Source organism: Adiantum capillus-veneris, chromosome 29, assembly GCF_014529385.1.
Source record: "Adiantum capillus-veneris isolate H3 chromosome 29, ASM1452938v2, whole genome shotgun sequence".
Taxonomy (NCBI): Eukaryota; Viridiplantae; Streptophyta; class Polypodiopsida; order Polypodiales; family Pteridaceae; genus Adiantum; species Adiantum capillus-veneris.
In genome coordinates, this window is record NC_140959.1 from 56,597,978 (window position 1) to 56,670,066 (window position 72,089).

The following is a 72,089-nucleotide window of genomic DNA, read 5'->3' on the forward strand; positions in this document are numbered from 1 at the left end:
TTCCTTGGAATAGGCCATGCTTTTATTACCTCTAATTTTGATGGATCCATACAGATACCATCTTGAGAGATAATATGACCTAAGTATTGAATCTCTTGAAGGAAAAATTCGCTTTTCTTCTGGTTGAGAAAAAGCTTGTTCTCCCTTAATGCCTGAAAAATCACTCGGAGATGTTGCTTGTGTTTCTCCAAGGACTTGGAGTAGATGATAATATCATCAAAGAACACTCCAGTGAATTTGTAGTAGGGTCTAAATATATTTCTCCATTAAACAATTGAACGTGGCTGGTGCATTAATCAAGCCAAAAGGCATGACTAGATATTCATAAAGGCTAAACATTGTACGAAACATGGTCTTTTAGGATATCTTCATCCACTGTCCTTATTTGATGATAGCCACTTTTAAGATCAATCCTACTGAAGTAGGTGCCTTGTAACTTATCGAACAGATCTTCTACCCGGGGCACGGGAAATCTGCTTTTGGTAGTGATATGGTTTAGTGTTGCTCGATAGTCCACACACATATGGTATGTACCATCCTTCTTTTGCACTAAAAGGACTGGAGAACAAAAGGGAGAGGAGCTGGGCCTCACCATCCCTTTGTCGACCAATTCTTGTACTTGCTTCATGATCTCCTCTTGTTGAGCTTGTGAAACTCGATAAGGAGGCTTGTTAGGCGGTGAGCTTCCTGGTAGGAGCTCAATTCGATGGTCATCATCCCCTCGTTTTGGAGGTAAGTCCATAGGGATATCATCGATGAACACATCTTGGAATCCTTTTAGAAAACTAGACAAGTCTAACTCTTCTTGATTCCTACCATTTACATTTGACGAAACATTAGGATCTTTTAGAGACTCTTTGACAAAAATCATGTACACAGAAACTGAGCTCTTCATTGATTTATCAAAAGCAAGAGGTTTTACAAGTGGTATGGTACGACCAGAGTCCCTAGCATCTATATACACGTTCTTTCCCCTGTAAGTGAAGTAGATTCTCCCTTCAGGGACTTCATGTTGGCATCCATGTGATTAAACCATGATGCCCCTAGGATAACATCCTCATGTTGGAGAGGAGAGATGAAAAAGTCTTCTTTATCGACATCGCTTTGTACATGGAGCCTCAACTTCCCGATCAAGAGAGTAACGAAGACTCGCTGTCCCTTGAAAGCAGTGTTAGTCGTTACAACATCTCCCATCTCGAAAGATTGAATGCCCAACTTGGTGGCCAACTCCGTTGATATGAAGTTATGAGTAGATCCAGGGTCAAACAAGATGAAGGCATCATGCTGCCTTACCTTTCCCCAAGTATAGGAGAGAGGTGAACCTTTGCAATGAGCATCCTCTTTTGGAGCTTCGATGGTGGAAGCTCTAGGAGTCTCATTGCGAGCATTTCTCTTGGGGCAAGAACGATAGCCATGTCCTTGTTCCCCACACTTAAAACATTTTTGATCCTTGCGAAAAGCTTCAAGCTCTTCAGGAGAGAGTTTTTTTTACCTTTGTAAACTCCCTTCTCCTTGGACCGATTGTTGTTGTTGTTGTTGGAATTGCCTTGGGAAGAATTTAGGGCATTGGTTTTTCCCTTTGCATCGTTTTTGTCTTTGTTTTCCATGGGCTTGACATTCCATCTAGCCCCTTGTTGGAAATTGATGCGCGAAGCAACCATGGTGTGGTGGATTACTTTGGTGATAGAACCAGGCCATTGGGAGTTGACGTATTTGGCTATCTCTTCAGGTAATCCCGCACAAAATTGTTGCTTTTGCTCAACGAAGTCTATCTTTTGAAAGACAATAGCCTTGAGATGTAAATCCCAAAACTTGTCTACATACTTGTGGATAGACTCATGGGAGAGAAGCTTCAAATTGCGCCATTTGGTAAGCACTTTGTCCTTTGCATCGCTTGCAAGGAATTGCTTCATGATGGACACGCGTAGAGTTTTCCATGTCTTTGGGGCTTCTCCATTTGCCGCAAAGGCTAGCCCACCATTGAAGAGCCACCACGCCATTGGGAGTTGACGTATTTGGCTATCTCTTCAGGTAATCCCACACAAAATTGTTGCTTTTGCTCAACGAAGTCTATCTTTTGAAAGACAGTAGCCTTGAGATGTAAATCCCAAAACTTCTCTACATACTTGTGGATAGACTCATGGGAGAGAAGCTTCAAACTGCGCCATTTGGTAAGCACTTTGTCCTTTGCATCGCTTGCAAGGAATTGCTTCATGATGGAAACGCATAGAGTTTTCCATGTCTTTTGGGGCTTCACCATTTGTTGCAAAGGCTAGCCCACCATTGAAGAGCCAATTTCTAGAAGTGCATAGCTACATGGCATAGCTTGGAGGACTATGTAAAGCCCTCGTCTCCAAAGGCCGCATCAAATTGCTGGAGGAAGGTCAATACTTTGTCCGGTAGCACCAAAGGTGCCATCATAGGTGAGAAAAGAGATACTCTTTCCTCCCTCTTTGAACTTCTTGAGCTTTTGTGACCTTCGCCATGCAGGGTATGGTTTTTTATGTCCTCCCCTCTTGTATTCTCTAGGAGAATAGACATAGCTTTCGCCAAACAAGGAAGAAGGTGAAGAAGAAGGAGAAGAGGTGACCTCTTTCTTGCCCTTTTCTTCCTTTGTTTCCTCTCTTCCCTTTCGGAGTGACAATGAGAAGGACTGTGGGTTGAACGTTTCCTCTTGGGAGGAGTTGGCGATCGTTTAAACCGCCGACTTCGTGGAGCCAAATCTTTAGAGGAACTTAGGGATTCATTACTTTCCCGTTCTTTGGATTCCTCCTCTCGTATGGGAGAGATTCTTCTTTTGGGGGTCTCATCAAGAGGCCTCCTAAGCTCTCGCTCCTCTTGGAGAGGAAGGGTAATCCCATAAGCGCGAAGTTGTTAACTTTGGCTTGCAAAGTAGGGTTTCCCATAGCTTGCTGCAACCTAGTAACAAGATAATTGACAAACATGGGGGCATCATCATTAGCACCTTCATGTGCAAAATCAAAGTTATCAATGTTCATTCTACTCTCATGGTTATTTACAGCCATGTTAACTATACTTATGTGTTTACTTAGTGTATTCTTTCGCAATTCAAAACCTTGGTTGCTACTCCTCTTAGCCTTTGAAAATCGGCACTTAAGTATCTACACCCATGGCTCAAAGTGGTTAATTATAGAGAGTAGTGGAGTGGGTCTAATATTGCAGAATTGTCAAGGGCTAGCTCCTTTCAAACTTCTTATGGCTCAATAATGGTAAAGCCGTAGGCAAGTCTAAAAAGATCCCATTATTAAGTCCAAAGCTCCCGAGGTGTGCACCATATCCCACATAATGGGCTCAACAAAACCGATAGTAGATCCCAATCTCACTTACCCTAATATAATTAACAAGATCAACCATTTATAGGCTACTTAAGGACCTCTCTTCTTAAGCACAAGAAAAGAGAAACCAAATGCTATGATACCAAGGTAATGGAAATGGCCTATTAACTTTGAGAGTAGTAGAATTAGGAAATTAAAGAAAGCACTTTTGTGAGCATAGAGTGTGAACTTAATTGATGGTAACAACATAGACATGGTACTTAATTAACTTGGCATGAACAATACTTTTGCAAGAGAGAGAGAGATTAGATAACTTGACAACAATTGAGGACCGAATTTATGGGAGCCGGTCCCCCCTCCAATAGGCGTTTGTATTGTAGATTGTCCCATTAAGAGAGACTTGGTACAATACAATCTTTGTGTTCCTTGTGACCTAGGTGATGCAATGAAGATGAAAAACTTCATGCACATAACATCAACTTTGCAAAAAGCATTAACTATCCCAAGCCTCAGTCCCAAGGCCTCAAACACCTTCGAAGGTGTAGAGAGCTAGCGGGGAATGAGGGTAGGGAAGAGGAAGAAGAAACATATCATAGGAGAAATAATAAGTGAGGATCATCACTCTTCTTGCTAGCTTACATAATAGCATAGTAATGAAGATGGAGAAGATGGCAAGATTAAGCATTGAAGCATAGCTCTTGGTTGGATTTGCATTTCATAGCCAAGAGTGTTGGTGTAGGCTCTCAACTTCTCTACTAGCTTGGAGAAGGAGATGGAGCTCTTGCACTTTTTCACTTCACACAATGAGAGTGTATGTGAGTGTGTGGGAGAGTATACCCCCCAAGCATGCCCTGGTCGACCCCCCCTTGTAGCTCCAGCTTGAAGCTCATTGGACCCCTGCAAAACTGGCCAATCACATGCAGGATGCATTACAAGCAACAAGGGTAGTCTTGGGACAAGTGTTCCCCTTTTCCCTTTGAGAGAGAGGACTTGATAAATGCAAAAACAATTAATTAAATCTACTAAATCATCATTGGACCCCTTGGGTGGCCAACCAATAGGCTTTAGGCACACCATGAGGGCAACATGCGGAGGAACTTTGACAAGTGTCCTTTTTGCTTTCTTTGTACCAAGCTTGCCTTGTGTGATGTGTTCTCTATCTAGCCCCCTCTTGTACGGCTCGTCCCCTCCTTGTAGGGATACTTGTTGACTTTTGCAGACCTTACCCTCAAGCACCTTAGTTAGCAAGCATGACAAAGCACCTCAAGCTTGGGTAGTGTTCCCACAAGCACCTCAAGCTCCCTAGTTGGCAAGCATGTCAAGCACCTTAAGCTTGGGCCAGGTTCCCACCTCAAGCTCAGCCCTAGCTTACCTAAGGTCAAAGGACTTTTTAACACTAACCTTTGGAGGTCTTTAATGAAGCTAACCTTAAGGTCTTTAAGCTCCATTAGCATTGCTCTTTGATAGACCATCTCCTGTTTGTACCCATTACCTTTGGTCCCATGTTTAGATGCATCTAAAGCACATACCCATTTTAACCCTTGTTCCCATTTATTCTCCCACATTAAATGATCGGTTTAATATGAGAAAATCATTTGGGTTGGTTAGATATTAGATTTCATGACATTTTGTGAGTTTGAAGTTAGGATAGAGTGGATCGAGCATTTGTTGCACTATGTGTGTAGTGAGACTCCCATACGTGATTATGGTTGCCACCAAGCACTAGCCGGGTAGCTAACCACATTTGATGATTTAAAGGATTGTTGAGATGCTACTACGTTTCTTGCTCCTTCAATGTAGGCGGCCTTGCAAAGCATGTAGCACACGTCATCATTGTTGTAGTTGAGCACATATTCTCTCATCTATCTCTGTCTCTCAAATCATATCATAACATATTATACCCACGTGTTGTAACCTGCAACGGAAGTAGCATCGAGACTGTATTGGTGTATGATAATGGTGAGACTAGAATCGAAATTGTGTCTATGCACCCTCATCCAAGGTCCAACACCCTCTTCCTGCACAAGGCTTTATACCCCCTCCACCCCTATCCATATCTGCTCTCTCTCTCTCTCTCTCTCTCTCTCTCTCTCTCTCTCTCTCTCTCTCTCTCTCTCTCTCCCCAAGCCTATAGGGCTTCGAGAAAGGTATCCCTCAATCACCCAAGAGTGCTTTCAAGTTGATAAAGAAGAGAGCATGGGATGCAAGTGTGGAAAAGTGGAGGTGAGTGGCATGGAAGGGACTCTCTTGAGAAAAAAGTAGGTTGCAAGACCAACTTGAGGTAAGACGAGGGAATGGCGGTTGCTATATGTCTTCATCTCTATACACCACAATTATGTAAGAACACAAACACATTCACTTCTTACTTGGCATTAAAGATTGCAATGTCGGCTAGGCACGTGTTTCATCTTAGTTTACACATGCATACCATCCGGAACAATGACGCTAAATCCATTGAGATACTACAAGACAACGCATTTGATGCATAAATATTTCATATAATGATTTAATAGAGGTGCTTTTGAAAGGGCTCTCTTCATACACAATCAATTATGAGCTGCATCATGCTCAAGTTGTAGTCCTTTTGATACATTGATTTTACGATATACCCATCAAGAGAAGGAAGAAGAAGCTACATGCTATTTTCTTCCTTCCTCTTTAAATTTGGGCATACATATCGACTAAAACACCACCAAACATGACACCTGTCCCCGACAACCCCTTAGTTTTGTCACCCATGTCAATGGCTTGCATAAGGCCACAAGACTTCGAGGTGAAGGCATAGGTGATTACATATGGAGAAAGGCCTTCCGCCGCATTAAGTGAAAACAACAAATAACTTCTTCATTGGACACAAAACTAGTGACAATTATACGATATTTGTCAAACACAATAAATTGAGAAAAAATTTGTCTATGTGTGTGGGTGCCGTTGGTATTTGAAGTGCCATTCATGAGAGAGAGAGAGAGAGAGAGAGAGAGAGAGAGAGAGAGAGAGAGAGAGAGAGAGAGAGAGAGAGCGTGTCTAAGAAGATTCTCCTCTTTTGAGTTTTTTCAAATAGTGCATACATACTAGGAAGATTTTGCATGAGCTGATTTTCTCATATTCTAGGTTGGTTTTTGTATCCACTACGCTGCCGAACTATCTCACACAGGGCTTCTGAAAGTTGTAGCCTAATTTAATCAACGAATGAAGATCCTTAGTGGATTTAATGGTAGGCTTGAGGTAGGCAAAGGTTTAAAAATCCAAGAGGGGCTGCCCAATTCTAAGAGAGACATGGTGAAAATGGCCTACATAAGAGTGCATGTGACCCACCACTTAATGTCCCTCTTCATAGAAATGGGAAAACAAATGTCACCTCTCTCTCATAGTGGCCTACACATACATGAGATGTTGCTTAAAGTTGAGTCGCACTGGGTTGTAGCGGGGGGAGTGGGGGGAAGGAAGCACGCAATTGTGCTAATTTTTGCAAGTACTTACAAAGCAACAACAATGCTTCGAAACACTCGGAAAGAACTTCTCCTTTTCCATAATTGGACGCGGCTCTTAGTTACTGCCTCTCTTACTAGAGAAAAGGTTTGTTTGTCAAGGGGAGTAAAGGTGAGGGGCTCTAACCGCACCCACTATGGTTCAACCCGTGAGGCATGCAGGTGTGGGTGACTTTAAAAAAAGAAAAAGAAAAAGAAAGGAGCAGGGAAGAAAAAAAAAGGTTTGCTATTATTTGACTTGCCACGTGGCACTAGGTTTACTAAGGTCTTACGTCGGCGAAGAAGAAAAGGCGAGCTTTTGAACTCGGGAAGTTTGGCGGGTGAGGGAGACTCAGCGTTCTCGGGGGGTTTAGACACCATGCTCGCGAAGGGGTTTTGGAGAAATGGCAAATGGCAAATGTACCTGTCCTACCATCAACGCCCCTTAATAAATTGCAAGATGAGCTTCTCAGGTACGCTCCTCTGAGAGAGAGAGAGAGAGAGAGAGAGAGAGAGAGAGAGAGAGAGAGAGAGAGTCTTCCTTCCTGTTGTTTAGAACAATAACTAGGCGTTCTGAGTGTAAGATGATATTGGATGATTTTACAGGAGTGCTAATATATGGAAGACCTCATCACATAAATGCCACCTATTTTAGTCCTTGGAAAAGTAAGTCTCACAGTGCTTTTGGCTTGCATTAGCTATATTGCAATTATAATAGTTTTTTTAATAAAGTAATTGTAAATTTTCCGAGTTGGGGATGAAACCAAAATTTTTGAGTTCTTTTTGAAGTTCTCACAAAAGAAGAGTATGAAAACAGAGCTCATCGTGTCACACCTACTACCCGGAGTTTTTCTGGTAGAAAATGATCCCTTCTAGTCTCCCAATCATAACCAGAGGAAATGTTTTTGTGGCCATTGCCTCTTCACTGATTCTTGAACTCAAAAAAGGGTGGGTGACGCGGTGAAGGAAGAGGTCAAGGTGGATTGGAGGTAAATAAGTTGGAATTGAACGTGGTAAGGCGCAAAGTCAAGAAGGTGGTGAGAGAGGAGGCACACAAGGAGGATAGGGAGTGGATCAAAGTCACATTGGACGAAGAAAAGATGTGACAAGCGCGCCACCTTAAAGTATGTGTTATAGGTATGGGAGAAAGGAGTACACAAGAGGAGGATGCCAAGAAGTTGTGTGGTACATTACACCACAACCTACCATTAGTAGCTTGAAAAATATTCGTACTTGTTTGAAGACTCCTCGTGGGGTGGTTACCTACGCAAATTCCGCATACATATGCCCGTGGGTATGAAGGTTGATTCCTTATATAGTAGCTTGCTCCCGTGGTTTCCTGCCATATCCTCCGAAACACTTGGTCCACTATAGCTTCTGAACCGAATTTGGAGAAGTGGCACTAGAGGCTTCAGAAGTGTTGTCAGCTACGTCCATAGCTCCGTCCAAGTTGCAACTATCTGCATAGAGCAAAGAATCTCTATAGCATTCCTTAAGTGTGGAGTGATGCTTACCAAATAAGTGTATATATAAGGTCTTGTCCTTTAGTTCCTCCAGGAAGCAAGAGAGCAATTGTTCTTCTAATGGCTTCTCAGAAGTTGGACACCTGAAAATATACCGCTTCAGCCCATTGATTGTATCACACACACTCTCCTTTGATTCCTCTTTGAAACTCAAGATTTGAGTTATTGGGTATAAAGGAGGGTCACTCCCTTTCTCGATGGCATGGCAAGCGAGGAAGGATGCAAGCAAGGGAAGGCCATTGATCGTACAATTTAGTGACATGGAGTTGTGAAAAGGAGGGGGGCTCTTAGAGGTGTAGAAGGGGGTAACATTTACCCTTATGATGATTTGACAAGAGCACAAGCACAAAGAGGGAAACAACTCATGCCTAAATCAAACAAGCAAGACAAGAGGAAAGAAAACATTATTCCGCAACAGTCACATGGCGATTGATGGGAGGGTGGTCGCATAGGGACATGCAGCCTATGATACACTGACAATGTGGAATTGCAATGATGCTACATGGTCAGATCCAAGGCACTTTCAAGAGGTTCTTGGAGTCAGAGACATTGTCTTCCTCACGTGGACATATCACAGCTAGGTGAGAGGGCTGCCCCATGTGGAGGGATATCATTGGGAGTCAGCATTCAAAGAGAGTACACTTCACGTCGGGGACACTAGAGGGTAGGGAGGAGTCACATTTCTATTGAGACAAGACTGCAAGCACACCATAGTGGTGGCTAGGGAGGGGAGAGAATGCTTTATATGGGTGAGAATTGCCACAAGGGGAGAGTATGTTTATGTGGCGACCCGACATCAGGATGGGCACCTGAGCTATGTCTAGCTAAGTGTGAACATGGCCCTATGGTTAGGGTGGTTAAGGAGTCCTATAAATAGGACCTTACGCTCATTTTTGTAAGCCTCAGTCCTATAAAATAGGACCTTATGCTGAGTCCATATCGTAGCCCGTAGCCTACCATGCATAAGTCTAAGTAGGCCATCCATTTCGCCAATCAGGAGTCAATGGTGGTCACTTTGAACTCTGCGAGTCTCCGTAAAAAAGGGGCCAGGCAAGTTTGAAGAGATGAGAAACTCTTGATCACGGGCAAAAAACGGAACATGCATGTGAAGTTGGAGATAGGATGGAGCCTCTGCGACAAAGCCCGAGCAATGTAGAGTGTATCATGTGGTGAGGGATTCCTTCCTCTGTGACCACCATATCTGGCATGTTTCCATTGTTGTGGACAACTCTTGCTCCTAAGATAATGCTTTTGTGGGGTAGCCATCTCAATTCTTGGGAACCTTATAGGTTCGCTCCGATAGAGAACGAGAAGATAGCTAGGCACCTCTAAGCTTATCTTGCAAGCCGCTATTTGTTGTTTTGGATGGACAACCTCTCGGATCAACTCTTGAGTGCACATACTTCACCAAAGTCGATCTTTGGTCCGATTACCATTAAATACAGATACACCTGCATGATGTCCCAAAAATTGTGTTTCGTACATGGTATGGACATTATCAGTTTTTGGTTCTACCTTTTGGATTGAACAACACTCTTGCAACTTTCCAGCATGTCTCGTGCACATCTAACCCTATGTGTACGTGGACAAGCTTCTTCATGACATGAGTTCAGTTCAGTTAGCTTAGGAAGTGTTCTGACACTTTTGTGAGTCTGTGCAGACGTGCATGTCCAGGCACTTAGAGTAGATGCATATCCTCTAGTTGCACACAACATGATCATCAAATTACAATCAGAACCCATCAAGAGCATTTTTACGGTGCACAGATCTATTTTCCCTATTTTAGTCATTTTTCACTTATTATTAATAAATGACTTTGTTGGGAAACTGGGTAAGGCAATTTTGCAAGTCAGTATATAAGAAAAGCTAGGGCTAGCACTTTCTGGCAGAAGAGGCAGCAGAGATCCAGCGTCTGACAAGCACCTTCTCAGCAAGACCCCAACAAGACCACCTAACGTTTTTGCAGCATATGGCCCTAGCATTTTCTGCAGCAACATAGCTAGCGTTTTTCATCAAGATCAGCCCAAGCGTTTTGCAGTTGCAGATCAGCCCGGTAGTAGATACATAGCAGATTCCCTAGCGTTTTTGCAACAGGACAACAAATCCACCAGCGTTTTTGCAGTAGGACCTCAGCATAGTCCTAGCATTTTTGCATCAGAAATTTAGCCTAGTGTTTTGCAGATTCCCGTTGACAAACCCACTTTCTGTATCAGCGTTTTCAGTTTTCAGCGTATAGACTCCGTACCGCAGCCCCCGAACCTCGCAGATCTCACCTTCCCGCAGCAGATCCTCGCCGCACGGTCAGATCAGCAAGGGTTTGCAGATTCAGCCCGCTATTCGCAGATTTCAGCATCTGCGTTTTCAGCGTGTTGTCGTCGCATCGTCGTCATCGCCGTCGTCACCGACATAGAGTTAGAATTCGGCAGATACAAGATTTGCAGATTTCAGCCCCTTAGCGTTTTCATTTTTCAGCCTGTCTCATCGTCGTTCTCATCGTCGTCGACATTGTTGGCAAGTCAGTTGCATTATAGAGATTTGTGCAATCAATAGTAGACCGCTCTCGCCATAGAGAGTGTGGCCTTTGGAGGAGGGTTTGACAACATTTTGGTGTCGTATTCTTCTCTCTATCTCTCAGTCTCAGCACCTTCATTCACAGTTATTTTCCACTTTGTTTGTGATCATTTGCACTCTCTCACTAAAGGAACGGAAGGTTCTCTCTTTCGTAAGTAAAAGGAACCCTTGAGCACAGTTCGGAGCACTCATCTTGAGCAAAGTTCAACATTCACTCCCGCTGCCCCTACATTGGTATCAGAGCTTTGGCAGTGTTCTATATCACTCAAGGAAAGAACCACATATTTTTTTTGCTTGTTGCGGTCGCACGTAACCCAAGTCTACTTGGGTGCATTGATTCCTAATCGTGTTTTTGAAGAGTGGCAAGAAACCCAAGAAAGAAGGGCTTGTCCAGTCTCCCCTTGTGTTTCTTTTTACTCATTGAGAACGGTCGTGCACTTAGTGGCCGGCCAATCGACGTGAGGTGGGAAAAAGCAACCTTGGTGTGAGCTCAAGGCCGCCAAGGGGTGCGCCCGTGGGAAAGAGAAGAGCTTGGATAAGAGAAGATACTTCTCTAACACAGATTGCAAGCTTAAGAAGAACCTCAAGAACTTCAAGAACTCAAGACCCTCAAGAACCAAGAACCACAAGAACCCAAGTTCCTCGTGAACTTAAGAACCCAAGACTTCAGTGTATTGTCCTCACCCGAAGCGGAATGGATACTTCGCATGGAGGTGATGAGCATGGACGTGGCAAAGAAGAATTTTCCCCACCAGGAGGTTTTTCCGACCCTCACCCCTCCCCATCTGCGCCAAGGATTGTACTAACTCCTATGGAGACTTTGGTCAAGATGATGATGGACATGATGTTACAACAAGAAGTGCAACGCACTACCTTGGAGCGGGAGCGCCAAGAAAGACAGGCATCCTTGGATCGCGAGCGTGAACAAGCGCGCTTGGCGGTCGAGGAACAAAAAGAAAGAAAAGCAAAAAGAAAGGCCGACTTGGAGCATGAGCGCGAGCAAGTGCGCTTGGCGGCCGAGAAGCAAAGGGCAACTTTGGAGCGTGAGCGTGAGCTTGGCGGCGGAAGAAAGAAAGGTAGCTATTGAGCTTGAGCGTGAGCAATCACGCGAAGCCCAATGAGTAGCGGCCGAAGACAGACGAGCGGCCTTGGAGTTAGAGCGTGAGGCTCAGAGAGACCAACGCATGCAAGAGTTGGTCCTATAGGTCCTTACCTCGAAACCCGAGCCGGAAAAAGATGTTGGTGGTTCATGAAGTGGCGCAAGCCGAGATTCAGACCCCAACAACCCCGTCACCGAGAAGTTGACGTTCAGTAAGTATGACAGTAAGATGGATGCTAGTGTTATTCACTCTTGGTTGTATCAATTTAATGCTTATTTTGCGACAACTAAGAAGACAAGAAATAGCAGAGTTTTTGACAGCAACCATGTATCTTGTCGGTGATGCCATCAATTGGTATCAAGCATGGCAAGAGGAGCAATTAGCCGCGCACCTAGAGGAAGCCGAGGTAGGCGTGCCCTTGTCTTTCAGTTGGGTCAACTTCCAAGACAAGCTCAAGGCGCGGTTCTTGTGACCTCGGTACCTAGCGCGATTAAAAGAAGATTGGGGCAATCTTAAGCAGAATGGTACTCCAGTTATGTCTTTTTCTAACCGTGTTTTGTAGCTTGGCACCCAATTACGCAAATCGGATGCGAGGCTTTCATTTTCGGGGTGGACGACTATATCAGGTTTTATGTTGAAATCCTCAACCTCGTAGATCTCAACAAGGCCGTAGCGATTGCTCTCGCACAGGAGATGAAGCACAATAAGGGAAAGCTGGAGGAGAACAAGACTTCTCAAAGTATCTCTCAGACTTCTCAGAACCCTTAGAATGGAAAGAATGGTAACTCTTCTAACCAATCTTCCTCTAGTCTCTCAGAAAAGAACACTCACAATGAATATAAGGGTAAAGCTAACACAATTGCTAAACCTAAGCTCACTCCAGATGAAAAGACAGAATAAGGAATTTTAGGAGGATACATCACGTCAGAAGAACAAAGCGTTTATTCTAAGGAAGGTCGATGTTATTAATGTCACATCAAGGGTCACATAAAAAGAACATGTCTTAAGCTTGAATTTAATGAATTTAAAGAACCCACAGAACCCATGTCCTCTTTCAATGTAATAAATGAGAACACGAGTGTGACCCAAGTTTCTCACAATCCTTCCATTGATGAGTCTCTCATTAAGACTTTAAGTGTTATGGTTATGTGAAGGGTCAACGTTTTGTCATATTGTTTGACCCATGCAGTATGCATGATGTGATTAGTGACTCTTGTCGAAAGAGCCCGCTTGGAGGTTAGCAAGACATCTCCTTTTGAGGTGTCGGGCTTTGCTCTCGGTATGGACTCTCTCATCACGCAAGAGTGCCTTGATGTTTTGTTCACTATTCAATAAGCGTCCTTCCGCAGAAAATCTGTCGTCTCTCCTCTTTCAGGATGTGATATGCTTTTGGGCATTCGATGGTTTGGTGAGAATAACTCCCGAAAAAATACGTTCAAAGTGACTCTCCCATTGTCATTCGTGGAGACCAAGTTCTTTCTTCATCTCTCATTTCTAATGTGCAGGCGAAGATTGAAAAGAATCAGGAGAAGGAGACTCTCTCAGTCTTGTCTTCTTCAAAGCATGACAGACATGATTTGCATGATATAGATGTGATTATTCACAAGCATGATGATTTGCAAGATAAAGATGTGATTGTTCACAAGGATGATGGTTTAGTTGATGCTTGTTCTAGTGAAGCTAACCTCATTGCAGATTTGATCAATTACGAAGAACCGATCTTGGCTCTCGAGTCGAGATCTAAGGAACCTCCACAGGAAGTATTGTGTATGCGCATGATTAGTCAGTACGCATTGTTCGAGTGTTTCATTCGTGATGGTTTCCTGTATTTTAGTCATCGTCTTTATGTGATCCCTTTTCATAGGCATGCTATATTATACGATGAACACGATTCACTCATGAATGAGCACGGATGTATGCGGATTTCTCATGAAAAGATGAAATGTTTGCAATCAAGGAATTCACATTCCATGTCTCTTCCTTGGCATGACATAGTATTCGAAAGAGCACAAGAAGGGTTGAGCATCAAGCATCGGCATTTTCATTGTGAATTGCCACCGTTGATAGATTTAGCTCAGAAAGACAAGTTTGGATTCCATTGTTTGCGTGTGTCTGATGAACGGTTTGGCTCTCCGTCTATATGTTCATCTACATTGCATGCACAGTCTTTAAAGAAGACTATAATTTTTTCAGTCACTTTATTTACATGGAATGGGTATGTTCATGTTTTGTGTTGGAAGTGATTTCATAAATTTTCATCCTTGGAGATTCTTGAAGAAGGTAGACGCATGACTATAGACAAAGTTGAAGCATTGAAGGAGCCACAGATGACTTTGTGTCGTTTTCGGCGCGGCCCAAAGAAGCAAGGATTGCAGACCTTTATAAAGTTCAAGTATCGCATGACCCACGCATCAGAGTGGGCTGGCGAAGAGTCTTTCCAGGATTCCAGACGCTGTTGGCAATCTCCCTCGACGCCATACAGTTCGGTACTAGAACCTCACTTTAAAAAAGAGGGGATGTCACGTGCACATCGAACCCTCTGTATACGCGGACAAGCTACTTCATGACATGGGTTCAGTTCAGTTAGCTTTGGAATTGTTCTGGCACTTTTGTGAGTTTGTTTGCAAACCGTGCATGTACATGCACTTAGAGTAGATGCATATCCTCTGGCTGCACACAACATGATCATTAGATTACAATCAGAACCCATAAGGAGCATTTTTACAGTACACAGACCTATTTTTCCTATTTTAGCAATTTTTTACTTATTATTAATAAGTGACTTTGTTGGGAAACTGGGTAGGGTAATTTTGCAAGTCAGTATATAAGAAAAGCTAGCGCTAGCACTTTCTGGCAGAAGAGGCAGCAGAGACCCAGCGTCTGACAGGCACCTTCTCAGCAAGACCCCAACAAGGCCACCTAGGAAGTCTTAATACTGGGAGTCAGCCAAGTAGTCTCAATACTTAGCCACTCATGCGGCATAAGACTGATCTTTTTCAGAAATTTCTTTTAAGTGTAGAGGTAAGTAGAAAGTGAACATCACACTCCAGTTAGAGTTTTAAAGCCAAGTCTGTCAGGCATTCGAGTAGAGCCATGAAGGCAAGCTGAAGATTTAGTGGAAAAGGAGGAATACGATTCAATACTTTACTTAAGAGGCTCCTCACAAGTGTATTAGGTATGATTTCAAAGTTAGAAGTATAAACATGTAAGCTTAAGCTAGTAAAGGATTTACAAAACTTAGGATATAGGTGACAAACACAGACAAGAACCTCTTCATTGTGGAGGAAATCATTAGAATAAATAAGATTTTGATAGACAGCAAGTATTTCCATCCAAACATCACATCTTTTAGCAACAAATTTGGTTCAAAAACATGTCTAAAGCATTCATTAAAAATAGATTGGACATTAAAAAATTTCAAAATCTTGCTAGTAAACAAGCAATGTGTAAATATTCAATTACATGCTTCTTTCTTCGGAGGGAGGTAAAGTCTGTCCCACAAGCGTTTCTTTGTACCTGCACATCACATATCCAAAAGATAGGTTTTTGCCACGGCCTCTTGTATAACTTCTAGCCCTCCCTCTACCAAATACAGAAACACTAGAAGAGGGAGTCAAGAAAAAAGTGTGAGAAGCCGACGGGGAGACAAGTGTGTTGGGACGTTTGGATACTTGAGTATCATCATCATCATTATTAAGCTTGAATTGTCCAACCATACCTTTGATTCCTTTGTAACCTCCATAAGTGGTTAACAGAGTACCATAACCTTCAGAACCCAGCTCTTGGAGGGTGTCGCACATAATAAATCTGTAATGTATAAAGGCGATTTGAGCTAAGACTAGATTCCTAGCTTTTCCACCAAGCCAAGAACAGAAGAGGATAAGATGAAACTCTTCAGCTTTGTCAGGAAAGATATTTAAAAGATTGTTGAGGGCGTATCAAATAGCATGGTCAAACCAAATGATGCTAGACTCACAAGCAACTTTAGGATCTAGAAATCTGCATGCACACTTAAGGTAAGGTCTGAACACATTCCACACTGTTTTAGTGTAGTAATCAACATTATTTTTACTAAAGGTCATCACACCCTTGGTTCTTACATATAAACCCGTATTAGATCCGCATTTTTTGTTGTCAAGGAAATTCATGTTGAAAGGAGTTTTAATCAGATCTCCTTTATCCAGGAGCCGTATCCCTTTAAGAACCTTAAGCTTGTATTCTTCAATTGTGGTAGGTGCCAAGTTGGCAAGGAAGACCTAAGTTTCCATAGAAACGGGAGTAAGAAACCCTTTATTCGGGAATAACCAAAGTATGTGCTCTACACCAAGGATTCTACTTCAATCTGTCGTGATGGTAAAAAAGGAAAGGCCCTAGAGACTTTCGGAACCATATCAAAAAAGGAAGCTTCAGTGAGTGAACAAAAGTCCTTTTGAAATTCTTTTACAGCTTCTAATGCCGCAGCATCTTTACAAAAGAGGTTGTTAGGAGGAGGGACTATTGGAGTAGAGGAAGCAGTAACAAAGTTGAGACTTAGTTCGTAAAATTTTCTGAAAAGATTGGATAATTCAGAGCATTAAGAGAAGGAAGCTAAATCTTGATTATGCTTTGGAAAGATTAGCCAAATTAGAAGTAAATTCCAATAGCAGGTTGATACCCTCAGTTTTATTCTTAACGAGGAGAGCGAGAACTTTCACCCATGGGTCAAAGGAAATAAGTTGGACAAAAGACACACTAATATCTTTTGAGGCATCAAAAATTAATGTTGAAGCTTCGTTATCTTGGACATATTTTAACACAAGTAGAGAAGTAAAGGAGAGAGATTCCATAGATAGGGTAAGATCTTAGGAATGGAAGATAATCTGCAAAGATTTCATTAACAAAAGTTAAATTAACACATCTTGGACGAGCAGAGTAGACTCATAGAGTTTATACAGAATGTAACTTCTATTTGAGTTTTACAGCTCTACAAAGATAGGGCCTAATCTTAAGTGAGATATTAGGAAAGACACTTTCTAATTTTCTAGCAAGTCGTAATTTCTCCGAAATCAGAGCTCTTTTTACTGGGTCTGAGCAAACTTTCATTCTTGTTGTGAGTTTTCGAGTATCCTGGTGGACATAAATTTATAAAATAGTGAGATACAAGGTAAAAAGAACGTTAGAAAGAGAGTACGAGAAAAGTTAAACTATTATGGTAGTGCTAGCATCTTTTCATGAGTCAGGTCAAAGGGGACCACTATGACTGTGTGATAGCACTCGTGTCTATTAGAATATAATAAATTATATTGTAACATGCGCTAAGAACTAGAACTACAATCTCTCTTTTGCGTTTATTGTGCGTGTATGTAACAGCTATAAATAGATACATAAACGCAAACGAACACTACTTGTACACAAACCAATAATTCTAAACAAATATAATGGATTTGTATAATAATTTATTTGTTGTTGAGAATAAATTTTGTATAAAGCAGTGAAGAAAACAAAGTATAACATGAGAGAAAGTAATCCTTAAGTTTCGAGTGATGCTGCTTCAAAGTAAAAGATAAGCCTCATGTCCACAACCACATAGAACAGTATGTTTTTATCAAAGAAGGTACTCCTCACCTACATCCATAGTAAACAAGGAAACGTTCGGTTAGCAATTGTTACTGTGTACAAGTGATGTATGGGTTTCCCAATTGTTATCCATGTACAATGAAAAAAACATTTTTCAACGTGTATTTTTTTATTATAGAAAAAGAATAAGAGTTTTTTTTAAATTTTTTTAAAAAAATATATAACTTCTATTTATAAATCTTGTTTTTTTAAGCTAAGTTCTTACTATAAGATAGTCATTGGTTTTGAACAAATCTTTCATAGAGAGTGAGATTCCCATAATATGTGCTACCATTTATAAAAACAGTTCAAGATTTTTCACAACATTCGGTTGCCTTTAAAGTGTTTAAAGAGATTATCTCAATCAAAACTATGTTTAAATATTTTTAAATGAGTCTTTAAACAAATCGGAGAGTTTTTTACCCTATACGAGCAAGCACAAGTTAGCTCGAAACATACACCCTATAGTAGGCATCGGTTTTTAACAACTATTCTATTTCAGAAAACCTTCTGCAGTGATAGAGGAAAGCCGGTTACACATAAACAAAGTCAGACCCAGCTTTTATTTCAATCACAGAGCCTAAAGGCCTCTGTAGCATTTTAGAGAAAGCAAAGCCATAACCTATCTGATTTTTTTCAAAAGAACATTCTATGGTGATGTCTTTAATGAAAAATGATACGGTAAGGTACAGAATTCCGATAACCAGGAGAACGACCAGAGGAGTCCCAACCCATATGTTTTGATTTTTTTGAAATTTACCCTTATTTGAGTTAAGAACAGATTTAATAATCTCAAATGACATGATCATTTACAACTGTATCTCTTTATATATTATGGCTCACATATCTTTTTACAAAGCTACTAACATATTCTTGTATTATTCCCTCTTAAACACAGAATAATATCAATACCAATTCCATTATTTGTTATTAGATATTAAAACGAAGCAGCAGATTTATTCTTCTTGGTATGGAAACCGAAAAAGCATAAGAATTATAAAGTATCTTTTGATAGTGTAGGCCACAGTAGTATACTTTGAATCACAACCGGACCAACCGGGCAAGTCTAAGCCAAGAGAAGCATTAAGCTAAAACCAAAACAGTAATAGCTAGAGATTAGAAAAAGTACAGCTAAAAAGCCAGAGACCAACAAAAGCATAGACCAAAGGCCAACTCTCAAGGTACAAAGTACCCATTATGCCATAAACCCATTTTACATATCTAATCCCTAGTTGGAGATATCAAGTTTCATCTTCTTTGGCTCGTTGCTGCTGTGCGTTCCCCCCTCACCATCGCTGTCCTTCTTCCCCCTAGCTTCGACCTTGCCTTGCAGCGTGCATCGTGGCGCCTGTCCCCTCCTCCTCCATTCCGCTGCCTCGGTCTGTACTCGCGTGTCAGCTTGGTAAAAAAATATGTCGGCCATGACATATAAAGAGATACAGTTATAAATGATGATGTCATTTGAAATGATTAAATCTGTTCTTAACTCAAGTAGGGATAAATTTCAAAAAAATCCAAATATATGGGTTGGGACTCCTCTGGTCGTTCTTATGGTTATCGGAGTATTGTACCTTACTGTGTGGTTTCTTATTAAAAACATCACCATAGAATGTTCTTTTGAAAAAATCAGATAGGTTATGACTTTGCTATCTCTAAAATGTTACAGAGGCCTTTAGGCTTTGTGATTAAAGAAAATCTGCGTCTGACTTTGTTCATGTGTAACCCGCTTTCCTCTATCACTTTATGAGGTTTTTATGAAATAAAATAGGTGTTAGAAACTGATGTCTATTATAGGGTGTATGTTTCGAATTAACTTGTGCTTGTTCCTATGGGGTAAAAAAACTCTCCGATCTGTTTAAAAACTAATTTAGAAATATTCAAACATAGTTTTGATTGAAATGATCTTTCTAAACACTTTAAAAGGCAATGGAGGTTTTGAAAAATTTGGAACTGTTTTGATAAATGGTAGCATTTATTATGGGAATTTTAATCTCTATGAAAGATTTGCTAAAAACTAAGGACTATCTTATAGTAAGAACTTAGCTTAAAAAAGCAAGATTTATAAATAAGAGTTATATATAATATATATTTTTAAAAAATAAAAAACTATTATTCTTTTTCTCAAAAAAAAAAACACGTTGAGAACTGTTGTTTTACTAATTGTGACATGGATAACAAGTGGGATACCTATGCATTACGTGTACACAGTAACAATTGTTAACCGAGCGTTTTTTTGTTTACTATGGGTGCAGGTGAAGGCTACCTTCTTTGATAAAAACATACTGTTCTATGTGGTTGTGGACACGAAGCTTATCTTTTACCTTGAAGCAGCATTCCTCCAGACTTAGGAATTACTTTCTCTCATGTTATACTTTGTTTTCTTTATTGCTTTGTATAAATTTATTCTCAACAACAAATAAATTATTGTACGAATCCATTGTATTTGTTTAGAATTATTGGTCTGTAAACAGGTAGTATTCGTTTGCGTTTATGTATCTATTTATAACTGCTACACACAGACACAATAAACGTAAAAGAGAGATTGACTTGTTTTTCTCTTTCAGATATTAGTTCTAGTTCTTAGCGTCTGTTACAATATAATTTATTATATTATAATAGGTACGTGTGCTATCACACAGTCACATTGGTCCCCTTTGACCTGACTGGTGAAAGGATGCTAGTACTACCATATTATTCTAACTTTTCTCCTACTCTCTTTCTAACGTCTTTTTTACCTTGTCATTTCACTATTTTATAAATTTATGTCCACCATGGTACTCGAAAACTCACAGCAAGAATGAAGGTCTGCTCTAGCCCAATAAAAAGAGCTCTGATTTCGGAGAAATTACGACTTGCTAGAGAATTAGAAAGTGTTTTTCTTAATATCTCACTTAGGAATATGGCTTATCTTTGTAGGGTTGTAAAACTTAAATAGAAGTTACATTCTGTATAAACTCTATGAGTCTACTCTGCTCGTCCAAAATGTGTTAATCTAACTTTTGTTGATGAAACCTTTGCAGATTATCTCCCATTCTCAAGGTCTTATCCTACTTATGGAACCCCTGTCCTTTACTTCTTTACTTGTGTTAAAATGTATCCAAGATAGCGAAGCTTCAACATTAATTTTTGATGCTTCAAAAGATACTAGTGTATCTCTTGTTCAACTCATTTCCTTTGACCAATGGGTGAAAGTTCTCGCTCTCCTCGTTAAGAATAAAACTGAGGGCATCAACCTGCTATTAGAATTTACTTCTAATTTGGCTAGTTTTTTCAAAGCCCATAATCAAGATTTAGCTTCCTTCTCTTTTAAAGGCTTTGAATTATCCAATCTTCTCAGAATACTTTGTGGACTAAGTTCCGACTTTGTTACTGCTCCCTCCCTCTACTCCAATAGTTGCTCCTCTTAACAGCCTCTTTTGTAGAGATGTTGCGGCATTGGAAGCTGTAAAAGAATTTCAAAAGGACCTTTGTTCACTCAGTGAGGTTTTCCTTTTAGATATGGTGCTGAGAGTCTCTAGGGCCTTTCTTTTTTTACCATCACGACAGATTGAAGTAGAATCCTTAGATGTAGAGCACAGACTTTGGTTGTTCCCGAATAAAGGGTTTCTTGCTCCCATTTCTATGGAAACTTGGGTCTTCCTTGCCAACTTGGCACTTGCCACAATTGAAAAATGTAAGCTTAAGATTCACAGCTCTTGGATAAAGGAGATCTGATTAAAGCTCCTTTGTACACGAATTTCCTTGACGACAAAAAATGCGGATCTAATACAGGTTTATATGTAAGAACCAAGGGTATAATAACTTTTAATAAAAATAATGTTGATTATTACACTAAAACAATGTGGAATGTGTTCAGACCTTACCTTAAGTGTGCATGTAGATTTCTAGATCTTAAAGCTGCTTGTGAGTTTAGCATCATTTGGTTTGACTATGCTATTTGGTACGCCCTCAACAATCTTCCAAGTATCTTTCTTGACAAAGCCGAAGAGCTTCATCTTTCCCTCTTCTGTTCTTTGCTTAGTGGACAAGCTAGGGATTTGGTCTTAGCTGAAATCGCCTTTATACATTACAGATCTATTATGTGCAACACCCTCCAACAACTGGGTTCTGAAGGTTGTGGCACTCTGTTAACCACTTAAGGAGGTTATAAAGGAATCAAAGGTATGGTTGAGCAAATCAAGCCTAATATTGTTGATGATGATACTCAAGTATCTAAACGTCCCAACACACTTGTCTCCTCGTCGGTTTCTTCCATCTCTTTCTTGACTCCCTCCTCTAGTGATTCTGTATTTGGTAGAGGGAGGACTAGAAGTTATACAAGAGGCCGTGGCAGAAACCTACCTTTTGGATATGTGATGCGCAGGTACAAAGGAACGCCTATGGCAAACTTTACCTCCCTCCGAACAAAGAAGCATGTAATAGAATATTTACACACTGCTTGTTTACTAGCAAGATTTTGGAATTTTTTACTACCCAATCTATTTCTAATGAATGCTTTAGACATGTTTTTGGATCAAATCTGTTGCTAAAAGATGTGATGTTTGGATGGAAATGCTTGTCGTCTATCAAAAATCTTATTTATTCTAATGATTTCCTCCACAATGAAGAGGTTCCTGTCTGTGTTTGTCACCTATATCTTAAGTTTTGTAAATCCTTTATTAACTTACGCTTACATGTTTGTACTTCTAACTTAGAAATCATACCTGATACACTTGTGAGGAGCCTCTTAAGTAAAGGTTTAAATCATATTCCTCCTTTTCGACTAATTCCTCAGCTTGCCTTCATGGCTCTACTCGAATGCTTGGCCGACTTGGCCTTAAAACTCCAACTGGAGTGTGATGTTCACTTTCTACTTACCTCTACACTTAAAGAAGTGTTATGGAAGAAGATCAGTCTTATGCCGCATGAGTGGCTAAGTATTGGGACTACTTGGTTGACTCCCAGTATGAAGACTTCTATCTCTGATATTAAGGAGATTTGGTTCATTGTAGGCCTCGATTAAGCGTCTAACACGGCTTCCTTTATCTGTAAAAAACTCGCTTTGATTCTGCCTTTTCCAGACTCAATGGTGTTGATTTTTTTAAACTTGATACTTCTCCTCTTAGAACGTCTACACTTTTAAATGATGAATTATCAAAACTTGGTTATTGTCCAACTCTCTAAAAATACCTGTACTCTTCCCAACATATAAAAATCATAAACATAAATTAGATGGATCTCTGATGCATCTAATAGTCTGTTTTCCTGTATTACTCTGTGTCTACTATATGGATCTTCTCTCTCTCTCTCTCTCTCTCTCTCTCTCTCTCTCTCAACTCCTCATCGGCTAGATCTTTAAGATCTCTTAGGATAGTTTCCTACGACGTTAAAACTCTCTTCTTCTTCTTCTTCTTCTCCTTCTTCGCTCTCTTTGGGTGGGTGTTCAATTGCGTTTGAAATGCTAAAGTCTGTTTTGATTCTGTTCTTTTCAGTTGACACGTGGTGCCCTTCCGATAAGTAGCCTTCTATGGCGGTTAGTTCTGGCAAAGTGAGATTAGAGTCAAAGTGATCCGGAAGAAGAGAGGCAAAGAAAAGTAGACGTGGAAGACAGAGGTTGTCAAGGGTGTCTCTTGTTACTATGGTCTCCTCATGCTTGGGATCAACTAGGCATTATGAAGCCTACACTTTGATACCATGTCAAAGTGCAGCGGAAGGTGTGGTGACGTAGGAACATATGCGCGCGCCCGAGAGAGAGAGAGAGAGAGAGAGAGAGAGAGAGAGAGAGAGAGAGAGAGAGAGAGAGAGTATGTGTGGACAAGCCCTCTCGAGCACAACTTTGCTATGACAAGAGAGTACAAGGCTTTGAAGTTTGCAACTCTGATACAAGATACCAAAATGCGCACCCCCCCCTCCCGGGGGGTTGAGAAGATTTGCCCGACCTATAGAACAAAACTCCACAACCCATAAATTTGACAGAAAAGGGAGAAAATAGGACGCCACAAGCCACGATTGGCTAGCCAGACTAAATCTAAGAGACTTCTTACTAACTTGCTTTAGATATTGCTTCAAGATCCTCAAATACACCCAATCGCCCTCCTCAAAGGAGACAGCATGACGATGCTTGTTAGCATGCCTAGAGTATGACTCTTTAGCCTTGCTAGACCAAAGCTTAACACTCTCAGGAACCTCTGTATAGGTCTGACTAATGAGATTAGTATCATGCAATTTTGATATCGACCTAGTCAAGTGAGGTTGGAAAGGTTGACCAAAAACTCCGCGTAAGTATAGGACTAATTGCACTAGAGTGTGTATCATTTATATAGCCTCAACTAAAAGTTTTTAAGCAAAAACTTTTCACTTAGAATGTTTATCATAAATATAAGCTTTTAGAACATCAAATGGCTATTTATTGTAATGAAAATTAGAGCCTATATTTGAATTTCTTATCAGCTTGTGTGTCAGAGTGTGGATGAAATACTGATGAGAAATTCAACTATGTGCTAAAATTTTTAAATAGTGTATGCCAAAAATGTGATGTGAACTTAGTATCACAATCAAACACTATCAACTTGGATAGACCACATAATGGATGCTAATGCTTTACGAATAAAGGTGCAACATCTTGTGCAGTCACATTGGCCTTGCAAGGGATTAACATGCACAATGTACTACAATGATAAACTATAGTCAGACATTGCATGTTCCATGTCGAAGAGAAAAGTGAAAAATTAGTCACAAAATCCATATTTATGTCCTCAAACGGTCTCTCCAGAAAAGGCAAAGGCATCAAAAGACCTTGTTGCTTACCATGGGGAACTTTTTGACGTACATCAAATTTTGTCACATAATTATACGCATCCTTACGGCTCTTTGGCTAATAAAAGAGTCGTTTATTATTTTCCAATGTAGCTTTTATATGGCGATGATTACCCATTAATGCATCATTTGTGTCATGCAAAATTGGTGCTTTATGAGAAGGTAAGACACATAATCAGTTCCTAAGGAAAAGTCAACAGTCCACAAATCACATAAGTACACACTCTTGAACGAGTTTAACAATGTGTTTACTCAGTTGACATCAAAGTGGCTTAATTTGGATGATAAAATGAAAGCCATTGTCTTGCTATATTCTTTGCCTGCATCATGGGATACATTTAACACTACCATTAGTAACTCCGTCCCTTAAGGCAAGCTTGTTTTCAGTGATGTTACTAGTGCTTTGCTTATGGAAGAGATTCAGTGTCATTCTCTTGACACTCTTGGACATGGTGATGCATATATGGCTAGTGGAAGTAGCCAGAGGAACAATCAAAGGCAGAGAGTTCGTAGTCGCAATCGCGGTCGTTCTTAGTTTCGCAAGAATACACGTAGCAAAAGCCGTAGACGTGACACGAGTAACATTGAATCACAAGAAAGGACACATGAAAAAGGATTGCCGTTTGTTGGAAAGAGGGAAGGGTAAAGCCATTGTCGTTAGCTCTGCACCTCCTAAGAGCATTGTGAAGATAGAGGAGTTCAATGTCGTTAAGTCTCCACACGCTGATGTTATTCGTGACGTGCTGCAGTCGTCATATGTACTAGTCTTCACTTGTGATTTGAGTCGAGAGGCGTTATCTCTCTTGACGAATGTTATGGTGGGTAGAATTGGATTATTAACTCAGGTGTCAGTTTTCATGTTACTCCTCACAAGGAGTGGTTCTCTAGTTATGCTTCTACACATAGCTCAATTAAACTGGGTGATTCTCATTAGCTTTAGATATGTGGCATTGGAGATGTGAAGTTGTGTATGTGCAACGGTATTGAGTCCCATGCTGCGAGGTGTTATACATGTGCCAAAGCTAACTAAGGGCTTGGTTTTAGTAGGAGAGCTGATGATCTTGGATACACTACAGTGTTTGGCAATGGTTCGTGGATAATTTTAAAAGATAACTTGGTCATGCTCAAACGCCAAAAGTCCACCTCGTTATACTCCTTGTATGTCTCTTTTGTAAAAAAGAATTCTATCCATGTAGCCAAGCTGCCTTCTACTGAGTTGTGGCATAGCCAGCTTGGTCATATGAATTAGAAGAGAATGAAGCAGTTACAACGTTTTGGCTATATCCCTGTGTCAAACTATTCTGATTTTTAGTTTATGTGAGCATTGCATATACGTGAAACAAACTAGGCTTACCTCATTGTCATTGGATAGGAAGTTAGGAAATTCTCTAGATTTGATTCATGGTGATCTATGTGGACCTATGCCACATAAGTCTCTAGGGGGGGCATTACATTTCTTGACTTTCATAGATGACTCTACTCGCAAGGTGTGGGTCTACCTCTTGGGGAGAAAAGACGAAGTCTTTAGTGTCTTCGAGAAGTTCCTAGCTATGGTTGAGAACCAGTCAGTCAAGAAGTTGAAGGCTTTGTGCACTAAGTACGGGGGAGAATACGACTACACAAAGTTTAAGGACATTTGTAACAAACGAGACATTAGAAGGCAATTTACAACACCGTACACCTTGCTTAGAATGGAGTTGTTGAGCGCATGAATAGGACTATTTAGAAGAGGGTCACTTCCATGCTATCTATGATAAATTTACCTCAAGAGTTTTAGGGAGAGACTGTCATGACAGCGGTCCATATAATCAATAGGTCCCCTACTACACCGTTGAACTACAAGTTTCCGCAGAAGATATGGACAGACGAGAAACCTAATTATGACACATTACGTGTATTTGGATGTGAGTCATTCTCACATGTGTCTAAAGAGCTTAGAAGACGTTGGACCCCACGTGACATGCATTTTCCTTGGCTATGGTGCAGATGGAGAGATGGGTTATCGTCTTTGGTACTCGGAATCTCGGAGAGTTATTCGCAACTCACAAGTGATTTTTAATGAATCAAAGATGCACAGGTCAAATGCTAAAGAGGTTGAGTATCGAAAAGTGAAATTCAAGGACGTAGCCTTGAGTCCAGTTACGCAAACAACTCAGTCTACTAGCGATGTACCTACCGCTAGTAGTGCTCCAGAGCTAGTGATGTTCTTGAGAGAGTAGAGCCTAGTAGCGAGGATGTGAGGAGATCTATATGTGTATCTTGTACCCTTGAGCATTTTCAGCCAAGGTTAGACTATTTGTTGGTCACTCCTTGTGGAGAGCCTACCTACTACCAAGAGGCTATTCAGATGGAAGATAGCGTGAAATGGGAACAGACAATGCAATCTAAGTACAGCTCGGTGGTGTTTAATGAAACTTGGGAATTGAAAGAGCTGCAAGAGAAGAAGAAGTAATCGGCAGAGGATTTCAAGCGGAAGTACAAGGCGAGATTGGTTGCTAAGGGTTTCAAGTAAACGAAAGGCGTGGATTTGAATGACATTTTTTCTCCAGTGATCAAGATGACTACACTGCATCTTATGCTTGGACTAGTAGCCACTGGGAACATGGAACTTGTCCAGATGGACGTGAAGTCGACTTTTCTTTACGGGAATCTTGATGAGGATACCTACATGAAGAGACTAGAGGGTTTGAAGTAAAACATGAGAAGCCTACAAGGGTAGAACTAGTCTGTAGATTGCTTAAGGCATTGTATGGCCTAAAACAAGGCTCAAGGCGATGGTACATGAAGTTTGACAAGTACATTTAGTCCCAAGGGTATGAAAGAAGCCAGGAAGATCATTGCTTGTATACCCAGGAAGTTGAATGATGGTTCACTTATCATCTTGATACTTTATGTTGATGATATGCTTATTTCTAGGAAGTCTAAAGATGAATTTGCCATTTCGAAAAAGTAACTTAGCACATAGTTTGCTATGAAGGATTTGGGCGATGCTAGTCATTTTCTTGGTGTGCGTATAAAGAGGGGTAGGAAACGTGGAATACTTGAGGTATCTTAAGAAACGTATATCCACAAGGTCTTGCAAGGTTTTAATATGCAGGGGGGAAAGCTACATTGAGTACCCCAATGCAGGCATATGTAAAACTTACCAAGAATGATGCTCCCAAATCTGATGCTGAGCAAGCGAAAATGGCCAAGGTGCCATATTCTTCAGCATTCGGCAATCTTATGTACGCTATGGTAGCCACGAGATCGGACATTGCTTTTGCAGTGGGAGTGGTTAGCAGATTTGTGGCAAATCGTGGTAGAAAGCACTAAGAAACAATGAAGCACAATAAGTGCTTATGCTTTGGGAATACTGATGCATTTATTGTGAGTTACATGGAGGCGGATTATGTTAGTTGTGTGGATAGTCAGAGATCCACGTTTGGCTATGTTTTTCTATTTATTGGAGGAGCCGTGTCATGGAGATCACGTCTCTAGAAGTGTATGTCATCTTCCACCAGAGACGTAGAGTGTATGGGAGTTTTTGATACTAGAGCCTATAGCTCGCCTAGTATCTTGGCATTACTCAGACTCCAGTGTTGCATTGTGACGTTAATGAAGAACCCAATGTTTCACTCCAAGTTGGAACACATAGATGTTCGTTTTCATGTGATACGCAACATATTAGCTAGAAACGCATTGACCTAGTCAAGGTTCATACGAATGACAATCCTGCAGATGCTCTCACGAAGAGCCTATCCTCCTAGTGGTTTGCACATTGCATGGAGATTATGGGTGTAGGTTGAAGCCACATGATTGCTTCACGGTTGTACAGATGTACATACATAGACCACTTGGACCACGTTGGCCTTCAAGTGGGAGATTGTTGGGGTTTAGGTCAACTGGTCGGCAGACAACGTATTTATCGTACAATATGGGAAGAATGATAAACATGAATTTGGAATGCAACCTTGCATATGACCAAATTGCTCAAAAAATTGAGACCAATGTGTTTGTCTATCACTCTAATGTGCACTAGGCATAACAAAAGCCATTGAAGTGCTTGGTGATCTGTGCGAACCACAAACTGACGTTCATAAATAAAATGCTTCCAATACATGAATGACAAAGAGAAGCTTCTTATAATTGATAGAATAATTTTTCTCAACACTATTTAGTTTGCGAGAGAGAAATGCAACTAGATGATCATTTTGTTGTAACATCAGGCCAAAGAGAATATTACTTACATCTGTTTAAACCTCAAAGAGCTCGTCCGAAGAGGCAAGGACGAGGCATGGCACCTCTATGATTGCTATCTTGAGCTCTCAAAAGCACCCTTGGCGACCTCGGTCAAAACTACGGGCTGACGGCGAGGCTTGACACCTTTCAACGTATCAGACAATGGTGCGGAATATGTGCAAAGTTTTGAATATGCAAACTATATGCTTAAGGCAATCCCAAAAATGAACGCACATCATATGCAGTCTCAAGCATAGGCCACTCTCTTATCTCACTTACCTTTGTCGGGTCTAAACGAATACGATGGGGAGAGCTTGATATAGCCCAAGTAGCTCAGTGTACCAAAAAAGAATTCTGACTTCTTAACTACAAGATAAAGACGGTTAGCATCTTAACATGCTTAAAATATCTCAGTGTCAATGACATGTTAATCTTAGGTAGTGAAGAAACTAAGAATTTCGTTCAAAAAGCTAAACAAGCACTTACCGACCAAGTCTGAAAAACTATGCATCATCCTTCAATTAAAGGTATCAAGTACGTCAGTAAGACCGAATGGCATGATAACGAACTTGTAGTGTCTACGTTCAATCCTCCTATACATGTCTCTCTTTCTGATCCTTAACTTATAGTAGTCGCTCTTCGGGTCAATCTTTCAAAATAGCTTTGCTCCACTGAGACACCAAGGTAGACTCGATGCGAGACATAGGAAACATATTCTTGACCGTCACATAACAGCAATGAGCCATCTTTTTCACAAACAAAAAGAATAGGAGCAACGAAAAGACTTACATTGAGATGTATAAGCCTCCTATCCAACAACAACTCACCTAGTTTACGCTTTAGCTCCTCTTTATTAGCCTTGTTCAAACGATATGGAAACTTACTTCTAAGTTGTGCTCCGTCCACGAGGTCTATAACATGATCCTCAGGTTACTGAAGAGGAAATATAGGAGGGAGATCATCTTGGAGAAACAAGCGCTCAAATTTAGCAAACAGCTCACCATACCTGTCAAGAACACCCAAGTTCTTCGATGTGGGATTGACTGCCGCTTGGGCTCCTCAGCGTAGCTCTCTCTTTGCCCGAATGAGAGGGAGAGAGGAAATCCCGCTCTCGCCTCGAACGAGAACAAGTTGAGAGGCATTATCTTTGATGAAAAGCGTGTGTGCGCAGCAATGGAGAAGGGAGGAGAAGAGGAGATCTGTGTTTGTAGGGGCTAAAACTCAATATGAATATGTGAGCCCCCTTATTCTATTATGTACATCAAAGAATAAGTGTAGTGGGCGGGCGCAAGGCCTAACCGGCCACATGGGGCTTTACCCCAACAACCTCTCATGTAAAGCCCAATGTGGCCGTGAGGGAGAAAACAAAAGGAAACCGTACAAAACCTATACAAGGCCTTCATCAAGTATGACCTCAGTCAATGCCCACTGGCTCACTGAATCTGTGTGCATCCAGCTCAAACTATAAAGGAAGTATAGAGCGATCGACCACATACTCCTCACCAAAGCCGCACATATCCCGCAGGTATCTCACCATATGCTGCAAAATGTCCCTATGCCCAAAGCTAGAATCAGCCACTGCACGGCTGGTTGCTACCTCTAAGTACAAAACCTATACAAGGCCTTCATCAAGTATGACCTCAGTCAACGCCCACTGGCTCACTGAATCTGTGTGCATCCAGCTCAAACTATAAAGGAAGTATAGAGCGATCGACCACATACTCCTCACCAAAGCCGCACACATCCTGCAGGTATCTCACCATATGCTGCAAAATATCCCTATGCTCAAAGCTAGGATTGGCCACTGCACGGCTGACTGCTACCACTGTAAATGTACCTACTGCAAATGCAATCTTGGGTCTCGAGATCAATATCTCATATATGAGACTCCCGAATGCTGATGCGATCTTGGCAATCTCTGCCAATCTGATCATCTCAGCCAAATCTGGCTCAGAACTCCACTCATGGTAATCATCTGGACACCTAGATTCCAATCCCTAGAATCCATCCTCGTGTCTCTCACTTGTCACATGCGTACCAAAAGCATATGTCTGTCCTGAACATTGTGAGTCAAGAGCAATGTCCAGCTCCAACTTACACACATCAGCCTCCGGCCTAAGCATATCCATGAATGATTGAATCACGATTGAATCCTTAGTGCCGAAGTCATCCATATCCGTCATCGCATCCATGAATGACAAACCTTGCTGCACAACTAGCTCAACATGCTCGCCAACTGGAGCATCATGCAACCTATCCGCAAAGGAAACACACCTTGTCTTTGTACATGGCTGCGTACTCATGAAACTTGTGCCGTCTCGTGACGTACTCGCATCGCATGAATCGTGCCAAGCACCTCTCGCTATGACTAGTTGTCCGTGATGCAATCTAAAATAGTGCTCATCCAGCACTACCTGGCATCTGCAGTCTCGTTATCGACTCACAAAGATCAAGCTCTTGATCCTTGTGTCAAGTGTGGCACATGGCGTACATCTCGTAGCACGTATGATGCACCACTCGGCAACAATAGCCTGACATCTCTTGCACCAACTATGTCATGCACTGAACCATTAGCTAGACGCACATGTCAAAGCATACCGCTAGCATATGTGCTAAACCACTCACGACTCAACGTGACGTGAAATCTAGCACTCGCATGTAGTATCCAATGCGAAGGTAATGTGTCATCAAAAACCGACATAAGAAATTCATGTCAAAGGTGGCAGCTGAAGATGCAATGAACACACGTGATCTGGTGCGTACCTCTACTCCAATCTAGAACACCCGCAATGCCAAACACATGAACAACGCACACATGTGGAGAAGAGAGATCACTGAGGTAGAAAGAGATAGGACATTTGAGAGAGAGAGAGAGAGAGAGAGAGAGAGAGAGAGAGAGAAAGAGAGAGAGAGAGAGAGAGCTGGGAAAGGCTCTCCATGCTGATAACAATCTGCTCATACAATGACCAAGGGTGGTCCGGCATAGAATTGACATGCCCAATGGATAGACCCGAGGTGCACACAAGTGCAACTACTACTGACAGTGCCAATTGCTCTTGCACACAAAACCACTGACACGGTCTCATCATAGGCTGCCCTGGCCTCCTGTGGAAGCGAGGCTCTGGCGGGATCTCTCATGGTAGGAAGGCTGATCTGAAGGGAGAAGAAACCGGATTGGGGCTGCCCTACGGTTTGGCTGCCCCCTAGTGAACACGGATCTACTACTCATGTATGCCTGCACCATGATGGAGGTGCTTTTGCATTTACATGATCATAGCGCCTCCATGCATCTGCCTTGAGAAGGAGAAACGCAAGGCTGATCTCCTGCTGCCCATCAAGGTCGATGTGTTGCCCTGCTCATGGTCAGGAAAAACGCTAGGGAGAACAGTCTGCAAAACGCTAGCCCATGCTGCCCCCCCCCCCCGATCTCCACAAAGGGGGCGCCCTGCACCACAAGGCGTGTGCACACACTGCTTCCCAAGGTGCCCCACCTCCTGCCTATATACCTCCTAGGGCCTCGGTCGGCCAGCTGTCCACCAGCCCCCACGACAAAGGAAGAGGGTAAAATGTAGGATTAGGCATCAGATGCCCAGTAGGGCCATGGGAAAAATACTTGCAAATCTGGGAAAAATATCCCCAGCTTGCAGGAGCCTACTGGCCATGGAACCAAGCCAAAACCCAAGGCTAAACATGGCTAGACACAACCCAACATGAGAAACACTGGCCAGGCACAGCCACAAAACAGCCCCCACTCCCTAGCACCTATCCTTGGTAGAAATTGGGACCGACCGGATGAACCAAGAGAGATGCGTGAACTCTAACACTCCCTCTCAGCTCATGGAAAGGAAGTCAGACTAGGAATCTGAAATGAGCAATCTGCAACTGTAAAGAGAGGGTTTCGTGGACAAGGATATCTGCTACAAACTCCGCAGTGGGAAAGTATCTTGCAGTATACAATCCAACTACTACCCCCGAAAGACATCCGGGAAGTAAAATGTTGTCTGCTGAAAGTAAATCCAGCTCTATCAAGAATCTCCTAAAGCTAATCGACTCACAAGTTGCACAACCAGCATCTGTAGAAGGTATTGGTGCCAAAGTTATCGGGGAACGCCATCCCATGGGCGGGGAATGCCGGAACGGCGTTCCGGGGGGGGGTACATGGTCCGGAACGGCCAGACGTTCCATAGGGACTTTTGGTACCGGAACGGCAGGCCCGGAACGGTTGGGAATGGGCAGATTTTCAGATTTAGGTGATTTGTCTTGTGAGCCTTCCCCATGTTAAATGTCCCTTCCCCCACCCCTTACCTTCACTAGGCACACAAGCTTTCAAGGGCCAAAGCTAAAGCTCCACCCTCTCGAGTCTCGACTCTCAAGCTCTAGCCTCTTTCAAGCTTTCGAGTCTAGACTCTAGAGTCTACAAGGCTAAAAGCTCTCCCCCTCTCTCTCAAGCTTCCTCCCTCTCTCTCTCAACTTTAAGCTCTCTCTCGAGTCTCTTCCCCCTTCCCTCTCTCCCCCTCTCAAGCTCTCAAGTCTACATAACACACGTTTGCCATAGTAAGACTGAATGGTCTTCAAATCAAGTATTTTGTGAGTGTTAAGAGTCAAAGGACTCTGATACTACTTCTATTCAATCACAAAGAGCTTGAAATTGCATTATTTGGGTGTTTTTATGCCTCCCGTTCCGGGCCCCTCCCCGTTCCTCCGTTCCCGTTCCGCGTTCCGGGTAACTATGACTGCTGCTGATAGCTCCAAGAGTGTGCATCAAAACTGAGGGTAAAGGCATAAAAGATTGGTATGCGGATCATTTTCCAAACTCTAAAGTGCTCCACCCTCGAGGAAAGAGTCGAAAATTTGCACCTCGAGTCATATACTACATGCCAGAATCTCCAAGCTGCTACAGGAAGTCCAAGGAAAGGGACAACTGAGGCTACTAAGGAATTATATGTCCGATGACGAGTAACCAAAGTATTGCATCAACCACCATGTACAATGATGAACTGCAAACTATATCTAAAGGAACTTCATTGGAACTGAGAGGGAAAGTGTAACCGATCTGCAACTGTCTGGAACACCACCTGAGAGAATATCACCCCACTTTCAGAGTGAATCCGGAATAAACATCCAGCAATAAGAAACACACATCAATACTGAGACTATAGCTGAAACGGCAAGATCAAGAGACCGTGCACCCAAGCTCTACAAGAGGAGAATAAGGTGCTATAGAAAGCCACCAAATAGACTATCAATCATGTCCGTTGTACATGGAACCACAAGAACTATAAGAAAATAGTATGCGCAAACTAACTCCCATGCTGGCTCCACATCTCCAGCGAAGGAAGAACACTCGAATCATGGATAATTGTCATAACTCTCTAACAATCTCTGCCTATGTAAGTGGATCACCAAAGGAAGCCGAAAGGAAAATAATATACCTGTGGAACCTTGGAGAACCAAGAAGATTGTCTCCCCACTTTGAAGAATGTAGCAGCTAACTATAACTGGGAAGAGCAACCGCACACCACAAATCTGAAAGACGAGGCAGCCACCGAGATGGCTAAGGAAAACGTCCGCCAAGATTTTAGTTGCAGTGTGGGATAAATCACACCATCCTAAGCTGCAAGAAATGGGTAAAGAAACCAAGGACTAGAAGACACCGTTGATGGTACTCCCATGAATGGAGCACCGGAAGTCGATCGAAGATAATAACCTGGAAGCCCCCTCTGAACGAGAAGTATCCTCAAAAGTACGCTCTGAGGTAACAACTAACTCAACCCCACGCCAGAACAGAGCAAACACCGTCACTGAAAGCACAAAAGTTGAAGCTGAGAACTCCTCCCAAGATAGGAAGTCCCCCTCTGGCTCAATCCTGGGAAAAGAGAATGAGTACCACCAGAAAGAAATCCGAGACAACCTAGAGAAAAATTGCTTCCTCTATAACTGAATAGCAGAACATGAATCTCATACTACTCGAGACTCAAAGAGAATCACACCTTAAGTAAATTCAGACTGCTAAGAGTAGGAAGACTCCAAAAAGAATGCGGCCAAGCTTGACTTTTGACCATACATCGTGCCATTTCCGTAAGTGACCTGTTTTTCCTCTCAGCAACACCATTTTGCTGGATGTATAAGGCACTGGACATTGGTGTTTTAACTTTTATCCCACGACTAGCCAGAAATGCATTAAATTCATGAGACATTATACTCCCCTCCTCGATCGGAATGGAAGGTGTCCATAGTACATTTCGAGACATTTTCAGCCATAGCCAGAAATTGTTTGAAGCACATAAATACTTCGGACTTCACTTTAAGCGGATATATCCATGGATGCCTGGAGTAATCATTAATAAAAGTCACGAAGTAAAGGTAATTGCCCAAGGACGGAGTTTGCATGGGCCCACAAACATCACTATGCACAAGTTGCAACCTGCATGTGGCCCTAACTGAACCATCCTTTGGAAACTTAGAACGTTGCATCTTACCCAAAATACAGCCTTCACAGATATGTTTGACAGGTGCTTCAAGAGGCGGCAAAGAAGGAACCATGTCAGATTTCTGCAAATGCAGCAAAGTGACAAAATTCAAATGATCAAAACATGCATGCCAAAGTTTTGCATTTAGCCTTTGAATCCACAACCGCATTTGCAAAATTCTGGCCACACTTGTCATACAAAGTGAGCTTATGTAACAAACTGCTGACGTGTCAATCTTTCCAACTCCTTGAACCGGATAAGAGGCATTGTTGGCACAAGTAAGTGAATTCTCATGAGAGACAGACTCGAGAGGTGACCAAATCACGATGTGAGGAAATGTGCTTTGTAGCACCACTATAAAAATACCACACATGTGAATTTGCAGTGACATGCATGCATCATGGACAACAGGATTATACTCTGCACTAAAAGCCCATTCTGCATCAACATCAGCATCACAGTCTCCTTTCACACAAGACTCAACAAGATTCAACTTAAGACATTGCTTACTCAAGTGATCATTAGCTTTATAATAATGGCAACGCATCTTCTTTTTGCCCTTATCACCAGAATTTCCAGATGAATTGCTACCAGCAGAAACATTAGGAACAAGCGATTTTCCACTCGCAGAAGAATCATGAGAAGTGGTTGCATTATTGTTACGACCTTTTCTTTGAGCAGCAATAAAGGCCTATTCAAATGCATGCTGTCTAGGCCTATTTTTTCTGGAAAGCGACTCTTGCAACAGTAATATGCATAATGCATCAAACTTGACAACTTCAGGATTTCCTTTGGTCATAAGTCTGGTACTAGCAAAAGTCTGGTAAGAATCTGGCAAGGCATCAAGAACAGTCTACACAAGGGAACTGTCTGAAATGACTTCACCTGCAGAAATAAGTTGTTCATCGATATCCTTGACACCAGCAAGGAAAGTGTCCATATCATCTTCCTCATGCATAATCTTCGACTCCAGCCCTTTTTACGCAACAGTGCAATTTTTGCCTCATTACGACTTGCATAAAGACCAACCATAATATCCCAAGCTTGTTCTGCAGATTTTGCTGAACAAATGTGAGGAGTAATAGTGCGCTTTACAGACAACGCGATCAATGCGTGAGCCTACGCATCTTTTACATCCCAACGAGCTTGTTCTGCCGTAGGCAAAACAACTCTAACAGCAGCAATCCTTGCAGCAAGACGTGCAACATCCTTTACATCGCCTACATCCTTAGAACCAGGACGTACATCAATGCCCTGCACAATATTCCAGACACCCTTTGACACAAGAACATGTAAGCCCACATAGGGTAATTGTCCCCATCCAATCTGTCCTCAGCAGCAAACATCTTGAACACATCTGTGTTGTTGTCAGCCATGACGAATGCGTGCACCTGATGTGAAAACTGTCCGAAAAGAGGAGAAACGAAGTGAGAGCAACACGTGCTATATAGCACAAACCGTAGAAGACTGTAAGGGACCTGTTATGCTGTAAACGACACTGACAGAAGTTCTACACAGAATGACGAAATAGTCTGTGCAGTAATGCCTGTAGTGGAAACGGAGGCCGAAATGAGCTCAAAATCTTTGTCAACCTGCGAACGCTCGCCAAAGCTCACAGAAATCGGAGAAAGTGAGCAAGCGTGTGTTGGAGCTGTTGGCGACTAAGCCCGGGAGGACGCAACCTGCTTTGATACCAATTGTTGGAATTAGGGTTGCGAGAAAAAACACAGCTTGGAGAAGACGAAGGAAGCTCAAGACACACAACAGAGAGTGTGTTACTTAGTGTGCGATGGAAAGATAGATAGCCCTAGAGTGATGGACGTATATACAATACATGGGGGAAAAAACCTCCTAGTGAGGGAAAAAATGCCCTGGCGGTCCTAATTGTGTTCACACACATCACTATCACATGTATATGGTAATAAATCTGTCGTCGATTACCAAGAAAAGTGCCCATGGAAGGTTGCAAACTTGTTCCAAAACTGGTGTAGACTAGCTCACAAGTATCATAAACTGTCCCACAGTTGGTGCTGACATGCTTACAAGAGGTCAAAGAAGTGACCAAATATGTGGGGCCACACTACCGGAGAAGGAGTGACCATGGATAAAAGAAAAGTCCACACTCAGTCAAAACCTCCTCAAACTGTTGTCATTGGTGGCTAAGGGTCTTGCACCACATGCTCCACCTCTAAACCTCATCCAAGGAAGTTAGATGATCAAACAAGAAGTGGTTCTAGAGATTAAAATACCTCTCTTTGCCTGTCAAAGCCAACTCAACACATGCACTGGAACATGCACATGAACTGCCGCATACCGGATGAACAAGAGTTAGTTGAAGCCGGAGCTGTAATTTCCATCCTTAGATGGACAATGGAAGGCCATCCTCTGCTTCAAGAAAGGAAGAGATCCCCCTTTGTCATCCATAATCCTCAATCTGGTATAAAAGTGCAACCAAATCATCAACCCGCTATCCATCGGATAGGTAGCTCTGTCGTCAATTGCAAGAAAGACGTGCATGAAGGGGATCGGGGAGCACCACAAACAGAGAGTGAGAGAGAGAGAAGGAGACACAAGACACATAGATATGGGTGGTGAGACTCAAAGAGTGAGTAGCCCCCTATACACTTATGCTATGTATAAGGTATACAAGTCAGTGGGCGCCCAGACTCTGGGCGGTCGGGCAAGGCACATGCGCCTATACCCCAACAACCTCCCACTTAAAGGCGACTGTGCCTTTAAGCAAAGGAACCTAGTTAGTCTAAAGACTACAAAAGGCGAGAGAAAACCGCTCTCAATCGATGCCAACTGGCTAACTGTGATCGTGTGCATCCGGTTGTCCTGCTCCGGTGTAAGTCCATACACCACCAGACGTACCGCACACGTACTGCAAGTATGTACGCAATACCTGCATATCTCTCTCGTGCACTATGTCGTCATCAGTCAACAAACGACTGACAATCCCAACTGCAAATGCTCCAACTGCAGCTGCGATATCCGGTCTCAAGATCAACATCTCATACATGAGACCACCGAATGCTGATGCAATGCTAGTGGGCCCTGCTAACTCTACGGAGCATGCATCAACATATATATCCCTGGCAATAGGCATCTCTGACTGACAAGGCGTGTCAACCACATGCATCTCCTGACTGTCTGCAAAAGACGCATCAACCTGTCGTGCAACCTCAGAGCAAACCGGCTGCTCTAGGTGTCTACTGGAAGACATATCCTGCACAACTACATCCTCATGCTCACTGTCGAGCATAGAAAGAAATGATTGCATAATCGCTGACGTCTCAGCCTCCTCTGCAATCATCCACTGCAAACATGACCACTCAATCTGCTGTGCCTTACTAGAGCTCTCATGCTCTAACTCCTTTTGCATAGACTCTTGCACAACGTCCTGCTGTCGTGACTCACTAGAGCAAGACCGCTCTACCTGTCTATCCTGCATAGAAGTATCTCGCACAACTGACTCTCTGCTTTGCTCAGTCACTAGCAAAGCATGCATGTCTGACTCTGTCACTTCTCTGTGTGACTGCTCAAGTCGTGCCCCAACTGTGTGCACAACGAGCTCACTACTCTGCACTCCATGCAAAGCACCCTGCAACCCATGAGCAAAAGAGACTGTTCGGGTCTCTCGCTTTCTGCATGGCTGTAACAAGATTGAGACTCGACCATCTCGCACTAGTACTACGTGCAATGGGTACCATGTGCCAACTCTAGCACCTCTCGCAATCACTAGCGAACCCAAATGCAATGCAAAAGATCGCTCAAGCAGCGATACTCGACATCCACTATCCCGTAACTGTCTGGCTGAGATCAAATCTCGTCTCAAATCTGGCACATAATGCACATGACGCAAGGTAAATCTCATACCACTGGGCAAGGACAAACATACGTCTCCTGCACCCTCAATGTCATACATAACACCATCAGCCATGTACACACAACCAAGTCTCCCACTAGAAAACGTGCTAAACCACTCACGATGCGACGTGACATGGAAAGTACCATCTGAATCTAGTAACCAATGTAAAGACAATGTGCAATCCGATATGCAATCCATAGACATAAGATCATCTGAAGACAAGCTAGATGTAAATGTGACATCACCGTCACAAGCATACTCAGTAACCACCGTACTGATCTCACGAGCATCTGTCATGCCCAAATCTGCATCACGCATCTGTCGCCTCCGTTGTCTCAAACGCCTGAAACATCGATGCCTAATGTGCCCTCATGTCCACAATGCCAACATGTCAAGTCTCTATGCCGTCGAGACTTGCGTGTGGGACCAATCTCTCCCATGGACATAGAAGTGGGACTAGACTCCCCTGTAGACATGGATGTCGCGTACATAGCATGTAAACTCTGCCATAAAGCATGAGTTGTAGTCTCCCTCGAGACCTGCGAGTAAACAGACTCAACCAGATGCAAACGAATCGTAGACATTGCTAACTCATCAAGATCCTGTCAATCATCATCACGCATAGACTTGGGCTTCGCCGATAAACCACACAAGGGTTTATCCTGCCCCAAATCCGCATGCAACAAGCATATGCTCCTTCCAAGCAACAAAATCTGCACCATCAAACTGTGTCAGACCATAATGCTGGAAGTCAAATGAAAAATCAGCCATAATGCTCACAAAAGAGCAACCAACAATGAGTAGCAAATGTCAACCAAATCAGCCCTAAACTGGCTCGAATCGCATCAACAAAAGTCTGTAAATATGGCTGCAAAACAGCCCCAAAATTCAGCTCTTAAACAGTTGCATAAACAAGTCACAAACGTGTCCCAGATCAGCCTACAACTGAGCCATACATGGACACCTGCAAAGAGGAAACAATGGCTGAAAATTCAGCGTCCAAATAAGCTCTCAAACCTGCCTGTAAACTTGTAAACCTATAAAACCTGCTTGAAAAACCTCAAGCCATTAGTGCTCGAATCCGGCTACCTAGCTCGTAGCCACACAAGCATACATCACAATACTCACTCCTGTGAGTGTGCCAAGATAACTGTACACCTGTCAAACCGTGAGCTAATCACCAAGCCCACACTGTGCGGTATCGATGCATACACACGCACAAATCTCCCACCTGCAGAGAACACCGCACGCAAATGTTGAGTGCAACCCGCAATCTCTACCTAGATCGCATAAATGATACGCATAAAACTCCTAGGAAAATTTCGCCAGAGTTTCGTCAGTAGAACGGCCACAAAACCAGTAACCAAACTGACTGCGCGCTCAAAACCATGAGCAACCAAAGCGCATCAAACCGCACTCCAAATGCATGCACCAATCTCCACACTTTGCATACATCATTGCAAACACCTACAAATCTAGTACACAAATATCTACTCTACCTGTGACTGCCAAAAAACATGCTCGAGGCATACATTGCCGAGCTCAAAATGCAATCACATTAGTCTCCTTGAGCATCAAACCGCATAAGGGATACATTGTATCCTCCCACCTGTGAGGAAACTTACATCAAATATCACTCTCACATCTGAGAGCAAACCATGTGTGGAATCCTCGACACACAATAAACAACTGCTGCTGCAGAAAATTCAGCGTTCAGAATTTTAAAATTCTGATATGACGAGCGCATCCGGAGCGTGCCAAAACCCCAAAGTAGACTCCTGGATCACATGTATCCAAGTCCGGGTGTGAAAGCTATGCCAAAAAACCTCCGTTTCGATCGAAAAACACAGCATAAACTGCCAAAAGAGGGCTGAAAAATGCAGCTCCTCAACCGTAGCTCGAATGAGGTTTCTGATGGCTCGAATGGCTTGAAAGGGGGGTAAAATGACAGGACGCCTGCTGGAAATGCTCTCGGAAAGGTGAATTTGCCGATGCTGAAGTCGAAACCCTGTTTGCACTCTTGAAAGCGCGCGCGCGGACGCGATTTCGGGAATGAAACTGGCTCTCCGCTGTCGTCGTGCTTGTGCACACACGCGCTCCCTCCGCACCTACGCTCTGATACCAATTGAAGGGGATCGAGGAGCACGACAGACAGAGAGTGAGAGAGAGAGGAGGAGACACAAGACACACAGATATGGGTGGTGAGACTCAAAGAGTGAGCAGTCCCCTATACACTTATGCTATGTATAAGGTATACAAGTCAGTGGGCGCCCAGACTCTGGGCGGCCGGGCAAGGCACATGCGCCTATACCCCAACAGTGCATTTGCAAAAGAGACAAATCTGCCAATTCATCTCCTCTGAAGAAAACACAACCATAACAACCTTCTCCATAAGTAATGAAGAGGATCCTACTACTGTCCAATCACGCTAGAAATGAATAGCTCCCCTTTTGGATCCAACAACCGCATGCTTGCTCCCCTTGCAGGAAGGCATGGTAACATGACTCCATCTGGGAAATCCAAAGCAATCTAGCACTGCTACACATTCTGAAGCCTCCATCGTGTTCCTCTCAGTGAAGAGAGGTCGGGGTAATCAAGGGTAAAGACGTGGAAGTTTTATAGGAGGATCCAAGGCCTCCACATACCCAAATCTGGAGAAATCTAGGAAAAAACAGCAAGCTTCTTCTCTCTCAATCATGTCCAAACTTGCACCGGATCAGCCAGATCCGTGCATCCAGGTGTTCATATCACCATACTACATAGGGCTCTGATACCATGTCAAAGGTGGCAGCGGAAGATGCAATAAAGACAAGAAGTGTCTCGTGATCTGGTGGGTACCTCTACTCCGATCTAGAACGCTTGCAATGCCAAACACATAATCAAGGCACACATGTGGAGAAGACAGATCACTGAGGTAGAAAGAGACAAGACATCTGAGTGAGAGAGAGAGAGAGAGAGGGGGGGGGGGGGGGGGGGGGGAGAGAGAGGCTCTCCATGCTGATAACAATCTGCTCATACAAGTGACCAAGGGTGGTCCGGCATAGAACTGACATGCCCAATGGATAGGCCGAGGTGCACACAACTGCGACTACTACTGACACTGCCAATTGCTCTTGCACACGAGACCACTGACACAAACTCGTCATCCGCTACCCTAGCCTCATATCGAAGCGAGGCTCTAGTGGGATCTCTCATGGCAGGAAGGCTCATCTTAAGGGAGACGAAACGGGATCGGGGCTGTCCTATGGTGTGGCTGCCCCCTAGCGAACATAGATCTACTCCTCCTGTATGCTTGCACCATAATGGAGGTACTCGGCGTCTGCATGATCATAGCGTACCCATGCATCTGGCCTGGGAAGGAGGAACGCAAGGCTGATCCCTTGCTGCCCATCAACATTGATGTGCTCCCCTGCTCATGATGAGGAAAAACGCTAGGGAGAGCAGTCATCAAAAGTTAGCCCATGTTGCCCCCCGTGCTCTCCACACACCTCCTAGGGCCCCCCAAAGGGGGGGCGCCCTTCACCACAAGGCCTGTGCACACACTGCTCCCCAAGGTGCCCCACCTCCTGCCTATATACCTCCTAGGGCGTAGCTTGGCCACCAGTCCCCCATGTCAAAGGAAGAGTGTAAGGTGCAGCGGAATGAATGTTGTATTTTCTCAAGATTAGTGATCTTTATCGCTCAAGGTTCCTTTTAGTTCTTAGGGAAAGAGAGAGCTTTCCGTCTGTAGAGTGTTGTGGTCACGAACAAAGTGAGTGGATATTGTGTGTGCAAGTGAATGAGACTGAGAGAAGGAGAGAGAAGAGATACGACACCCGAGAGGTTGTAAAACCCTCCTCCAAAGGCCCCACTCTCCTCGGCGAGAGTGGTCTACTTTGATTACACAAAGGTGTACAATGCGTATGCAATGGACTGATGCAATGGGACTATGCCGATGACGACGACGGTGGTGACGACAATGACTTGGTGGCTGAAATCTGAGATCTTCTAATCGTTGAATTTCGGGACTGTTTCGGTGGCTGAAAATGACTGTTTTGGCTGCGTTTTCTTGGGCTAAAGATGGGGGAACTTCTGCAACCAATCTGGGATGTATCTGCTACCTTGCTAAAGGCTGAAAATGCTGTGTATCTGCGGCAGGTTGGGGTTGAAAGTCAAAACGCTGCAGCAATGCAAAAACGCCAGCAAAAAACGCTAGCTTGGCTGAAATTGCTGATGTCAAAACGCTGATTCTGCTGATGCTTTGCAATCCCATAAACGTTGGGCTTTGGGGGATGTCTGAAGGGGGAACAAACGTTAGAAAGGGTTGGACTTGATGGCGATAGCTGATGCTTAGAAAACGCTGAGAATGGAAACTTGCCTGGCGAGGATGGGGATCCAAAACGCTGGGGGTGCTGGGGGGCACTGCTGAGAAGTTGCCTGTTGAGCGGAAGCTCCTACTGCCTCTTCTGCCATTTAGTGCTAACTTGGGTTTGCTTATATATTAACTTAGTAAAATTGCCCTACCTACTCTTGTTGGAAAGTCACTTAAAAATAATAAGTGAAAATACCAATAAATAGGAAAATAGGCTAAATGCACTGGAAAATTCCCCTAACTGATGCTAATGGATTCTGATGGGAATTCCGATGATCATGCTGTGTGCAACCGGAGGATATGCATCTATGCTAAGTGATTGGGCATGCACGGTCTACGAATAGACTCACAAAAGTGCCAGATCACTGCTAATCTAAACTGACTGGACTGACGGGAACCCTGCTATGGTGTAGCTTGTCCACGAACACTTAGGGTTGGGATGTGTCACGTGACATCCCCTCCTTTTCAAAGTGAGGTACTGGTACCGAACTGTATGGTGTCGAGGGAGATCGCCAACAGCATCCGGAATCCTGGAAGGGACTCTTCGCCGGCCCACTCTGCTGTGTGGGTCGAGCGGTACTTGAACTTCATAAAGGTCTGCAACGCTTGCTTCTTTGGGCCGCGCCGAAAGCGACACAAAGTCTTCTGAATCTCCTATCTTGCTTCAACTTCGTCTAGAGTCCTGCTTCTTTCGTCTTCAAGAATCTCCATGGCTGAAAATTCATGAAACAATCTCCAACACAAAACCATGAACATACCCATTCCATGTAAAGTGAAGGAAAAAAATATTGTCTTCTCTAAAGACTGTGTATGCAATGTCGATGAACATAGAGACGGAGTGACAAACCGTTCATCAAACACATGCAAACAATGCGATCGAATCTTTTCTGGTTGATTAAAAACAATCAACTGTGGCAAATCACAATGGAAATGCCCATGCTTGGTGCTCATACAATCATGTGCTTGTTCGGAAACTGTGTCATGCCAAGGAAGAGACATGGAATGTGACTTCGAACTCTAGGGCTGGCCGGCAGGCAATTAGGGAGTACAAGGCAATAGCACTTCGTGCGAAGGCTGCTGTCCGTGTCAGTAACCGAAGATCCTTCGAGCGCTTCGTGGAAAAAGGGAATGAGCTCCTGAGGGAGGGTCAAATGAAGAAATTCTTTACCCACCTCAAGAAAATTGTTGGGAAGGGGCAAGGAACTATTGCCAATCAACCTTTGAACGCAAATGGGGAGCTAGTAATGGAACCAGAGAGGCAATTACAAGTATGGGAGGGCCACTACTCCAGGATCTTCGCCAATACGGACAGCACCAGCAAGGATCCTCTTGCTTGGTATGACAAACACGTGCGCATTTGGCCTGGTATGCCTGAAGTATGTGACCCGTTGAACTGGTACGAAGTGCGGGAGGCCTGTCGGCGGTTGAAGAGACACAAGGCAGCCGGAGGTGATGGGTTACCACCCGAATTCTCTAAGCTGCTTGTGAAAAATAAGGGGCTTAGGTCGGATCCGCGTAAGCCACGATCGGAGATGGGCAAGGCTTACCTGCACATGATTGAGGGCATTTACGATACCGGAGACATCCCGGCCGACGCTAGCGATGCAGTGATTGTGTCAATTCCCAAGAAGGGCGATTTGACCAACACTGATAACTACCGCGGGATCGCGTCCGTTGCCATAAAAGTCCTCACTACGGTCGTGATTAGGCGGATCACTAAGCTACTTGAAAAGAGGAATTTCTTCAATCCCGGCCAAGCAGGCTTCTGTACTAATGAGGAATGCATAGGGCAAGTCGCTTGTCTGAAAGAGATCGTGAAACTCCATCACAAGGATGGGAAACCAACTTATGCGGCCTACATTGATTTCAAGAAGGCATACGACACAGTACCGCACGAGGCGTTGTTCCTAAAGCTCGCTACGGCTGGCTTGCAAGGTCGAGCACTTAGATTCTTCCAAGCGCTCTACAGGTCCACTTGTGTTAAAGTCCGACATATGGATCAACTGTCGGATTCGATTCCGGTGTAGCGGGGAGTCCACCAAGGATGCCCGGGATCGCCCTGTCTATTCAATATATACATCAATGATATTCTAGACGCAGATGGGGAAACATGGGGCCTGGAAGTACCTAATCTCCTCAAGAGAATAAAAGGACTCCTTTTTGCCGACGACCTGGTTCTACTTGCTGACTCTCGTGAAAGCCTACAAACGAGCCTTGACAAGGTAAGTGAATGGGCAAAGACCTGGGGCATGACCTTTGGAATTGACAAATGCATGGTCACGGTGTTCCACGGCGACCTGCAAGATCTCTCTATGAGGATCTTTACTCTGGGTGGTGAGATGGTTGAAGTAGGTGAAACGTACAAATACCTTGGCATCGACGTTGACTCGACCTTTTCCATTGAACGCATCGTTAAAGAGCGAGCGGACAAGGGGAGGAAAAGTCTCTTCGCGTGTCAACACCTACTGGCGAACCGAGCCATTCCTATCTGGTCTCGACTGATTGTTTTTAAGGAGTGCGTATATCTAGTGATTTGTTATGGCGCGGAAATTATGGGGCCCCACGACCAGCGTGTCCTTCACTCTCCGCAGCGCCTCGTCGCCACCGGGATGCGAATGTTACTCGGAAAGGGAGCAAGGTCAACCTCTGTAGGGACGGCAACTCTCCATCACGAGTTTAACATACCACCCGTACTTGCCTTTTGTGGGGGACAACGAGCACGGGCTTTTGACAAGTACCGCTCGGTTTCATCTACTTGGATAGGCTCCTTGGTAAACAAGAAGCCTAAGAACCAACCGTTCAAGAAGTTGACTTGGACGACAAGAACCGAGAATTGGATGAATAAATATATCTCAGTGCGGCTGACTTCAGCTCAGTACGCTACCACGCATGGGACAAGTGGGACGAGAGGCATTCGTGCCTGGCGTTGGAGCCCTATAAGGAGGCCGGCTATGAACAAACACGTGGATACCTGCTGCAGTTCAATAGGAGCACTTTAGTCAATAGAAAGGAGGAGAGAATACTGGCTCTCGCGAGAGTAGGTGGGCTAAAACTGGCTGATAGATATATGCCCGGACATAGCATTTGCACGCTGTGCTTCCAGTTAGAGGGTCGTTCGCTTTCGCATTTGCTGACGATTCTAGGGGGCGTTGGCTAGACCGATTCAACTCCACCTTCAACGCTCTTGACCCTTCGTTGGACCCTGAAGAAAGGACCATTATCCTCCTTGGTGGGGAGGCTCGCGGGAAGCGGTTGCCCTTCTGGGTACGCCGTGATCCGCACTCGAGGTACGGAACTGCAGGGCACGTGCCTGTGGCAAAGTTCCTCGGTGAAGTTGTACCCCGGTATTTAGGTGCTCTGCATATGCGGATGGGGAGATAATGCTCCCCTTCCTATGCCGTTATTTGAATCCGATCCCTTCCGGGGGAAATGATGTAATTCTCTCCAAGCGAAGCCAAATGAGCTACGAGAGCACCCAACTGCCATTCCCCCCCGGGGGGGTCAACTTCACCTAAAAGGGGTTGGGAAATGCATAATGGGAGACATTACCAGCCTCAGCGGCGGACGCCACCTGTGAGCCGACGCCCTTCCAAGCGGGTATGGCATTTCCTAGGGAAAAACCGTTAGGTTTCAAAGGCAGTTTAGTGAGGTGAGCGATAAGTTACTTGGAGGAGGCAACTCCAAAGGGAAGACCGAAGCAAGTCCCGCAGTACTTGGGCCTCTGAACAGAGATACTTGGTCGCTGTCATGCCCACCGAAATGGGTCTCTCAAGGGAACAATCATCGCACTAAGAGTGTAGATAATTCTGGCCTCCCGAGTCCAGAGGAAACTAGTGACAAAAGCGTCTGCCTTTGGTTTCTCGGGGCATAGTCCTGGTCGTTCTTCTTGTCCACTTTTACGGTGGATAAGGGGAGCGGCCGGGCTTGCCTCGCCCGACTCCGAAAACAAAACAAAAAAACTTCCCGACATACAAACTTTTCATGAACAATCCGCATACATTCGTGCTCATCCATGAGAGAAACGTGCTCAACATGCAATATGTTATGCCTAGTAAAAGGGATCACATAACGATGCTGACGAAAATACAGGAAACCTTCACGACTGAAACACTCGAACAATGCGTGCGTATCAATCATGCGAACACATAATACTTTCTTTAAGGGCTCTTTGGACCAAGGCTCGAGAGCCAAGATCACTTCTTCGGGATCTATCGAATCTTCTTGTGGGGGATCTATGGACCTTGACTCGAAAGCCAAGATCGATTCTTGGTGATTGATCGAATATACAACGAGGTTAGCTTCGCTAGAAAAAGCATCAACTAACACATCATCCTTGTGAACAATCACATCTTGTTCATGCAATTCATCATGCTTGTCTTTATCATCCAAGTCATCATGCAAATCATTATCCTGCAAATCATCATACTTCTCATAATCATGCAATTCTTGTGTGTCATGTTGTGGAGAAAAAGAGACTGAGAGAGTCTCCTTATCTCGAATCCTTTCAACCTTGTCCTGCATATTAGCAATGAGAGATGGAGAAGGAGAAGTATCCACTCCATGAAAGACAGTAGGAGAATCACTTGATCGCTTCTTCGGGATCTATCGAATCTTCTTGTGGGGGATCTGTGGACCTTGACTCGAAAGCCAAGATCGATTCTTGGTGATTAATCGAATATACAACGAGGTTAGCTTCGCTAGAAAAAGCATCAACTAACACATCATCCTTGTGAACAATCACATCTTGTTCATGCAATTCATCATGCTTGTCTTTATCATCCAAGTCATCATGCAAATCATTATCCTGCAAATCATCATACTTCTCATAATCATGCAATTCTTGTGTGTCATGCTGTGGAGAAAAAGAGACTGAGAGAGTCTCCTTATCTCGAATCCTTTCAACCTTGTCCTGCATATTAGCAATGAGAGATGGAGAAGGAGAAGTATCCACTCCATGAAAGACAGTAGGAGAATCACTTTTGGCATTGAGAGTTAAAGTGCTAGCCTCCCAATCAACGAGAGGGTTGATTTCACGAAACCATTTCATGCCTAAAATCATATCACATCCTGAGAGAGGAGAAACAACAAATCTTCTAGTGAAGGCAGTCTGTTGGATTGCAAACAACACATCGAGGCATTTCTTCGTGATGAGAGCGTCCATACCAGGACGAAAGCCAGAGACCTCGATAGGAGATCTCGGACTAACTTCGAGGCGGGCTCTCTCAACACGAGAGGGGCTGACCACATCATGCATACTACCTGGGTCAAACAATATGACAAAACGGTGCCCCTACGTACGACCATAACATTTAATGAGAGAATCATCAATGGGAGGGTCCTGAGAAACTTTGGGCACAATCGTGTTATCATTCATTGCATTGACAGATGTAGTGGGTGCTGTGGGTTCTTTAGATTCATTCGATTCAAGCTTAGGACATGTTCGTTTTATGTGACCCTTAATGTGACAATGAAAACAACGACCTTCCTTAGAATACGTGCTTTGTTCTTCCGAAGTGATGTATCCTCCTACAATTCCTTGTGCTACCTTTTCATCTGGAGTAAGCTTAGGTTTAGCAGTTGTGTTAGCTTTACCCTTACATTCATTGGAAGAATTCTTTGATGAGAGACTGTTGGTAGATTGGTTAGAAGAGTTATCATTCTTACCATTCTTACCGTTCTGAGGAGTTTGCGAGGTACTTGTGGAAGTCTTGATCTCCTTAGGCTTTCCCTTGTTGTGCTTCATCTCCTGTACGAGAGCAATCGCTACCGCCTTGTTGAGATCGATTGGATCGAATACCTCGACATCGTACTTGATATACTCGTCCAATCCAAAGAGAAAAGCCTCTTTGCGCTCATCATTCGACCTGCGCAATTGGGTACCTAGCTGCAAAACACGATTAGAAAAAGACATAACCGGCATACCATTTTGCTTGAGAGCACGCCAATCGTCCTTCAATCGTGCAAGGTACTGAGGTGGCATAAACCGCGCCTTGAGCTTGTTTTGGAGATCAGTCCAACTAAAAGAGAGGGGCGTGAAATCGTCGGCTGCCTCTAGGTGCGCGGCTAGCTGTGCCTCTTGCCATGCGTGGTACCAATTAATGGCATCACCGGCAAAGGTACATAGCTGCCGTCAAAACTTTGCTATTGCTTGTCTTCTTAGTTGTTGCAAAATAAGCATTAAATTGATGTAACCAAGAATGAATAACAGTAGCATCCATCTTACCGTCATACTTAACTGAAATTCAACTTTTCTGTGACTGGGTTGTGTGAATCCGCATCGTGGCTTGCGCCACTTGACTAACTCCCACGATCTTTGGGTGGTTCGGTCTTCGAGGCTAGGATTTGGGCTATAAATTCTTGATTGCGAAGCTCCCTTTCAGCTTCACGCTCGGCCTCCTTTTCTGCTTTGCGTTCTTTTCGTTCAGCGCGCTCGCGTTCGAGAGCAAGTCGCTGTTCTTCTTGTTTTGCGGCAACTGCAATGCGCTCACGTTCCTGAGCAAGTCGATTTTCTTCTTGTTTTGCAGCAAGTTTGTCGTTTCTTTCATCGCACTCGCGGTTCTTGGCTTCTTGTGCACGGTCCTTTGCTGCTTGTTCTTCTGCTTTGCTTGCGAGTTGTGCCAAGGCAACTCGATTCGTTTCTTGTTGTTGTACCATCATGTCCAACATCGACTTGACCATCATCTCCATAGGAGTGAGGGACAACTTGTGGCGTAGATGGCGAAGGGGGAGGGTTGGAAAAATCTCCTGGTGGGGAGAATCCTTCGTCGCCTCTCTCATGCTCATCACCTGAATGCGAAGTATCCATGCTGCTTCGGGTGACGACCATGCACTAGGATCTTGGGGTCTTAAGCTCGCGAGGAACTTGGGTTCTTGAGGGTCTTGAGGTTCTTGAGGTCCTTGATTCGTGAGAATCCTAGGTTCTTGAGGTTCTTGAGTCTTGAGGTTTTCTTTCGCTTGCAAATCGCGTTGGAGAAGGATCTTCTCTTCACCCGAGTTCTACCCTTTTCTGCGGGCGCACCCCTTGGCGGCCTTGCGCTCACACCAAGGTTGCTTTTTCCCACCTCACATCGATTGGCCGGCCGCTAAGTGCACGGTCTGCTCTCAATGAGTGAAAAGAGACACAAGGGGAGGCAGGACAAGCCCTTCTTTCTTGGGATTCCTGTCACTCTTCAACAAAACACGATTAGGAATCGCCACACCCAAGTAAACTTGGGTTCGTGCGACCTCAACAAGCAAAAAAAAATTTCTTGTGGTTCTTTCCTTGAGTAATGCAGAACACTTCCAAAGCTCTGATACCAATGTAAGGTGCAACGGAATGAATGTTGTATTTTCTCAAGATTATTGATCTTTATCGCTCAAGGTTCCTTTTAGTTCTTAGGGAAAGAGAGAGCTTTCCGTCTGTAGAGTGTTGTGGTCACGAACAAAGTGAGTGGATATTGTGCGTGCAAGTGAATGAGACTGAGAGAAGGAGAGAGAAGAGATACGACACCCGAGAGGTTGTAAAACCCTCCTCCGAAGGCCCCACTCTCGTCGGCGAGAGTGGTCTACTTTGATTACACAAAGGTGTACAATGCGTATGCAATGGACTGATGCAATGGGACTATGCCGATGACGACGACGGTGGTGACGACAATGACTTGGTGGCTGAAATCTGAGATCTTCTAATCGTTGAATTTCGGGACTGTTTCGGTGGCTGAAAATGACTGTTTTGGCTGCGTTTTCTTGGGCTAAAGATGGGGGAACTTCTGCAACCAATCTGGGATGTATCTGCTACCTTGCTAAAGGCTGAAAATGCTGTGTATCTGCGGCAGGTTGGGGTTGAAAGTCAAAACGCTGCAGCAATGCAAAAACGCCAGCAAAAAACGCTAGCTTGGCTGAAATTGCTGATGTCAAAACGCTGATTCTGCTGATGCTTTGCAATCCCAAAAACGTTTGGCTTTGGGGGATGTCTGACGGGGGAACAAACATTAGAAAGGGTTGGACTTGATGGCGATAGCTGATGCTTAGAAAACGCTGAGAATGGGAACTTGCTTGGCGAGGATGGGGATCCAAAACGCTGGGGGTGCTGGGGGGCACTGCTGAGAAGTTGCCTGTTGAGCGGAAGCTCCTACTGCCTCTTCTGTCATTTAGTGCTAACTTGGGTTTGCTTATATATTAACTTAGTAAAATTGCCCTACCTACTCTTGTTGGAAAGTCACTTAAAAATAATAAGTGAAAATACCAATAAATAGGAAAATAGGCTAAATGCACTGGAAAATTCCCCTACCTAATGCTAATGGATTCTGATGGGAATTCCGATGATCATGCTGTGTGCAACCGGAGGATATGCATCTATGCTAAGTGACTGGGCATGCACGGTCTACGAATAGACTCACAAAAGTGCCAGATCATTGCTAATCTAAACTGACTGGACTGACGGAAACCCTGCTATGGTGTAGCTTGTCCACAGACACATAGGGTTGGGATGTGTCATGTGACAAAGAGGGTAAAATGCAGGGATAGGCACCGGGTACCTAGTAGGGCCATGGGAAAAATACTGGCAGAAAAATACCCCAAGCCTGCAAGAGCCTACTAGCCATGGAACCAAGCCAAAACCCAACATGAGAAATCTACCTCATATTGGCCGGGCACCAGCGTAACCGCGAAACGTTTCAGTCCAAAATGAGAGCACAGTGAAACGTGAGACCGAAACGTGCGTTTAGCGACTTTGAAACTAAAACTATGGTAACTTGCTGTTAATGAAACGGCTTGTGTTTCACTTGGTGAGCGAAACGGTTCACCTCTCCTTACCTGCCGAAACGCGTTTCATGGTGACGCTGTCGGGCACAGCCACAAAACAGCCCTTACTCCCTAGCACGTGTCCCTGGGAGAAACTGGGACCGATTGGATGAACCAAGCGAGATGCTTGAACTCTAACAAGTCAAGAGTAAATATGGAAGCAAAATCGACATCTCCGTCATGTGTAACCTCATACGATACATCTGCTCCCACATCAGTCAAAGTGATAGCATCTCTCCTGTGTTGTCTCCTGCGTTGTCTTATTCGCCGAGAACGCCTATGTACATGCCCTGTATGACCACAATGCCAACACGCAATGTCTTTGTGTCTACAAGATCGTCCTCTGACTAAAGGCATCTCTCTAGACTCATGTGTGCCAAAAGCATTGCACAATCTCTGCCATAAATCTCCTGTACATGCATCCAAACCGATGCTATAGGTAGACTCACCAAGGTGTAACATGATCGTCGAACGTGCAAGCTCATGCAAGCCCCCCCACTGATCATCAATCATAGACTCTCGCCTAGCATCCATGCCTTGCAATGGCAACACTTGGCCCAAGTAAGTCAATGCATCATACATACCTGCTTTTCAATGCTCAAAGTTTGAACTATCAAACCTCTTATGGAAAAGCATAAACTTTGACAATGATGTACTTGCTAAATCAATGGCAATAACCTATGAACAAGATCAAGCACAAATCAATTTACTAACAGTGGCCAAAGCTTGGCTAACGTATACACCAAGCACTGTCAAAATACAGCATACATTTAGGCGTAAGCTGTCCAAGAGAATTGTCAGTTCTCTATGTGTTGATCTCACATCCTGCCTCCAAGTAGTCTCCCAATGGTATCCCATCACTCTAGGTAATGTGCCGCAAGGAGTCTGATCCGTTTTCAAGTAAAAAATAATGTCTCTTCCCTTAAAGCTATCCTCAAATGCGCCTACATCTAGCTTCATTGATCCATTACAGTTCCATGCTGCCATTTTAAGGTGGGTTACATAGGTCTCGCACTGTCATGCGGTGCATTTTGCCAACACCACTACTCTCCCTCCCCTGTAGAAAGCAATTGTCCCTTTCTTCTTGGCCACCTTGATCTCTGGCATTAGCTCTTGCATGTGTGCTACCTATGTTAGAGTGAGGTCATCACCCAAAAATACCCAAGTTTGCTTAAGTGTTGGTCTCTTCTTTAGGAATTCCTTCCTAGCTTTAGCGTAGGGAAACGTATAATGAGTGCTCTTTCCTTGGGCCTTCCTTTCTCATCACTTCCCTTCTTGCCAACTCTCCAAGCACCTGTGTGTGTGGGTTCAGAAATACCCATGTGCTTCAAGAGCTCTTGCACCTCTTCTTCTAATTTTCCAGTGTCTTTGAGGCGTGTAACACGCACATGAACGGCTCTAGTCTTTCTCTTTTGCTCCTCAATTGTCATATTGATGATAGTGGATGTTGTTGTGGCTTCAAGCATCTTATCTTTCCCTTTCTTTGCGTCCTCTATCCATTATCCACCTTCTCTTGTGTTTTGAATAAGTGCTCCGTCCATGAAGAGGCCGTTCGTGCCTTTTCCTCTTCTTCTTCACGTAGAGTTTTCACCTGCTCCGTAATGCTTTCGAGCTCCTTTATCATTGAGGGTTGGTTTTCTACCTCCTTTGCAAGGGTAATTTTTACAAACTACGAGTTCTCCCTTGAGTGCATTGATCAATGCATCCTTTTCATTCATGTGTTCTCTCATTTTTTATTCCAAGATTCAAAAGTAGCAAGTGCATCCTCTAATCTTTACTGCATCACACAAGGTAGGATCCGTACGTACATACCTTACGGTGCGGTACAGTATGTCCGTACAGTACGGTATCGTACCGTACGGATCCGTACTGTACAATCATTTTTTTGTTGGAAAAAAAACCGAGCGGGTCTGCAAAATTGGGTTCGCCATCAAGTTTTTGTGTGCAAATTGGCAAATCATGATCAATGTGAACTTTCAAGTTCTCTGTAGTAACTAGTTTGTTGTAAAACTTCAAATTTTAGGTTGTGTATATTTGAGTTGTATCTGTTCTTGTCACTTCAAAGTGAATGTCGAGCAAGGAGTCACAACATGCTTTTGGTATTTGTATGAAAGCTTTCCCTTGGTTTGTAGAATAGTGAACTAACATGCTTGAAGTGATACTTATGAAATTTTTATCAAGTATGGACCGTATTGTAGGTTTTTGGCTTCAAGAAAAAAAATATATACGAATTTTACGTACCTTACAACTCTATCCATTCGGTACTACGTACAGGACGTACCGAATACGTACTATACCTTATGTACCTTACCACCTTGGCATCACGCATCCACTTCTGCCCTCAGTATAGTCTGCATTTCGACCTTGATGTGTACATCTCATCACGCTTACCAAGCATCTCTTTGTCCAACTCTTTCCTCAAATTTGCATACATAGCTTTTTTGTAAGTCTCTGCATTTGCATACGTCTCTTTCTCAATGTCACCACTCAAAAGGCTTAACTCTGCCTTAATCATCACTTGTACCTTCTCATACATTAAGTCATCTTTGACTTTAGAAAGCTTCTCTATTATAGAACCCGGCGATAGTGTGCTCTCCCGAAACATCCGCCTGAATGTCGCTTTCGATTTAGGCGGGGTTTCATAAACATTGTCATCCCCAACATCCGTTGATTGGTCCATCCTCGGACAGTCACAGTCAAAAGGAACAGCTATGCAAGAACGGCGTCAAAGTCCAAGTAGTGAATAACATTAAGCAGGTTCGTGGGTAGCACCTGCGAATACCACCATCAAGAGAGAGGTTGCTGCAGATGGTTGGCTCAGTATGTACCAATGTCTAAGCCGGTGGTGACAGGAGACCCAAAACCTGCTGCACTGAAAACTGTACTCTGCACCTACTACAGCTCGTGGCCCTCTTTCTGGGTCAGCACGTGGTGACTAGCAGCCCTTGCAGGGCGCTTATAGAACCAGCCCTCGTGGGGGCTTGCTGTTTCCCAGCACACTGTCCAGCAGCGCCCGAAACCCTAACCCTCGTCTTCACCTGCTGCCCATTGCGCCTCAACCTCGTCTTCTCCTGCTTCCCAGCTTGCCACTCTCCTCAGCAGCTCGTCATTCAACACACACACACACACACACACACACACACACAGAAATGAAATGTTATATTAACGTCTTCAAAAGGCCAAAGTGACCTATGAGACCAGAAAGTTAAAATGCGGTGTATCTGATACAATATCAGATTAACAAAATAAATTAAACTAGGATAACAAAATATAAATACTGCGGAATCCTAAACTAAGCTGATAGGTGTGAAAGGTGAAAGAGAGAGAACATGATCAACTAATTCTAGAGGTCGAAGTCAGCCTGTGAGAGAGAACCATGATGTGTGTGTGTCCTCTAGGTATCGAGAAAAAGAGAGAGAGAGAGAGAGAGAGAGAGAGAGAGAGAGAGAGAGAGTATTCTGCAGTTTTAAGTGCATGCTGCTGGATGGTTTGCAGGTGCTGATGAGAAAAAAGAGACTAAGGTAATGCACGAAGAAAAGGTCACCAAGCCTTGATCGAGATAAAACAAGGTCTACTGCAAACGAGGCACCCAAGCAGAGTGATGATGAAAAATAGGCAACCAGGAAGCTAGCAAGCTTGTACTATCCTCTGGCTTGAACTATCTCGACGCCGAGCATGGTTATGCAAAATGCTTTATGATTCATCTTGGAAGCACAGAACCCCAAGGATGCATTGCAACATGATTTAAAAAACAGGCCTTGATTGGAGTATTGCTGAAGAAAGGAAAACTATTGCTACAGGTTTTCACTTCATTCTGCCCACCATCAAAACTAATACGAGTCGAGCGATCAATGTGGGATGACACTTCGGCACGATCACAACTTGTGACATTGGAGAGGATTGCGATGAAACATGCAATCCTCGTGAATCTTCTAGGGAAAAAGAACCTTCTGATAGAAGCTCTGTGATCCTTAAACTTCTGAGACATAATCTTGAGTCTGTGGGCAACCTTATCATGGTGGTTATTGGTACCCTTACAAGCTTGTGCTTGAAGGCCAAAGATGTATATGCATTTCCTCTCATTAAATTGGACATGTTTTGGAATACTCCTGTTCCATTTGAAACATGAAGCTCCAGGAAAGGAACTTTGCTTGGAGTTGGCATGTCTTGAACCATAACTGGTTCTCATGTTTGTGTGCAATTAATTGAATTTCAAGAAGTATGGTTCTCTTCAAGTGCGCATGATGGAAAGTAATGCTCACAAAACTACATCCACACTCAATTTGGACATTGTGAACTCTTCAGCATCCCATTTGGTTTGACCAATTCATCAGCTACATTTTCACATATGATGAATTGCATCTTTTTAGAGTATCAAGATTGTGTGGTGGTTTTCTTGAACTGATAAGTATTTTGATAAGTATGTTATTTTAAACAACTTAAATGTCTTCATATAGTATTTCCTTTTTATTGTGCATGCATTCTTATCTTTTCACGTAGTCCAAAGTTTGTCATCTCCACACAGCCATACGGAGGATTTGCTACAGTTCAAAGTGACCTGACCACAAAAGAAGAAATTAACTTTCCTTTGGTGAGCATTTGGTTTCACTTAAACTTTGTTTTGTAGCACCAACTCTTGGTAATTTATAAAATACCAAGCCATTTTTTATGTTATATTGAAGTGCCTATGCATGAATTGTGGGATCAAATTGTAGTCTTCTTTGATGAAGTCTTTTGACAAATGGCAAGCTTCATTTTTTCAGAACTCCCTTACCTTGAAAAACATGCCTCTCGCTTTGCATTTACACAATCCCTCACATAGTTTGAAGTTATGTAATGTATAAATGGAAATGATTGCAAATTATGGTTCAAGGAAACCTCTCTAAATTGTCATACAAAATCTCTCTAATTAGCTCTAGGTTCGCAACCTAAAAGGACATAAAAAGTGTCATTTTAGGGTTTTGAAGAAACTTCTTATCTCATAAGAGACCTATTATTTTTGGGAAATCCTTTCTTGAGCTTAGAGTTCAGAGATTACTACTTCTAATGAGAAAAATGAGTAACTTTGAAAATGTCTCACTCTTTGGTCATTGTAAACCTCAAAAGTTTATATAGTATTGCTTTTCACTCAAACAAGCAATTTCTTGCAATCAGTTGCACACTTGGAAGCCTAGGGACTTTTTTTTTGAACCATGAAACAGTTTTTACGGGCTGAAAATCACACCATATGGCTCTTTTATCCTTATATTTTTTGGACACAAAAAAGTCGTGTTTTTTTCTTCTATTAATATATCATCAAACTTTATATAGGCACACTCATTAATGCCATTAAGTAAGTGTATTTTATGTCCCTTGGGACCCTTACACTCATAAGTAGCCATTGAACACCATAAGCATAAAAAAGCTCCCACCAAAGAGAATGTTGGGCACAATAATGCAATACTAAAACAACATACATGAAAAAATTGGGTTTTTCATCATGACCTTTAGAATCTCTTAGAAAAAAAAGCAAATATGTAGGCAAAATAGAGGTTATAATTAGATATCAATATAAGTTATAGATTTTACATACTGAGGCGGTCCGGGGCGGGCAACAAGAGAGGCGACCTCTAAACACCCCTCAAGGCTCCCGTGCTGCTCAATTGGGGCTGGGGCAACCACAAGCACAACACAACAACAAACCCACAGCCAAACCCAAACAAAATAGGGGCACCACCTAGTTATGGTATGCGAACTAGGACGCAAGAGAGATTTTGGCACAACCAAGAAGATGCACCACACAACACACACAAGCAACCTCACACCAAGACACACATGAAATGGATCAGAGAGAGCTAGAGCAAAGGGAAGAGAGAGAGGAAAGGATCTTGCGTAATACCTTATTTGTAACTTGCAAATGGAGATGGTTCGTTATGATGCTATCGTAGAACTTGTACAAAACTCACTCAATGCTTAGTGATTGCTAAACATTGCTAAAACACACACACTGTCTTAGGGTGTGGGAGACCTCTCACCACAATACTCTCTTACAATGAACAAAAAACTGGCAATGAAAAACGCACTAAAACACTTTCTAAAATTAAGATCAACCGATAAAAACTCAAAATACACAAATCACCTTGAATTCACCAAACCATATTGCACAAATGGAAGGACGAAGATTTGAACGTCGAATCACGTCTTTGATGCACCAAACCTCAATTTATTGATGATGAAGGAGCATATACAATAGTGGTTTTGAGATTTGTGGAACTCACGCTCTCTCACTTGCAATGTGTAGCTTGAAGGCTTCTCTCACACCAAGAGTGAAGCTCACAAGTGGTTGTTACACTTAAGTCTCTCCTCACGCATAGAGTGTTGGGGTGCTATGTGAGATATTGGAGGTTGTTTTACAAGAAGGAGAGGGACCTATTTATAGGTTGGAGACCCCTCATAAAGATTATTGGAAATCCTAATTTACAAGCTAACAAATCAGGATTATGATTTTTTTGAATATCAAAACATTGCGGGCCTTCTTTGTTTGCTTGAGTCATGGGTGTGGGCTCAAAAGAGAGCATTATTGATGGTAGATAAGGTGAAAGTAAGTAAGGAGAGAGAGAGAGAGAGAGAGAGAGAGTGTTACTATATACATGTCTTGAGGTGAGGTGTCTTTTATGGTGAGGTCAATGCTATTTTGTGTTAGTATGTTAGTCGTTAGCAATCACTAGAAAGTTAATGTTACATTTACAATGGGTAGAATGAGGTGGATGGTTGAAGTAAGATGGTTGAATGAAGTGAGCAAATCCTTGTGATGGTGAAGCTTGAAGAAGTTTTGGACTTACTTGTGTAGGTTCTCAAAATGACTATCGATCTTCTTCTTCGTCTTCTTTTCTTTACGTCGCCGCCGCCAAGGTTGATTATCGTGATGAAAATGGTACTTCCGTTGATGAGATCTCTTGATTTGCAGAGATTAAGCATGGTACACATGCTAAATTTATGTATATATATAAGGAGTAAGATGGAATTGTACTTTGGAGATAATAGAGAGAGGCATAGAGATGGTGTATGTACATGGAGAGCTCATATGAGAGCTATGGAAGTAAGAGGGGAGGTTAATGGTGAAGAAGGTGAGAGAAACCATTGAAGGTGAGAGAAACCATTGAAGGTGCGTGTGTGTGTGTGTGTGTGTAGAAGTGTGGAAAGAGGTGAGAGAAGACTATGGGCTACTTGTGAGAAAAGTGGGCAGATTGGGGTCCACTCAAAAAATCATAGCTCACCGATGGTTACTCCAAAAATCATGAAAAAATTTGAGGTAATTATTCAAAGCGTGGGCTACATTTTCTCGTTGACCACCGCTCCAAATTCGGAGTGGAGATAGGTGCCAAAATTCTCACCAAAAAGCCTGTTTTTATTCTCGCAAAAGTCTTTTAGTGGCCCCCTCCTTTGTTGAATTTGTACAATGCATCCAAAAGTGAGCCCCTCCTTTGTCATATCATAATACAAAGCATCCAAGTTGCCCTTGACCCATGCATGGAAGAGGATTATTGGTGAATAAAGAAATATATACATGGTGGGACTAGTGTATGGACTATTCATGGACTTTAGCTCAATGAGCACATGGTGTTAGAATAATAAGTAAAAATAATAATAAAAATATGGAGGAATTATGGATATGGAAAGATATTGGAATCATATGATATGGTCCCTCTTTGAATTATTTTGGGTGAAAGAGGAAAAGGTATGCAAGTAAATAATATAATAAACGTGACCAATTAGTAGAAATTAAAATTTTTTTTTTCACGAGGGTGAGGGTGAAAATGTGAGAGTATTTTGTATAAAGGAAAAATATAAGGTTAGAGTATGTACATATTGGCAAAAAATATACTTATGGTGTAAGAGGATGAAAGAAGGCATACACAGGTTTAATAAAACACACATCTAAGTATAAATATTTAAATAAAATACCAGAATAATTATAAAAATCCCTATATTTAGGCCATATATATAATGCAATATTTACACACAAATGGGCTATAATATTTTTTTATTTTTTTATTTTTGGCTCAACTAACCCAGTGACTAGCTAATTTAGGGTTTTTAAAGAAAATATGGGAAAAGTCCTTAACTCACACACGCCTATTTACAATGAAATGGTAGGGATAGCCATAGTGTTTGGGTGATTTTGGTAGGGTGAGGTAGCTTACTATGGCAATTATGAAAATCCGAAAAACGGCTATCATTAGTCCCCCCCCTTAAATAATGGTACATTCATGTACCATTTATCCGATCATACAACATGTAGATTGTGTAACGTCTGTCTTTGTCTGCTCTCATCTTTGAAGAACCTTTGTTGTATGATTAAAAAACCTTGTGTGATATGGAAGGTTCTCAGAGCCAATAGCAGGATGTAATTGTTGGGATCGTAGAGCACACACACAGAGAGCCAACACGAAGAAGGAGATAGACACAGTGTATGGCGGGGCGGTACTCACACTACAATGTGTAGTCATGAGTATAGTTATTATGAATGAGTAAATGAATGGCTGTACATGGGCGGCTGAACAACGGGCAGCCGGGCACACGGGCCTTTAACCCAACAATCTCCCACTTAAAGGCAGTGTGCCTTTAAAGTGGCCAAAGTATAGCAAAAGAAGTCAAGCCATACCCATCAGCGATCTACAGTGTGCAAACCGTTGTGAGGCTAACGACTTCGTGAGTAGATGAGCAAGGTTATCGTCAGTGTGTACCTTGACAAGCTCTATGCGCTTGTCCTCTAGCACCTCTCGTATGAAGTGATACCTCACCTCAATGTGCTTTGTCTTCGCATGGAAGACAGGATTCCGTGCCAATGCTATGGCACTCTGGCTATCACAATGTAGAATCGGAGCATCACCAGCCATACCAAGATCTCCCACTAGTCGTGAGAGCCATACGGCCTCCTTGGCAGCCTCAGTGGCAGCCATATATTCAGCCTCTGTAGTGCTCAAAGCAACGCATGGCTGTAAACGTGATGCCCACGAAACCGGTCCACCTGCAACTGTGAACACATAGCCGCTAGTAGACTTCCTCGAGTCCACTGACCCTGCATAGTCTGAATCTGTATATCCGCAAACAGACATATCCTTCTCATCATAACATAGGGACAACTCTGAAGTCCCTCTCAAGTATCTGAGAATACCTCTCACTGCATCCCAATGACGCTTGCCCGGGTTAGACATGTACCTGCTAACCACACCAACTGCATGAGCAAGATCTGGACGCGTAGCCACCATGGCATACATCAAGGAACCAACAGCTGACGCATAGGGAATATGAGACATCTCTGTAGTCTCCAAATCTGTCTGAGGGCAGTCATCATGGTTGAGTTTTACATATGGAGGCAACGGGGTACTAATGGCCTTCCCCCCTTCCATATGAAAACGCTCAAGCACCCTGTCAATGTACTCTTTCTGACTAAGAAAGAGCATCTTGCGAGAACGATCACGAGTGATCCACATACCCAAAATATGACTGGCATCCCCAAGATCCTTCATGGAAAAGGTCTCATGTAGCCTATGTTTCAAGGCATCCACATTAGAAATACACTTCCCTGCGATCAGCATGTCATCCACATACAAAACCAAAACAATAAGACTACCATCTGCAGCCTTGCGAGTATAGAGGCATGGGTCCTCATAACTGCGTACATAGCCCAATGAACTCATGAATGCATCAAACTTACGATACCATTCATGAGATGATTGCTTCAGCCCATACAAGGTCTTAAGAAGCCGGCATACCATCTTCTTTGAGCCATGAATAACAAACCCACTTGGTTGCTCCATGTACAAATCCTCGTGCAAGTCCGGATGTAAGAAATCTGTCTTTACATCCATTTGCTTCAACTCCATGTCTTCTGTAGCTACCAAGGCAAACAACATACGCAAAGTAGACATCTTCACCACTGGGGAGAAGATCTCGTCAAAATCAATGCCCTTCTATTGCTTGAATCCTTTAGCCACAAGCCTTGCTTTGTACCTAGGCTTTGCATCCATTGAACACAATTTTATCTTGTAAACCCACTTGCATGGTATTGCCTTCTTACCCTTTGGCAAAGGAGTAAGCTCCCACGTTTCATTGTGGATCAACGAATCCATCTCTGACTGCATAGCCTGCTCCCACTTGAGCTTGTCAACACTAAACATGGCCTCATCATAACATGATGGCTCCCCGCAATCAGTCAACAATACATAATCCATAGAAGGCACAAAACGCTGAGGCTGTCTTGCACGCCGCTCTGAACGCCTCAAAGACTGTGCAGGAGGTGCATCTGGCTGTCCCACATCTACATGATCTCCCAACAAGGGCTGATCTGGCTGTCCCACATCTACATGATCTCCCAACAAGGGCTGATCTCCCACTTGAGGGTCAATGGGCTGCCCACGAGCAGCCATGGGACCATCATACCGATGACCATCCTCCTCAAATATCACACGCCGAACCTCAACCGTTCGCGGTGATGCTCTATACATAGAGTCCTCATGAAAAACAACATCATGGCTGCGCACAATCTTCCTGTCAATAGGATCCCACAATCGATAACCCATCTCACCAGAGCTACCATAACCCAAGAAGATACATCTCTTGCTCTTTGGATCCAATTTGCTGCGTTTTGCCTTAGGTACATGTACATAAGCTTCACAGCCAAAAACACGAAGGTGACCATACGAAGGTGGCAAACCTGTCCATACCTCTTCAGGCACTTTGAAGCCCAAAGGAACACTAGGTGAACGATTTATCAAATGCACAGAAGTGGCAACAGCTTCAGCCCAAAATCCATTTGACAAACCAGCCATAGAAAGCATACTACGGACTTTTTCCTGTATAGTCCTGTTCATGCGCTCTGCCACACCATTTTGAGGAGGTGTATAGGGAGCACTAAGCTCGCGCCGTATACCCTTCTCAACACATAATGTTGTAAAAGCATGAGACATAAATTCACCCCCATTGTCCGTACGTAAGCACTTCAACTTACAACTTGATTGGTTCTCAACAAGAGCCAACCATTGCTTAAATATATCAAACACCATATCCTTCTTACGAATGGGGTATGCCCATACCTTCCTGCTAGCATCATCAATGAACGTAACAAAGTACATAGCACCTCCAAGAGAAGCATTGGGCATCGGCCCACATACATCACTATGCACCAAAGCTAGCTTTTCCAAAGATCTGTGTGGAACACTTTTCTTATGAGAAGACCGAGCATGTCGACCATAAAGGCAATGCTTACAAAACTCAAAACCACCAAAATCTGAAACGGGAATGTAATCCGCACGTGCCAACAACTTCAAACCTTTTAGTGACATATGCCCCAAACGCTGATGCCATAAAGAAGCAGGAGGTTGCTCAGTGATCCCCACAATGTGATCAGCCACACTAGCTACACAAAGGGAATACAACGTATTCCTCTTAGCACCTTTAACCAAAACAAGGCTGCCCTTAGTGAGCTTCCAACCTCCATCACCAAAAGATACATTGAAACCAAGTGAATCCAACTGACCCACACTAATCAAGCTTTTTGCAAGAGCCGGCACATGACGCACACGCTGCAAGACAAACGTAGTAGAGTTTGGCATAGCCAAATGAATATCCCCAATGCCATGAATCTGCATAGAACGCCCATCGGCAATCCTGACAGTACCTGTGCTCGAAGCATCATAGTCATGAAACCACGACCTATGAGGCGTAACGTGAAAAGAAGCACCACTATCAATGACCCAATCCATAGGCATGCTACGCTCATGAGTGAGAAGAAAAGCGTCATCAAAATAGGATGCAAGCAACACATCACCAAGCTCTTCACTAGTAGCACTAGTCGGAGCACATACATGGTCATCTTGAGAGCTACACTCTCCCTATGTTGCATGTAACTCCTCAATCTTGACATTGGACTTAGGCTTGTCCTTAGCATCATGGTCTTTCTTCTTACCATCTCCATTTTCCCTTTTCCACTTGTAGCAATCCTTTTTGAAATGGCCTTTTCTACCACAATGAAAACATTCCACATCCTTTTTACTTGTGCCTGCACGGGACTTGCTTCTAGATTTACCCCTGTTGGACTTATACTTGTCCATAGTCCTGCCTCTGACAACCATTGCACTAGAAGACTTACTACCTGCATTATTCTTTCGATTAATCTCTTCCGTGAGAAGACTAGACTCCACATTAGTACTTGTCAACTCATTCGCAGGAACCGAGTTACTTATGGCTGTCCTAAATGTGTCCCATGACTCAGGCAACGTGACAAGTAAAAACATAGCTTTTACATTTTCCTCAAACGTAATTTCCTGCGTAGCAAGTTGGCTGAAAATTGTAGTGAACTCATTCAAATGCGCATTCATGGAAGCACCTTCCTCCATTCGCAAATCAATAAGCTTTTTAATCCAATACACCATAGAAGCAGCTGAATGCTTATCATACATATCGCAAATCCGCTGCCATAGCTCATAAGCTCCACCCTGTGCATCTTTCACATTGTAATAAACAGACTTTGAAAGGGAAAGCCTAATGGTAGACCTGCACATCTCATCCAACTCCTCCCAATCATCCCTCTCCATGTTCTCTGGCTTAACTCCCTGCAACTTTAGAGGTCGAATCTGTTTCTTCTGCACCAAGACATCCCAAATCTGATCTTTCCAATATGAGAAATTAGCACCATCCAATTTCTCAATATTGAAAACTGTGTCCTCTTTAGTGCCCATTACAACAAGAATGCAACAATGAGAAACCTGTAACCAACCAACAAACTGCCACAACAAAGTAGTGTTGCAAATCTGACAACACCTGCTGCTCAATCAAAGAGCAAACGCATAGAGTATAAATCAGCCCATAATATGGTCAAAAAACGTACGTAGAAATCCACAAACAAATGCATAAACCCATGACACCTGTAACTCAACCGGCCTAGGCAAACCGTGCCACAAAATGCATCAACAATGAGCTGTCATAGAGGCATAAACATACTCCATGTCTGAATAACCACAATAGAGACATAAGCTGACCAATCTTACACAAATCCGTGAGCATAAATGGATCCAAGTGAGCATATAACCAATGCACAAGCTCAACGAAGTCCAATCTCTACTGCCAACCAAGTACCTGTCCGTACTCAAACCGCAACACTGCAAGCAAGAGCAAACCCGCTCTATGTATAAGTGAACCAAATCTCCACAATATCATGCATAAAGAGTGTCTGTCAAACTGCCATATCCACATCCATCAACATACATAGATGATGTAAACCTGTAGCTCAAGAACACGCATAAATAGACTGCCCAAAAGAGTAGAAGCTCCCACTCAAACCACAACCATATACATGGCTGTCCCACAGTCAAAATACATGTTTTGTAACCACAGAAGAAACCTCTATCCAAAGCTCCCTGTAACCTGTAACCTGTACCCGTACCTGTACCTGTACCTGCACCTATAGTCGAAGAAGACAATGTCGCCAAACTCCCACTCTATCTGTGTGTATGAGGCCACTCCAAGAAGAGGCTACACACTCTCAAATGAGTTGTGGGCTCACGTAAGTGGAAGACACTACAACAATGGCACCTGTAATGGCTATGGAAGCTCTGGCAGCAGAAAACTACCAAAGAGAGATGAAAAACGTAGCTCCTAGTCTGTAGCTCGGATGGGATTTCTAATGGCACGAATGGCTCCGAAAGGGGGGTTAAACCCCAGGACGCTTGGTGAAAATACTCGCAGAGTGCTGAACCTTCCAATGCCAAGCTCAGAAAAACCTTCTGCTCTTTGGAAATGCGCGCGTGCGCGAAACCGAAAAACGGCAATGAAACAGCAACAAGATTCAACACACTCAACAATGATGATGAAGCTCTCAATGCTCTCACTACCAAGCTCTGATACCACTTGTTGGGATCGTAGAGCACACACACAGAGAGCCAACACGAAGAAGGAGATAGACACAGTGTATGGCGGGGCGGTACTCACACTACAATGTGTAGTTATGAGTATAGTTATTATGAATGAGTAAATGAATGGCTGTACATGGGCGGCTAAACAACGGGCAGCCGGGCACACGGGCCTTTAACCCAACAGTAATGAAGTGACGGAGTAAACCTCCTCCATTGAGAAAGTTTCCATAAGCACCCCCCAGGATCAAAGATCTTGAAATATCTTTCCCAAAGCGAGATGTATGGTATGGAATCACTTACTGATTTCGGTTGAAGAAACTTGTAGATTTTACTGTTGTCCATCATTGCATCTATCACTATGAATGTGATATAAAAGATTGGTTGCTCTTCCTCCTGTATAAAGTTGATGTATCTGCTACGATCTTCAAGAGCTTGTATGAGCGAATTCTTGAATTGTAGCTCATAAAATTCATTCAACCTGGGTAGGCTCACCAAGTCAAAAGTTATATGGCCTTCATGATTTAGGAAAGCTTGAGCCATGCTTCTAGCTGTTATTGGAAGGTATTGCAAATAGTTTACCACACAAGTAGATAATAGACGAAGGTTTCTATTGCTTCCAACACATTGGAAGAGAATAGATTTTGGTACTGATTGATGAAATATCCACATGTAGCAATCAACAAGTTTTTCATCTATGATGAAGACCAGAAGCATCACAATGTGCGACCTCCATACACCAAAGAACCAAATGAAGAAGATTTGGAAACATCCGTTCATCACCAAGTATTCATCTCCTCTTCCACTTAAGAAGGTATGGTGTCCCCGATGAAAGGTATATGTGAAGAGAGGAGAAGTTGACCTTGAAGAGGTGAAACCCAATATGAAGATGATTGGGGCTTCAAAAGCTTGAATTTTCTTGCTAAGAGATTGTCCCATGAATGAAGAGCCACCCACTAAAACACCATTGGAGAGAATGATACCCTTCTGATAGTTTCCTTTTATAATTTTATCTTTTACTACTCTCCTATGTTCTTCATCCCCTTCTAAGCCCCCCCCTTGGCAAAGTTGTAACTCCTCACATCGTACCACTTCAAAGGTTGATGGATTACTGTTTGATTTTGTGAAACATTTGGCTTCTTGCATGATAGGTTCCTCCATGCTTAACATACATGGGTCATACCAATGCTTTTCAACATCCTCAAACACTTCTTCAAGATTATCCTCACATGGATTCAACTCACACTCTTCTACTTTGTTTTGGAGTTGGCATTCCATGTACACAATCATCTCTTTATGATCAATGTGGTCTATGATCTCTCCACCTATGATTTCATCTTCTTCTTCACTCTCTTCTTTTAGGCAAGATACACTCTCAGAACATTCCAGAAGATCAAGGTTACCTTCAAGTTCTTCATTCTCCATAGAGTCATGTTGCACAAAAGCTTCGTCTGCTCGGACTAGAAATTAATCCTCTGTCAAAAGGTTGGATGTATCCATTAATGAATCATCAATGCCATTTGAGATATCTTGTGTCAATTTTTGCATGCTTGTGATAAAGGTAGAAGAAAGAGATTCCACATTTGAATCTTGGCCACACACTTTAGCACTTGAATAATCAGTTGGCATGTAAGTAACTTCTTCAACATTTGTCGGAGTAGAAGGAAACAAGTATGGCAAAGGAGATGACTCCTTGATAGAAACACTTTCATGATGGTTGGTTCTTCCAGCATGATGGAAACCATTTTTGATGTAGAAGTACTTGTGAAACTTCCTTCGGGCAATAGTGACCGCTTCTTCAAAGGAAGAGGGTCCACTACAAGTAACCTTAGTTTTTAGGAAAGGAGACAAACCTAAAATAAATTGATCCATTTTTACATAATCTAGAAATGTAGAACTAAATCCACATCCTTCCCATTGACGAGAAAAAATATCCTCATAAGCATAGTAGTCTTCACCATGTTGTTGAAATCTCCCTAGTGAAGCCCATGCTTTCTCCGTTGTTGGAACTTTGGAGAATCTGGCTTTCAAAGCTTTGGAAATTTGGGTATATCCATCTTCAATCTGAGAAGACATACTCCAAAACCATTGCTCAGCGTTGCCTCTAAGGCATAGCAATAGAAAATCCCCTTTTTCAATGTCATCCCTTTTACCAAGGATATGACAAACCATTCTAAAATCAGCAAGAAAATCATCAACATCTTCGTCTGGATTTCCGAAGAAGATTGGGATATCATCAAAGGTATAGCGTGTCATAGTCTCTCAATGCTAGAACCACACAAAGATTAGTTCCAAACAATCATCAACTAACTACACAAAGTTTTGAAAGGTCTTTCAACATGAATTCTAGATTCTTATGTGAAAATGTTTTTTTTCCTTTCTTATGTTATACATAATCCGAACCATATTCTAGATCAATTTTTGTTTCCTTCAAATTAAACTCGGTCATACATGTTTTCATGATTCATATAATCTACTTGATTATGCTGAAATTCAAGCATTCATGCAATACAACAACAATAAGCACACAATCGTTCCTCCATGGCGGTACCAAAATTGAGGCGGTCCGGGGCGGGCAACAAGAGAGGCGACCTCTAAACACCCCTCAAGGCTCCCGTACTGCTCAATTGGGGCTGGGGCAACCACAAGCACAACACAACAACAAACCCACAGCCAAACCCAAACAAGATAGGGGCACCACGTAGTTATGGTATGCGAACTAGGACGCAAGAGAGATTTTGGCACAACCAAGAAGATGCACCACACAACACACACAAGCAACCTCACACCAAGACACACATGAAATGGACCAGAGAGAGCTAGAGCAAAGGAAAGAGAGAGAGGAAAGGATCTTGCGTAATACCTTATTTGTGACTTGCAAATGGAGATGGTTCTTAACACTATGAAATGTGTATAGAAATGGCCTCCTTTTATAGGCCAAAAGGGATGCCCTCTCTAATGAGAGACAGCCATGTGTAGCCGCCCTTGTGCGAATAAGTCCAAATCGGACCCTCCAATCCGCCCATGTGTGGCCGCCCTTGAGAAGACAATTCCGCTTTTGAATTCGGCCACCGGCCACCGGCCATTGACTTCCGACCACCGGCCACCGGCCATTGTATTCCGACCACCGGCCATCGGCCATTGACTACCGGCCACCGGCCAACCGACCGGTTGTTTTCCGACCACTTTCCGACCGCCGTCCGGCCATAATATTTCGACGAAAAAGAATATTCTTTTAAAGTTGCCCCTGATTCTTGTCCCGAAAAATTTTGGTTTCCGGTGAGTGATTTTCCTTCACGCACGATGACTTCTCCTCATAATGGGGGCCTTACAAATGTGCGCTTTTATCACAGAAAATTACAAGGGCAAATCAGGCTCCATACTTAACAAATAGAAAGAAAACTATATAAAAGTGGTAGCTCTTCATAGACTTGCCTCGAGTATATAGATGTTAATAGAAAGAAAATTACGAGCGAAACACTTCACATTCTATTTGACAGGAGTAGCTCATCATCAAAATTCTCCTAAAGCTTACCCTAATTGGTTGCCTCAAATCCCACAAACAAGCCAAAAATATCACATTCTATTTGACAAGAAAAAATTATCCTATAGCTTACCCTAATCGGTTGTGAACAAATAATACGGGAAACATAAGAAATGCCAACAAAACTCTCTTTGATGATTGTCAAGGCAACCCCAAGGGATTCACTAGTGCCAATGTGGAGATGTAACCTGCGTGCACCGAAATTGCCTTATATATCCCTATAGTTCGTTCCCTCCTTAGTAGAATCTATCCTTTTTGCCTTTAAAACCCCTATTGTACACTAAACTACTTGAAGGATCCAAGAGCCATGTTGGCTCTATCGTCTATGTCTGTTTGAAGTTAAGTGATTGTTCGAGAGGGTGATTGTAGAGTTGAGAAGTTGTACTTGTTATCCTTTAAGCTCACATTGGTCATTTTGTGCAATTGAATAAAGAGTCAAGAACTACCTACGTTAAGCCACCCATAGGTCTTTATCACAAATAGCAATGCAACTCAGAGACAGAAAAGACAAGCAATGAATCTCTAATTTCATGAGTCTTACACTTCCACATGAAGCAAAATTTCCTATAGCAATTTAGGCCGTTCAATTTGCGATACATATATGCGTGCATTTGGAACTTAAGTTAGAACCAAGTTATAAACTTGGCTGTGTGTGCATGCCTTTCATATGATAAGCTCTAGCAATTGACCTTTTATGTTGACACTTCTCTTTATATACCAATCATACATGTTTACCCTTGGACAATTCCATCTAGTATGGAATAGCTAACATGGGGCATGAACCATAAATACACCGTAAAAGCTACGATCAGATTCAACCACTTTTCTCTCCCATTCACAAGAAGTTTTGGACAAATTCTTACAATAATTCCCACATTGTGACTTACCTCAACATCATGAGCTTCTGTGAGGGAGGCACCGCATACCTAGCTAGGTATGTGGTGCCTCTCAAGCAGAAGCCAATGATGTTATTTATTCATTGTATGAAAAACACTAGAAAAGACTCCGTTTTCCTACATGAGAAAATTTCTAAATCTTCTTGTGATTCACATAGCACGGGTCGCATTTGCTTGCCTCCCAAGTAAATGCAGTCTCCTCTCGTAGTAGAAGCATCAGAGGGCGGTTGCAAATTTTGCATGGAGTCGAATAAGAAAAGGTAAGAGTTCCTGCACATAGGCCATCCAGTTGGTATGGCCTTATGTGCCCATACAAGATGTAAATGCAGCAACATATAATGCAATTTGGCCGGTGATAAAGACAATTGAAAGCAGAAAATAACACAGAAAAAGACGATTCGAAGCCCTTCTATAACAGAAAACATGCTGAGGCGATCTACCAAAGAATAATGCTCTCTGAATGGACCATTAATGTTCTAATAATAGAGCAACCAAAGTCCTGTACCAACAAATAAGGGCATGCCCAAAGACGCAGTGCAACTGTGCAAGGTATTTTTGCCCTTCAAGTGCATTTAATGCTCAACTCTTGTTTTGCCTTGCACAACTTTGTACTCGGTAGTGTTGTCCGAGCTAGCTTGGTTGTTTGAACATTCATCCTAGGGTCATCATTTCAAATGCGGCCAAGTGACCCGTTGGCGCTCACGGACGTACGTTGTCACCTCGCACGGGAGTTGTGAGATTTGCCAAAAAAAAAGATTACTAAAGATTCACGAGCAAACATTGTATCTTTTCATTGAGAGAGAGAGAGAGAGAGAGAGAGAGAGAGAGAGAGAGAGAAATGAAATGAAATGACATGTTATATTAAACGTCTTCAAAAAGCCAAAATTACCTATGAGACCAAACTAATACAAGCTTGGTGGATCTAATACAATGTTTGGATACAAAATAAAAATGAAGTAAAGTGAAAATCTAAAAACATTATCATCGTCATCATCATCAATGCCCGAAGATGCTCATTATTGGGCACTGTCCAAGACAGTTTTGCATCGATCGCTGAAGACCATCGTCAATGTTCGCCTCTGTAAATAGTCATATTGGACGTCTCCTATGTCGTGTCGGCAACCCCTTAGGGTGCCTTAGGGCAACCCTAATAGAGGAGGGGCAGCCTTACATTTACCTCTGGCAACAGCCTAGCGTTTTTAGGCCAGCTGCAGACAACGCTTTTGAGTAGCCCTTCCGATGCACAGCGTCACCGAGTGTGGTCAGCACATCTTGATGGAATATGAGCAGTTGGAGATCTCCTTAGCGATTCTCCTCAAGACACCTATGCAAATGCGAACCATGTAGAGGAAAAGTAGCCCACAGGGACTCTAGGCCTAGGAGAGCAAAGTTCATCAGTACTCTGGAGGACCGTCATACGCGGCCAGCCTTTAGGGTTGTCTCTCTCTCTCTCTCTCTCTCTCTCTCTCTCTCTCTCTCTCTCTCTCTCTCTCTCTCTCTCTCTCTCTCTCTCTCTATCTATCTATCTATCTATCTATCTATCTTTCTTCTGCCAGTTAGGTGCAACAATATTTCACTCTTGAATTAGGCTTGGGTTTTGCCCATGTGGAGTTTGAGTCAATGATTTTGTGCGCAGGAGAATATGGCACTAACAGTAGCAATTGTGCGTACCAAAGGTCTATCCATCCAGGGCATGTGACATCTATGCCGCCAGACCAC

General features: G+C 43.1%; 1 long non-coding RNA gene across 1 annotated transcript; it reads left to right on the plus strand.

The window, feature by feature from the left end:
* The first annotated feature begins 7,082 nt into the window (after window positions 1–7,082).
* On the plus strand, window positions 7,083–56,317 carry LOC147419238 (uncharacterized). Its single transcript, XR_015187146.1, has 3 exons — window positions 7,083–7,236; window positions 7,370–7,429; window positions 55,534–56,317. It is a non-coding gene; the product is annotated as an uncharacterized LOC147419238 (long non-coding RNA).
* Window positions 56,318–72,089: the final 15,772 nt, after the last annotated feature.